The 72,089-nt window shown below is 37.9% G+C and overlaps 2 protein-coding genes across 2 annotated transcripts; both read left to right on the top strand.

The window, feature by feature from the left end:
• Positions 1-27,968: 27,968 nt before the first annotated feature.
• Positions 27,969-28,436, top strand: LOC122738492 (ribonuclease K3-like). The gene has a single exon (XM_043980510.1). The coding sequence runs from the start codon at positions 27,969-27,971 to the stop codon at positions 28,434-28,436; it is 468 nt and encodes a 155-aa protein (XP_043836445.1).
• A 14,793-nt stretch (positions 28,437-43,229) lies between these two features.
• On the top strand, positions 43,230-63,182 carry LOC122742961 (ribonuclease 8-like). The gene is made up of 2 exons (XM_043987569.1): positions 43,230-43,367; positions 62,009-63,182. Exon 2 carries the CDS (start codon positions 62,027-62,029, stop codon positions 62,495-62,497), a length of 471 nt encoding a protein of 156 aa, XP_043843504.1. The 5' UTR covers positions 43,230-43,367; positions 62,009-62,026; the 3' UTR covers positions 62,498-63,182.
• Positions 63,183-72,089: the final 8,907 nt, after the last annotated feature.

Below are 72,089 nucleotides of genomic sequence, written 5' to 3'. Positions count from 1 at the left end.
AGCAGAATGACTTAAGAAAAGCTTGGAAAGACATGTATGAAATGATGTATTGTGAAGTGAGCAGAACCAAGAGAACACTGTACACAGAGATGCAATATTGTTTGATGAAGAACTGTGAATGACTTGACTATTCTCAACAATACAAGGATTCAAGACAATCTCAAAGGACTATTGTTGAAATATATTGTCCACCTCCAAAGAAAGAATTGATATTGATGGAGCAGACTGAAGCATGCTATTTTTCACATTCTTACTTTTTTATGATTAAGTTTGTTTGTACAGAGTGACAAGTATGGTGATGTTTTGAATGATTATACATATACATACATATATATATATATATGTCCCATATCAGATTGTTTGCCACCTGGGGGGGGGCGGGGAAGGAAGGGATTATTCTCTAATACTATTCCAAAAAAATATATAATTTCCTCTTCATTGGTAGTGAGTTCACCCCTTTCATTTCTGATACTATTAATTTATTAATTTGTTTTTCTTCCATTTTATTTATGTAAGCAGTTAGGGATATAAAATTTCCCCTAAGTACTGCTTTGACTGTATCACATAAATGTTGATATGTTGTCTAATTGTTGTCATTTTCTTTAATGAAATCATTGATTCTTCCTATGATTTATTCTTTGACTCACTTGGTTTTTAGGATCCAATTACTTAAGTTTCAATTAATTTTTTTTTCATTTATTTTTTTTTTTTAGTGAGGCAATTGAGGTTAAGCGACTTGCCCAGGGTCACACAGCTAGTAAGTGTTAAGTGTCTGAGGCTGGATTTGAACTCAGGTACTCCTGAATCCAGGGCCGGTGCTCTATCCACTGTGCCATCTAGCTGCCCCTCAATTAATTTTTAATCTCTCAATTGTCCATTATTAAATGTAATCTTTATTGCATTATGATCTGAAAAAGATGTGCTTACTATTTCTGTTTTTCTGCATTTGTTTGTGAGATTTTTAAGTCCTAATACATGGTCAATTTTTTATATAGGTCCCATGTGCTGCTGAGAAGGTATATTCTTTTCTATTCCCATTCAGTTTTCTTCAGAGATCTATCATATCTAACTTTTCTAGAATTTTATTCATTTCCTTAACTTCTTTCTTGTTTATTTTTGGTTAGATTTATCCAGTTCTGAGAGGTGATGGTTAAGGTCCCCAACTTCTATAGTTTTACTGTCTATTTCCTCATGTAACTCATTCAACTTTTTCAAAAATTTAGATGCTATACCATTTAGCGCATGTACATTAAGTATTGATATGACTTCATTGTCTGTTACCTTTCAGCAAGGTATGGTTTCCTTATTTATCTCTTTTAATTAGATCAATTTTTGTTTTTGCTTTGTCCAAAATAGATTGCTACCCCTGTTTTCTTTGTTTCAGCTGAAGTGTAATAGAGTTTCTTCCAACCCCTTACCTTTACCCTATGTATATAAATCTGCTTCAGATGTGTTTCTTGTAAACAACATATTGTAGGATTTTGATTTTTAATCTATTCTTCTATCTGCTTCCATTTAATGGTTGAGTTCATCTCATGCACATTTATAGTTATAATTTTTTATTTCCCACCATTTGTTTATTCCCCCCCTTCTCAACCCCTACCATTTCCCTCCTCACAAGTATTTTACTTCTTTTTTATTTATCCATTCATTTATTTATTCATTTATTTGTTTTAAAGTAATAAAATTTTTATTTATAGTTTTGGGTTCCAATTTCTATCCCTCCTTCTCTCCCTCCCCGCCTCCCTTTCTGAGGCAGTAAGTAATCAGATATAGGTTATACATGTACGATTATCTAAAATATTGCCATATTAGTCATTTTGTATAAGAAAACTTGAATAAAAGAAAAAAATGAAAGAAAGTGAAAATAGCATATTTCAGTCTGTGTTCCAGCAATATCATTTCTTTTTTGGAGGTGGATAGTATGTTTCATCATTAGTCCTTTGGGATTGTTTTAGATCATTGTATTGTTGAGAAAAGTTAAGTCTTTCATGGCTCTTCATCAAACAATAGTATTGTATCATCAACATTATGTGTTGATCAACTGTGATAGACTAGATTCTTCTCACCAATCCAATGGTACAAGAAAGTTCCAAAGGACTCATGATGGAAAAGGCTCTCCAAATCCAGGGGAAAAAAAAAGGAACTGTGGAATGTGGATGCTGAGTGGACCATACTCTTTCTTTTGTTTTTGGTGCTGTTGTTTTTCTTTTTTGAGGTTTTTCCTTTTTTCTCTGATTCTTCTTGTATAACATGACTAATGCAGAAATATGCTTAATGTTATTATATATATGTGTGTATATATATGTGTGTGTGTATATATATATGTATATGTATATGTATATATATATAAAACCTATATCAGATTACCTGCTGTCTAGGGGAGGGGAGGGGAGAGGGAGGGAAGGAGGGAGGGAGAAAAATTTGAAATTGGAAATCTTATCTAAACAAATGTTGAAAACTAAAAAAAAATTAATTAATTAAAAAAAATTGCTGTCTCTGTGCATAGTGTTCTCTTGGTTCTGCCCACTTCACTATACATTAGTTCATACAAGTCTTTCCAGGCCTTTCTGAAATCATCCTTCTTGTTATTTCTTATAGCACAATCATATTCCATCACCATCATGTACCACAGCTTGTTTAGCCATTCCCCAACTGATGGGTATTCCTTTGATTTCCAATTCTTAGCCATCACAAAAAGAGCTGCTATAAATATTTTTGTACAAATAGGTCTTTTTCTCTTTTGGGGGATGTCTTTGGCGTATAGACCTAGCTGTGGTATGGCTGGATCAAAGGGCGTGCACAGTTCTATAACCCTTTAGGCATAGTTTCAAATTGCTCTCCAGAATGGTTGGATCTTTTCACAACTCCACCAATAGTAGATTAGTGTTCCAATTTTCCCACATCTCCTCCAACATCCAATATTTTCCATTTTAAAAAAAAATTTGCCACTCTGATAGGTATGAGGTGATGCTGCAGAGTTGTTTTAATTTGCATTTCTCTGATCAATAGTGAACCAGAGCATTTTTCATATAATTATAGACAGCTTTGATTTTTTTGTCTGAAAAGTATCTGTTTATATCCTTTGACCATTTATCAATTGGGAAATTACTTGTATTTTTATAAATTTGACTCAGTTCTCTATATATCTGAGAAATGAGACCTTTATCAGGTATATTTGTTTTAAAAATTCTTTCCTAGTTTTTTGCTTCCCTTGTAATCTTGTTTACATTAGTTTTGTTTGTGCAAAAAACTCTAATTTTATATAACCAAAATGTTATATTTTATATTTTGTTTTAATCTCTATATCTTCTTTAAGTATTTTACTTATGATCACAGCCTTCCCCAATGTCCCCTCTCTTTTATCAGTCCCCCCTCCTTCTTCTATTATTCCTGTCCCTTTTTTACTTCCTTATAGTGTAAGATAGATTTCTATATCCAACTGAATGTGTATGTTATCTCCTCTTGAGTCAATTTTGATGAGAGTAAGGTTTAAGCCTTGCTCATCCCCATCCTACCCCCATCTTTATCTCCATTATATTAGTTATTTTGTGCCTCTTTTATGTGGGACAATTTACCCCATTCAATTTCCCCCTCCTTCTTTCATGGAATTTCTTTTTCACCCTTTTATTTTGTTTTTAGGGGTATCATCCCATCAATGTCACCTTAAAATCACACCTTCTATCTACATATACTCCTTCTAATTGCTCTTATAAGTAATCAAGTTAAGACTTACAAATATTATCTTGTCATATAGAAATATAAACAGTTAAACCATATTGGATTTCTTACATTTTTTTTTTCTTGTTTTTTTTTTTCCTTTTTATGTTTCCCTTGAATCTTATATTGTGAGGCAATTTATTTTTTTATTCAACTCTGGCCTTTTAATCAGAAATTCTTGCAAGTCCTCTATTTTGTTAAAAATCCATTTCCCCCCCTGAACGATTATATTAAATTTTGCTGGGTAGGTGATTTTTGGTTGTAAACCTAACTCCTTAGCCTTTTGGTATATCATATTCCAAGCCCTTTTGTCCTTTAATGTCAAAGCTGCCAAGTCCTGTGTAATCCTGACTATAGCTCCATAATATCTGAATTCTTTCTTCTTGACTGCTTGCAGTAATTTCACCTTGATCAGTGAGCTCTGGAATCTGGCTATGATTTTCCAGGGAGTTTTCATTTTGGTATCTTTTTTATTGTGTTTTGTGGGGGTTTTTTGTGTGCAGGGCAATGAGGGTTAAGGACTTGCCCAGGGTCACACAGCTAGTAAGTGTCAAATGTCTGAGGCTGGATTTGAAGTCAGGTCCTCCTGAATCTAGGGCCAGTGCTTTATCCAGTGTGCCACCTAGTTGCCCCCTTTGGGATCTCTTTTAGGCAGTGATCAATGGATTCTTTCAATTTCTATTTTGCTCTCTGGTTCTAATAGATCAGGCAGTTTCCTTTGATAATTTCTTGAAAGATATTGTCCATGGGGGCAGCTGGGTGGTGTAGTGAATAAAAAAAGAAAGATATTGTCCAGGTTTTTTTTTTTTTTTTTGGTCATGGTTTTCAGGTAGTTCAATAATTCTTTTATTATCTCTCCAGGATCTATTTTCTAGGTCAGTTGTTTTTTCAATTAGAAGTTTCATATTTCTTTGTTTTGTTTTGTTTTGTTTTTGCAGGCAATGGGGGTTAAGTGACTTGCCCAGGGTCACACAGCTAGTAAGTGTTAAGTGTCTGAGGCCAGATTTGAACTCAGGTACTCCTGAATCCAGGGTGGTGCTTTAACCACTGCGCCATCTAGCTGCCCTGCGTTTCACATTTCTTTAATTTTTACTTTTTTATTTTGTTTTATCATATCTTGATGTCTCATAGAGTCATTAGTTTCCATTTTTTCAATTCTAATTTTTGTTTTTGTTTTTTGTTGTTGTTGTTGTTGTTTTTTAGTGAGGCAATTGGGGTTAAGTGACTTGCCCAAGATCACACAGCTAGTAAGTGTTAAGTGTCTGAGGCCAGATTTGAACCCAGGTACTCCTGACTCCAGGGCCAGTGCTCTATCCACTGTGCCACCTAGCTGCCCCCAATTCTAATTTTTAAGGAATTTTTTTCTTCAGTGACTTTTTGTACTTCCTTTTCCATTTGGCTAATTTTTGTATATCTTTTCCCATGCTATTGACTCTTTTTTTTTTTCATGAATCTCTTTTATTACTCTCATTTCTTTTTCCAATTTTTCTTCTACTTCTCTGATTTGCTGCTTTTTTTGGGGGGGGGCAATGAGAATTAAGTAACTTGCCCAGGGTCATACAGCTAGTTAGTGTCAAGTGTCTGAGGCTGGATTTGAACTCAGGTCTTCTTGAATCCAGGGCCAATACTTTATTCACTGTGCCACCAGCTACCCCCCTGATTTGCTTTTTGAAGTCTTTTTTAAGCTCTTCCAGGAATTCTTTTGGGAACTGAGACCAATTTACATTTTTCTTGGAAGCTTCACCTATAGCCATTTTGATACTATTGTCCTCTCAGTTTATGCTTTGATCTTCCCTATCACCATAGTAACTTTCTATAGTCAAGTTGTTTATATATATAATTTTTATGACTTTTTTGTGTCTTGGTGGTTTCTTTTTGTTTTGTTTTTTTGTCTTTTTTAAATGAGGGAGTTGGGCTCTAGTCCTGCAATGTCCCAAGTTTTTGTGCTGAGGCTCTGGATCTTACTGTTGACTTTTACTGGGTTGCAGGGCTTAGATGCTTGCTTTCTCTGTAGGGTAAGGTTTCCTTCTGACTGGTATTAGGGGGTTGCTTCTCCCTGTTGGTCTCCCCTGGGTGTGGGATTTAGCTGCTGGCCTTCTCCAGGGGTGGGGCCTTGCTGTTGGGTTGCTATAATAACAAAGTCTTTCTGGTGGCTGGCCCTGGAGGAGTGATCTTACTGCTGGTTTGTCTAGGGGTGGTTCCCTGATGCTAGGTTGCTTTGTTAATAAGGCCTTGGTGTTAACAGGCCCTTGAGGAGTAATAATGGTGCAAATCCGACCAAGGGTTGGGGCCCTGCAGTTGGGTTGCTATGGTACCAGAGTCTCTCTGCTAGCAGGACCTGGAGGAGTAATTTTCTTGCAAAAGTGACTGAAGGTTGGGGTCCCCTGCTGTTGGTTTACCATGGAAGGAATCTTTCTGCTGGTAGGCTCCAGGGGCAGGATCTTACTGTTGTCTAGCCTCACGTGGAGCTTCACTACTGTTTAGAGGTGGGATCAAGGTCTTCCTGCTGGTTTGTGCTGGGGTTGGGTGGCTGGTGAGGGTCCATTGTTTGTTGTCCAGACTGTTCACTTGCCTAGGGAGATCTTGGTTTGTAGGAGGGTGGGAACCTGCTGGTGGATTGCCCCAGACTTAGAGCCTTGCTGCAGGCCCTGTACTGTAAGGCTGGCTGGATGCTGCTTCTGCTGTTACTTTTTGTTTTGGGGGGTGGGGTGGGGCATTGAGGTTTAAGTGACTTGCCCAAGATCACACAGCTAGTAAGTGTCAAGTGTCTGAGGCCGGATTTGAACTCAGGTCCTCCTGAATCCAGGGCCGGTGCTTTATCCACTGAGCTACCTAGCTGCCCTTGCTGTTACTCTTAGACTTCATTTCCCTCCCACCCAGGTAAGGCAGAGCTTTCCTGCAGGGCTGGGTAGCTGCTTCCCTGCTTCTGGCACAATTCTGAGGCAGTTTTCTATTGGTTTGAAGGGGAAATTTGGGAGAACTTAAGAGGGTTTATTCTTTATTCCACCATCTTGGTACCAGAAATGTAGCTGGTTGCTTTATCCATTGCACCACTTAGCTGCACAGGCTCAATTCTAAAAGTACATGGTTTTATTGGCTTAAGAAGGCCTATTAAAGTGAAAGTATTAACCATATTTCATATTATTCAGAGAGGCAGAATGATTCAGCTTAGCTTCATATTCACAATAGAAAAGCTGTAGAGAAATTAAATTGAAGATAATTGAATTTAGAAGACTAATTTTTTTAAAAGGCTGAGAAAGTGTATTTTAATTTAATTTTTTAGTTTCTTTATATGGAGAATGAGAACAATAATTCAATTTATTCTTTCAGTAATCTATAGGAAGGTTAATTATTTTTGTAGCTAATAGTTTATGACCCTTTTCACAGGGTATATGTACCTTTATCAGTGTAATTAGAAAAAATGAATTAATAATAAACATTTTCTGGCAATCACATATAGCTTGGAGTAAAGCATACCATACATGAATCATTGCCATTAATATACCCAATCTAAAATCAAACATAATTATCAGATAAGAGAGTGTTGTCTCAAGAGGAAGGAAGCAGAAGGTATGTGTTTAGCTGAAATTAACAAAACAAAACAAAACAAAACATCTGTTTGGGTGTTTGAAAGTAACCTCATAGGAGCTGGGCCTGTTACACAAAAAGGTACAATTCAATTAGTATTTCTACTGAAAAATCTTTGTGCTTCAGCCCCATTGTAAGCCTATATGGGTAATACAATGAGGAGGAGGCAGCATAATAGAGTGTATAAAACATCATAGGGTGGGGAAGCTCGGTGGCGAAGTGGATAAAGCACCGGCCCTGGATTCAGATGGACCTGAGTTCAAATCCAGCCTCAGACACTTGACACTTACTAGCTGTGTGACCCTGGGCAAGTCACTTAAACCTCATTCTCTCCCCCCCCCAAAAAAGAAAAACATCATAGGACACTAGAATTGTTGCCAACAGACATGGTTTCTAGTCTTGGATCCAGTAATTGATTATGTGTAAGTCACTTCATTTCTTGGATCTTAGCTCCCCATTTCTATCTGACATAGAAGGTAAAGACATTTATTAGCTAGAGCCCAGCGGGCTGGTGACTGACTTGTATTACTCCCTGTTGTTTACCTAGGCATTGAAGTTAGCTCAGGTTCAGCTTTGGGGAAGCTTGACTTATAATGGGAAGTAGACTTTCCATTTTCATGTTGATTATAATATTGTCTCAACCTCAAGTTCTGGGGGAAAGTTGCTAATCATAGTAATAGTTGTGGCTTGAAAGTCTAAGGTGAGGGGACAGCTAGGTAGCCCAGTGGATAAAGCACTGGACCTGGATTCAGGAGTTCCTGAGTTCAAATCCAGCCTCAGACACTTGACACTTACTAGCTGTGTGACCCTGGGCAAATCACTTAACTCTCATTGCTCTGCAAAAAAAAAAAAAAAGTCTAAGGGGATACCCAAATGAAGGGGGATTTGAAAGATACTCAATGTACACACATGAAGAAGTTATAAAACAAATTTTTCCTCATGAAAAAATGAATGCTAAGCTAAAAAAATCATAGATTGCAATAACATAATGATTAGGACAGAATTTAATAACTTATCATTAGTAGTATAGTCAACTGGGAGGCTAATATTAAAACTTTGTTTAGATAGAAAGAAATGTTTGCAAAGCTGCTAATTGGTCATTTTTCATTTACAACTCCTTTGATTATATAAAATTGAAAAGATTTTATGCAAATAAAATTCATGCAATTAAAAATACAAAAGAAACCATTAACTGCAAAAAGTTTTTGCAACATTCAAATGAGATAATTTTTGTAAGGTGCTTAGCATAGTACCTGACATGTAGTCATTGCTACATAAATGCTTATTCACTTCCTCCCTGACTTCTTCTGTGGTATTAATTTGATGTGATTAAACAACTGAGTCTATTCTCTATCTTCATCTTTCTTGACCACTCTTCTGTCTTAAACACAGCTGACCACAATTTTCTTGATATTCTCTTCTCTTTACTTTTTTGTAACATTTCTCTCTCATACTTGTCTGACCTTTTCTTCTCAGTCTTATTTGCTGGATCTCCTGAGGTCATATTTGTTTACTGTAGGTGGCTCCCAAGGTTCTATCCTGGGTCATTTTCTGTTCTCCTTATGTAATATTTTGGTTGGTGATCTCATAAATGATTGTTATTTCAATGCTGGTGATTCTCCAGATCCATCTAACCTGCCTCTTCACTTCCAGTCTCACATCAATAACTGCCTATTAGACATCTCAAACTGGATATCCCTCAGACATCTTAACAGCATGTCCAAAAGAGAAATTGTTAATATTTCCTCCCAAACCCTCCCTTCTTCTGAACTTCCCTATTACTGTCAAGGATATCACCATCCTCCCAGTTTCCCAGTTTTGCCACCTAAGTATTATCCTCAAGTCCCCCTTCTCTATCTTTGGGTCTTTCTCTCCATTTATCTCTTTCTCTCTCCCTCTCCCTCCCTCCTTCTCTTTCTCCTTCCCTTCCCCTCCCATATCCAATCTATTGCTAAATTTTGTCAATTAAATCTTTATAACACCTCTCATCTATGCCTCCTTCCCTTCTTTGTCATAGTTGTCACCCTCTTAGAGGCCCTCATAGCTGTATGGTCATAATAGCCTTCTGGCTGGTTTTCTTTTTTCAAGTCTCTCCCCATCCCAGCCCATTTTCCATTCAGCTACCAAACTGATTTTCCTAAGTGAAGGTCTGAATTTGTCATCCCTGCCCACCTCCCACTCATTAAACATAAATGGCTCCCTATTATCTCCAGGATTATCATCTTTAAAAAATCCTGTTTGGCTTTTAAAACCCTTCAAAACCTGGACCCTTCCTACCTTTCCAGTCTTCTTATACTTTACTCCCCTCCAAGTATCTTATGATCCAGCAATACTGGTCTCTTTGCTATTCCTCAGAGAAGATATACCATGTCCAGACTAGATGCCTTTTCCCTGGCTGACCTACATCAATAATTTGCTCCTTCTTTATTTCTGTTTCCTGGATTCCCTAGTTTTCTTCAGATTTCACCTAAAAGCTTCTTTAAGAATCTTTTCTTGGTTCTCTCTAGCGTTATTACTTCCCCTCTGATATTACCTCCAATTTGTCCTGTACATAACTTGTTTTAGAGGTGGTTAAGTGATACACTGGATAGAGTGCTGAGACTGGAGTCAAGAAGATCTGAGTTCAAATCCAGCCTTAGACACTGAGTAGCTGTATGACCCTGGGCAAATCGCAACCTTTGTTTGCTTCAGTTTCTTTAACTATAAAATGGAGATAATGACATCACTTACATCCCAGGGTTGTTCTGAAGATCAAATGAGATTATATCTGTAAAGCATATATATACATATATACATATACATGCTTTACAGATATATATATATATATATATTTGCTTTATATGTTTTATTATATCTTCCCCTTCTTGTTCTTGTATATTTTTATCAATTCCCTAGGCATAACAGACTTTATCAGAGAAATTTGTTACAAAGACTTTTTGAGGGCAGCTAAGTGGCACAGTGGATAAAGCACTGGCCCTGGATTCAGGAGGATGTGAGTTCAAATCTGAACTCAGACCCTTGACACTTACTAGCTGTGTGATCCTGGGCAAGTCACTTAACCCTCATTGCCCTGCAAAAAAAAAAAATGAGCTGGATAAGGAAATGGCAAACCATTCCAGTATCTTTGCCAAGAAAACCCCAAATGGTTTGGGTCACAGAGAGTCAGACACAACTGAATAATGGCAAAGCCTTCCTTGTCTTTTGTCTGGTCAAGAACTCTTCCCCTATACGTGACTATGAAAGATATCAGCTTCTCTGTTCCTTTCAAATATGACATGATTTTTATAACTAAGTCATGTGATTATTTGGACCTTATTTTTTTATATAGTGAAATACTTGTCTAAACTTAATTTGTGTTAGAATGTCTTTTAATTTTCCCATCAATTTTTGGTGAATAGGAAGTCTTTTACACCAGTAGTTAAAGTCATTGAATTCATGCAACAATGCTTCTGTGTCTTTTGAGCCCAATTTGTTCCACTAATCAACTTTTTGATTAACTATTGCCAAGTTATTTTGATAACTACTTTGCAGTATAGTTTGATAGCTGGTAATTCTAGGTCTTCTTCCTTCTCATTTTCCTCATTATTTAATTTAAATACTTGTTCTTTTCTTCTTCTAGAAGAATTTTCTTTTTTTCTAGTTGCATAATTGTGAGAATATTGAGTTCCATTATCTAGTCTGTTCCATTGAGCTACTTCTCTATTTTTTAACCAATACTAGATGGTTTTGATCACTGCTGATTTATAATATGGAAGTACTATCCCCCCTTCATCCCTACTAAATCTTTTAATCATTTCCCTTTTTGTTTTAGTAATTTAAATACCCAATATAATTTGTTGCATACCTATTTAAGAATTATATTATTTCACTTTCTATGTTTTTTTGTGTTTGAAGTTTTTTTTTTGGAGTAATTGTGTCAGGAAGTCTGAGCATTTACTCTCCATGTTTTTTTAACAAAAGAATAATTTAGCTTCCCTTTTGAAAGTGTGTTTATGTTTTTTTCCGTATGTTTTAGTAATGTTTCATCGTCTGTTTTTCAGAGTATTCTTAGCCATAACAAAGTTTGTTCCAACCCCTCATTTAAAATCTGGAGATGCCCTTATTTTTTTAAGTGTTTCTTCATTTAAATATTTTATATTTATTTTCTCCTTCCTCTATTAAATCTCTACTTAGTCATTGAACTTAGTTTTGCTTAGCCATATGTTTTTTAGATTACATAGCTTTACCTCCCTCCTTTCTTTCCTTTATTCCTCTCTTCTTCTCATGCTTTCTTTTTTCTTTCTCATTTTTCATTTTTGTTCTTTCTTTGTAAATCTTCTTTTTTTCTTCTGAGGAATGTTTATCCTCTGACTTCAAGAGTTAGCCTTTTAGAACTCTTTTGCTTGCCTTATTTGTCTTATAACAAGGATAGGACAAGATTTTATTTGATTTTCCTCACTCTATGGCTCCTCCTCAGCCATTGGTGGGGACTTATTGTCAAACTCTCTCTGTTGGCCTTCTGCTAAAGTGTCATTGGATATGGTGACTATACTTCCTCTTCTCCTCCTAACCACAACATCTTTATTTTTTGCTGTCCTCACCAGCAGGTTCAGATAATTTCTAAGTTCACTTTAGATTGGGCAGTGGGGAGTCTTTGATTGGCTTCTTTTAGCCATATTAAAGATTCCATTGGATCAATTGAAGCTGGACTTTAAATTCACTCCCTTCCTTCTACAAGGATTGGATCTGTTGCTGGGTCTCCCACTCAGTTATTTATTTATTTTCCTCAACAGAGTTAGGTGAGTGTGTTGCTCATGGGGGAAGGTAATAAACAGTTAAACTAGCTAACTACTATGGGACAAATGATAGAAACCATATTAACCCTCCAAAGGAAGGCTGGTATGTTTTTTTTTCAGGATGTGGGACTGAATCAAGAAAGAGGAGGGTGGTGGTGGTAAAAAGTTTGAAGCATTCCTACATTGTTATTTCAGTTTAGAAAGCTTTAACATTATTGTGGAGTTGTTTCCCATTGTCTTCTCTCTTTGTGTTATAATTTTGTTATCTCTAGATTTGGTGCATTAGTTGCTTATTTGAATTGTTGGATTCTGGAAGATATTCAGGGGTCTTGCTTATTCCACCATCTTTATCATCCTTTTTTTTTTTTTTTGTAGCAACTTCCTTTTGTCTTTGTTTCACTTCTCATTCAACAACTAGTACTGCATAAGTAGGTTGCTGGAAAGGCTCTATAACTTTCACTCTGGGTTTATAGATTTGGGCCTGCCTTTCTCTTTAGTAGGGGAACTAAGCCTCCAGCTTCAATTTTATCCTTACCTCATATTACTAAGGAATGATTTTATTTTTGGCTCTAGTCTAAAGGGATCATCCATAGCAAGGGAGGAGGTAGGAAAAAGCTATGTAGTACCTAGACCAATATCTCATACATATGGTACTAGCATTTAAATGGAATTTTTTAGACTTTCTGAAATTTGAAATTCTTAATAACCATTCTCTTTCTCACCATCCTTTCACTCAGACCGCAGAGGGAGAAGTGGGCTTCACAGGAATGATGACCATTTTGTCTTTTTTTCTTTCCTTCTTGAGTTGCCAGCACTAAAGAACTAATCACCTAATTGCCAACTTAATGGTGGTCAGTCTCTTTGTCATTAGCTAGGTTGTACCAAGGAAAGTAGACATGGCCTATTTCTGGGACTGTGCTGTGATTATTGTTGTTGAAGAATTTAGCTAACTAGAAGAATCACAGGACAAAATGATTACCAAGACATGAAAAACACAGGTGGCTCTCAGTTGCTCATGTTACTTAGCTATTGCTTAATGCCTTTCCCCTTCAAATTCCATAATGATACATTATTATTATATGCAGGAGATCTCTTGAAGACTATACTAGCAGATCATAGTTTCCAGCAGGTTTTTAATACCTTGGAGAGATTTTTGTATTTGGTCCCTGTGACATGTGCTCAGCAGTCCTCTTTAAATGCTCCTCTTTCTCTGTTGAGCAAAATTTGGGGTATTTATTTTTGGCTTCCAAGAAGTTGCCAGGAAGTCTAGTGGGCACTTCCAAAAAAGGGGTTTTATACAGTTTAAACAAAGGCAGGCAAGAAATTTGGAGAAAAGGTGGGTTTAGAAAGGCCCACTCTCAAAGGGAGGAGGTGTGTGTGAGGAATTCCAGCGGTGCAGGATATGGCCTTTGATATACACAATCAGAAGGCTTTCTTGGTGATAGGCAGTTCAATTCAAGGCTTGATTATGCAGATTTCTTCAAAAAAAAAAGGATTTTTCCAAAGTTAGAGAATAGCTGAAGAAAGGGTCTATACACATAGTTCCATATTCTGCAGTCAGATAAGTCTTTGATTGGTTTCAGGGTTACTGATTCCCTGCATGTCCAGCTGGGTTTCTTCTTGGTCATCCAAAGAGGAAAGGATTGTTGGTGAAGACAGTTGTTCTGGTTACCTGGATAATTGGGGGGAGGGGTTTCAAACAAATCGAGGTGTCCATTTTCACATTCCCTTCTCTTGGCCAATGGGGGCTCCAGAACCTCTGAAGGGCAGTAAGAGTTAACCAAGTTTGCCAGGGGTTAGTATCCTAAAGAGGAAAGGGGGACACAGCAAAAATTCAATGTTTCTAAAACTACAGAACAAGCATAAGCAAAGGGGAGATATACAACAAAGTCATCAAGAAACTACCACAAATACCAAAAGATCAAAGCAATACAATAAAGATCAAATAACAATGTAACCCAGGTATAGTCAAGGGGCCCATTTTATTTTGAGTTCTAGGTGTCCCGTTGCATTATCTGGTTCCTGGAAACCTCTTTTCTTGGGGCAGATTCTTTGGTTTCAGATAATTTGTATGAACTCCTCAGATATTCCTGGTAAAAATCCTAAAACAGATCTCAATAGAGTTCAGTACAAGTTATAAATTTTATTCCTCCTGTCAATCTCTTAAGGGTTCTTAAACCAGAAAAATGTCTTATTCTGACCTTTTGTTGGCTCTGCTGCTTCAAAATTTGATTCGAGTCATTATTTTAAAGTTGTTAGGGGGGAAATGTGGGGAGAATTCAAATGGGTGGCTGCCATAATCATCCATCTTGGCTCCCTATTGGATTTTTGGGTTTTTTTTTGTTTTTTGTTGTTGTTGTTTTTAAGTGAAGCAATTGGGGTTAAGTGACTTGCCCAGGGTCACACAGCTAGTAAGTGTTAAGTGTCTGAGGCCGCATTTGAACTCAGGTACTTCTGACTCCAGGGCTCTATCCACTGTTGCACCTAGCTGCCCCTCCCTATTGGATTTTTTGAAAATTAAATTAGTTATAAAAAAGCTAACAAGCTGCAGAAGTAGGGTGGGTGGGAATCAGGTTTAAACACAAGAAATTCCCAAGAAAGAGAAATTGACATGTAAGAATGGATAATTGAGGGGCAGCTAGGTGGCACAGTGGATAAAGTACTGGCCCTGGATTCAGGAGCACCTGAGTTCAAATCCAGTCTCAGACACTTGACACTTACTAGCTGTGTGACCCTGGGCAAGTCACTTAACCCTCATTGCCCTGAAAAAAAAAAAGGTACAAGAATGGATAATTGAAAGAGGTTGTAGAATTTCCTTCTCTAGAGTCTTAAGATTTCTTTATAAGAGAATTTAAATGTGGGAAAGAATTTTTGAATATGATGTATATGTAATGTGACTAAAATAGCAAGGAATTGTACAATCACAATTACCAGTACCTTGCATTTTAGTATCTCTTTCCCTTTAAAAGAACTTTGCATAAACATTTAATTCATTTTAGCTCCTTAGAAATTACTTGGGGCAAAATTAATTATCATTGTAAAATGAAGATGAGAAAGCATAGGTTAAGAAGTTCAAAATAATATCAAGTATGTGATAATAATATCAAGTCTGTAATAATATCAAGAAGTAATAATATCAATGTATATTAAAAAAAAAAGTCCTTTTATACTTTTTCCAGGAGTCTTAAAAGATAGTAGTACTGGGGGGCAGCTAGGTGGTGCAGTGGATAAAGCACCAGCCCTGGAGTCAGGAGGACCTGAGTTCAAATCCAGCCTCAGACAATTGACACTTACTAGCTGTGTGACCCTGGGCAAGTCACTTAACCCCAATAGCCTCACCAAAAAAAAAAAAAAAGTACAATAAATGGGGCAGCTAGGTGGCACAGTGGATAGAGCACTAGCCCTGGAGTCAGGAGTACCTGAGTTCAAATGCGGCCTCAAACACTTAACACTTACTAGCTGTGTGACCCTGGGCAAGTCACTTAACTCCAATTGCCTTGCTAAAAAAAAAAAAAGATAGTAGTACTTACTAAAGTTGTGCTTGGTAACACTATCTAGCAGTTATAGAAGATTAACCAAAGAGAGGAAGTTTAGGGGAGAGGAAAAAGGCCTAGTACAAATTTAGCTATGTCTCTTACTAGCTCTGAACTTGTATCATTCCTTTAAATGTTCTGATACTCCATAATCTGTAAAATGAAATGGTTGGATTGGTGAGCTCCAAAATCCTTTCTAGCTCTAAATTTCTATAATTATGTAATCTGTTCATTACTACTTTTTTTTTTTGTGGGGCAATGGGGGTTAAGTGACTTGCCCAGGTCATACAGCCAGTAAGTTTCAAGTGTCTAAGGTCAGATTTGAACTCAGGAACTCCTGAATCCAGGGCCAGTGCTTTATCCACTGTGCCACCTAGCTGCCCCCTCATTACTACTTTTGCATTGTTTCTTCTAAAGTTTTTTTCAATATGTATTTTTATTATATATCTTTCCTCCCAATAATTCAATTATATTTTGTTTTCAGTTCAGAATTCTTTTTTTCCTCCTCCTTCTTCCCTAACCAATAAGAAGGCAAGAAAAACAAAACCCCTTTCAAATATGGATAGTCATGTAAAGCAAATTCCCACATTAGTCATGTCCAAAACTAAAAAGCAAAAGACAGAGAAGAAAATATGCTTCAACCTGCACTTTGAATTCATCAGCTTTCTATCTGAAGGTTGATAGCATGTTTCATCAAGAGTCCTTCAGAACTGTGCTTGGTCATTGTGCTGACCAGAGTTACTAAGACTCTCACAGTAGATTATTTTTATAATATTGCTGCATCCAAATTGTTGTTCTACCTCTGCTCACTTCACCTTGCATCAATTCATACATGTCTTCCCATTTTTCTGAAACCATTCCCCTCATAATTTCTTATAGTATAATAATATTCTATCACATACTATATCATAACTTGTTTGACCATTGCCCAATCGATGTACAGCTCCTCAGTTATCAGTTTTCTACCACGAGAAAAAGCACTGCTATAAATATTTTTGTACATATAGATCCTTTGCTCTTTCTTTAATCTCTTTGGGATATAGACCTAGTAGCAGTATCACTGGATCAAAGGGTATGCAATTTAATAGCTTTTTGGGCATAAGTACAAATTGCTTTCCAGAATGGTTGGGTTAGTTCATAGCTTTACCAATAGTACATTGGTGTGCCCATTTTCCAACATCTTCCCAGCATTAATAATTTTCTTTTTTTGCCATCTTAGCCAATCTGATGGGTGTAAAGTAGTACCTCAGAGTTGTTTTAATGTGCATTTCTCAAATTATTAGTGATATAGAACATTTTTCATATGTCTGTTGAAAGCTAGGATTTTTCTTCTAAAAATGGATTATTCTTTTTTGTTTGTTTGTTTTTACTATTTATCAATCGGGGAGCAGCTCTTATTCTTATAAATTTGAATAACTTCTCTATATATCTCATAGAGCAGATTTTATCAGAGAAACTTGCTACAAAGACCCCCCCCCCATTTACTGCTTCTTTTAATTTTAGTTGCATTGGTTTTGTCTGTGCAAATTAAAAAAAAATTGGTGTAATCAAAATTATCCAATCTACCTTTTGTGAAACTCTCAATTTCTTGTTTGGTTTTGAATTCTTCCCTTATCTGTAGATCTAATAGGCATTTTCTTCCATGATCCACTAATTTGCTTATGATATCACTCTTTATGTCTAAATCAGGTACCCATTTTGAGCTTATTGTCATATACAGTGTGAGATGTTGGTCTATACCTACTTTTTGCTGGACTATTTTTCCATTTTTCCCAACAGTTTTTGAGTAATGAGTTCTTATACCAGTAGCTAAGATCTTTGAATTTACTAAATACTAGGCTACTCTGCTAATTTGTTCCTGCACATTGTGTAACTAATCTGTTATATATCAACATCTCTATTTCTTATCCATTACCAAACTGATTTGGGGATTATAGCTTTGTAGTAAAGTTTGAGATCTGGTACCATTAGGCTCCCTTCCTGCCCAGGTTTTTTCATTGTTTCCCTTGATAGTCTTGATTTTTTGTTCTTCCTTATGAATTTTGTTTATTTTTACTAGCTCTCCAAAGTAATTATTTTTTTAGTTTGATTAGTATGACCTTGGACAAATAAATTAATTAATATAGCATTGTCATTTTTATAATATTGGTTTGGATTATCAATAAGCAATCAGTATTTCTCCACTTAATTTAGATCTATCTTATTTGTATGAACAGTGTTTTTGGTGTTCATATAGTTCCTGTGTGTGTCTTGGCAAGCAGACTCAAGTGTATATTATACTGCATATAGTTATTTTAAATAGAATTTCTCTTTCTATCTTTCCCTGCTGGATTTTGCTGGTAATAAACAAAAATGCCTGATGCCAATGAAGAGGAAATTAAGATAATTGTTAGGAACTCTTGCCCAATTATATACCAATAAATTTGACAATCTAAGTGAAATGGATTTATATCTATAACTTACCCAGATTAACAGTAGAAGAAAAAAAACACTTAAATAACCCATTTTTAGAAATAGAAATTGAACAAGACATCAATGAACTTCCTAAGAAACAAATCCCTAAGACCAGACGGATTCACAAGTGAGTTCTACCAAACATTTAAAGAACAATTAATCCCAATACTATAGAAAATATTTGGGAAAACAGGTGAAGAAGGAGTCCTATCAAATTCCTTTTATGAGGCAAATATGGTGCTGATACTCAAACCAGGATAATCCAAAACAGAAAAAGAAAATTATAGACCAATTTCCCTATAATGAATACCAATGCAAAATTTTAAATAACATACCTGCAAAGAGATTACAGCAACATATCACAAAGGATCTTATACTATGACCGAGTGGAATTTATACCAGGAATGCAGGACTGATTCAATATCAGGAAAACTATCAGCATAATTGACCATATTAATAACAAAACTAAGAGAAATCATGATTCTCTCAATAGATGCAGGAAAATCCTTTGACAAAATACAGCATCCATTCCTATTAAAAACACTAATTAAAGAGAATAGTAATAAATAGAGCTAACCTTAAAATGGTAAGTAATATTTATCTAAAATCATCACTGAGCATTATCTATAATGGGGATAAGCTAGAAGCCTTTCCAATACAATCATGGGTGAAGCAATGATGCCCATTATCACCTCTATTATTTAATAGTGTACTAGAAATGTTAGCCGTAGCAATAAGAGAAGAAAAAGAAATTAAAGGAACTAGAATAGGTAATGAGGAAACAAAACTGTCACTCTTTGCAGATGATATGATGTTATACTTAGAAAAGCCTACAGAAGCAACTAAAAACATACTTGAAATTATTAACAACTTTAGCAAATTTTCAGGATACAAAATAAACTCACATAAATCATCAGCATTTCTCTATATTACCAACAAAGTCCAGCAGCAACAGATAGAAAGAGAAATTCAATTTAAAATAACTATAGTCAATATAAAATGCTTGGGAGTCTACCTGCTAAGACAAATCCAAGAACTATATGAACAGAACTATGAAACACTTTTCAAACAAATGAAGTCAGATCTAAACAATTGGAAAAAGACTAATTGCTCTTGGGTAGGTCAAGCCAATATAACAAAAATGACAATGCTACCCAAGTTAATCTATTTATTTAGTGTCATACCAATCAAAATATCAAAAATATTTTACAGAGCTAGAAAAAATAATAACAAAATTCATCTGGAAGAACAAAAGCTCAAGGAAATCAAGGGAATCGATGAAAAGGAATGTGAAAGAAGGTAGATTAGCAGTACCAGATCTCAAACTGTATTACAAAGCAGTAATTATGGAAACAATCTAGTACTGGCTAAGAAATAGAGAGGTGGATCAGTGTTATAGAATAGGAATGAGTTCCACAATAGTAAATGAGTATAGTAATCTGGTATATGATAAATCCAAAGATTCAAGCTTTTGGAACAAAAAACTCATTATTTAGAACAAAAACTGCTAGGAAAACTGGAAAACTGGTATGCTAATCACTGTTGGTAGAGTTGTGAACTGATTCAACCATTATGGAGAAAAATTTGGTATTATGACAGAAACTATGTATACACCAACATCTCACACTATATTCTCAATATCTCACACTCTATACTAAAATAAGGTCCAAATGGGTATGTTATTTACACATAAAGGATATGATACCACAAGCAAATTAAGAGAGCATGGGATAGTTTATCTGTCAGATTTATGGACAGAGGAAGAATTTAGGACCAAAGAAGATGTAGGGAACATTGCAAAATATAAAATAGATAATTTTGATTAAATAAAATTTAAAAGGTTTTGCAGAAACAAAAACAATGTAACCAAAATTATAAGGAAAGTAGAAAACTGGGAAATTTTGCAACAAGTATATCTGATAAAGGCCTTATTTCTCAAATATATAGAGAACTGAGTCAAATTTATGAAAATACAAGTCATTCCCCAATTGATAAATGGTCAAAGAATATGAACAGTCAGTTTTCAGATAAAGAAATCAAAGCTATCTGCAGTCATATAAAAAAATCTCTAAATCACTATTGATCAGAGAAATGGAAATTAAAACAACTCTGAGGTATCACCTCACACCTATCAGAGTGCCAAATATAACAAAAAAGGAAAACGTTGGACATTGGAGGGGATGTGAGAAAATTGGGATGTTAATCCACTGTTGGTGGAGTTGTGAACTGATCCAATCATTCTGGAGAGCAATTTGGAATTATGTCCAAAGGGCTATAAAACTGTGCACCCTTTCATCCAGCAATACCATTGCTAAGTTTGTATCCCAAAGACATCCCAACAAAGAGAAAAAGAAAGACCTTTTGGTACAAAAATATTTATATTCAGTTCTTTTCATGGTGGCTTAAGAACTGGAAATCAAAGGAATGCCCAGAAATTGGGGAATGTCTAAACAAGTTTCGGTACATGATTGTGATGAAACTTTATTCTGCTATAAGAAATAACACACAGGATGATTTCAGGAAGGCCTGGAAAGACTTAGATAAACTCATGTACAGTGAAGTGAGCAGAACAGGAAAACATTGTGCAGTGACAGCAATTGATGAAGAACTGTGAATGACAACTATTCTCAGCAATACAATAATTCAAGACAATCCCAAAGGACTAAGAAGAAAGTATACCATCCACCTCCAAAAAAAGAACTGATATTGATTCAACACACACTAAAGCATGTTATTTTTCATTTTTTTAATATGGTAATGTTTTACATAGTTGCACAAGTACCACCTATACCTGATTGCTTACCAACTCAGGGAGGGGAGAAGGGAGAATGGGAAGGAGGAATAGCATTTGGAACTCCAAATTTTAAATAAAAATCTTTATTATTGTTTTTTTAAAAAGAAATACCTGATGATTTGTTTGGGTTTATTTTGTATCCTACTGCTTTACTGAAGTTACTAATTGTTTCATTTAGTTTTTTAGTTGATTCTCTAGGATACTCTGAGTAAACTGCCATATTCTCTGAGTAAAACTTCTGCAGGGATAGTTTTGTTTCTACTTTGCCTGTTTATTCCTTAAATTTTTTTCTTGTCTTATTCTTATAGCTAACATTTCTAGTACAATACTGAATAGTAATGGGGATAATAAATATCTTTGCTCCATCCCTGATCTAGCATATTCACATTACAAATGTTTGCTCTTGGTTCTAGATAGATACTATTTATGTAGTATAATATTTGTAGTGTAGATATTTATGTACATACTATATTTTAAAGAAAGCCCCATTCCTATGCTTCCTAGTGTTTTTAATAAGAATAAAAGTTATATTTTGTCAAAAGGCACCCCCTTCCCCGCCAGGCCATCTGTTGAAATAATTATATGATTTTCCTGTCAGGCTTCCAGAATAACTGCTCTGATTTCTATTTACTATTACCTTAGATATATGAGTTTATTTGCTTTGTGTGATGATCTTTATGTAAGTTACACTTTATGAGAAGGGAATCATTCTTCTGGATGTATCTTGGAGGTATTCCTTCACCATTAAAGGGATAGTGATCAGGAGTACAACGTGATCCTAAAAATTATTTCCCTTAGATCAACAATATATTTTATTGGAGTGGGGGGAGGGTAGATAGATATAATTCTAGCCTAGTATTCTTTTTTTGAGGAAAGGAGAGTAGCTAGCTTCATGTCCCCAATCTGTTGCTCCCTACCTGGCAGGTATCAAAGTCTTCCTTAGAGAGGAATCAGAGTAGATTCTGATATATGTAGGCAAACTCATGTGGAAACATTATTCAAGAGATGGAGGCAGATAGCTTCAATCAACAGGTTAAAAAAACTAGATCATTTTATTTTTCATATTAAAACCAACCAGACAAAAAGACTATAAGTAGAATCCTGGAAGGAATTTGAGGGGGAATATTTTTTTCTTAGAGAAAAATCTTAAAGATAATAGGCAGGGCAGCTAGGTGGTGAAGTAGATAAAGCACTGGCCCTAGATTTAGGAGGACCTGAGTTCAAATTTGACTTCAAACACTTGACACTTACTAGCTGTGTGACCCTGGGCAAGTCATTTAACCCTCACTGTCCTGCAAAAAAAAAGATAATAGGCAAAATGATCTAATAAGACTTAACATTTCATTTGGAGTCACAGGATGCAGTCAGATGGCGAGAGGTGTTGAGGCTCTGGAGAAAGACGCATACATGATTATAAAATTTTTGAGCCTGAAGAGATGACAGAGATCATTTAATATAATTGCCTGTGATGAGTAAAACTAAATGTGTGATTGCCTTAAATTAGAAGTTTTTAGCACCAGTCTTTGGGCATTAAGCATTTATTAAAGCATAGGAAAGAGAGAGCACATGGAGTTCAGAAAGTTAAGAAGAAGTCTATCTACCCTAGAGGAGATATAAGAATTCAGCCTGGCCTCCTTCTTCTCCTTCCCTTCTGCCACCATGAGGTTCCAGCCATGAAAAAGAGACAGAGCCAGGGAGCCAGCCAAACTTCCTACTTCCTGCCTCCCTCCCCCAGATGAGGCTGTCTTTCAAACTGATTGGTTAGATTGGTTCACTGGACTTGAGGGTGGTCTCATTGTTGAGTTCAAAGCCCTTAGCTTCTGAGAACAATACTCTATTGATGGCTGGCCAGGTGTGGTTTTGATTTAATTAGCTTTAAGTAGGTTAATCAGCGAAGTCAATAACTCTCAGTTAATCTCACTTAATTCAATCAGTCTAAATTAATCTCCTCTGGTTGGGGCCTTTGGGCATTGTCAAAAAGCCCATTATATCTTATATGCCTCATTTAATAGATAAAGAAACTGAGACCTAGGGAGGGTGAAACTTGTTCTAGGTCAAATAACCAGGGCTGGATACTATCCCTGAGACCCAAGACAAAGTAAAAGGAGGAAGCAGTGTATGCATGGGTGGGAAATACCCCCCCCCCAAAGGTAATTGTTTACTTTATAGTCAGAGACTACAGGTGGTCATAGGAGACTAAAAACCCCTGGGGACTATCATTCAAACTATGGGGACGGGAGATCAGAGGTGTTGTTCTTTTTCTCTTAGCTATCTGATCAGCTCAGTAGAGAATTCAAATATCCTAAGTCATGGGTTTATGGGAGACCCACTAAGCTCCACCTAAGACAGTTGCTAGGGCTCCTTGTTTCATCTTAGAGCAAAAAGATGATTTTTCCTTTATACTCTCAGGGTTGAATCTGGAGGCAATATCCAGAAGTTCCTTCTCCAGAGATTCACCTCCAAATGTGTTGCCTGGGGGTAGAATTCTTTTCAATAACTATGTCTGTTGGTACTTTCTATATTTGTTTAACCAAGAGTACCTCTCTTGGGGACATGACTGCTCAGAAACAAACAAGTGTACCTCAGGATGGAAAGAGAGAGCCTGTTATCCCCTAGTGGGCATTCTGTTAATACTTCTCTATTTATTCATTTTTTACCTTCTATCCCTTCTTCAATACACTCCATTAACTGGTAGGGGCAGCTAGGTGGTACAGTGGATAGAGCACTGGCCCTGAAGTTGGGAGGCCCTGAATTCAAGTTTCACCTCACACACTGTGTGACCATGGGCAAGACACTTAATCCCATTTGCCTTAAACATTCAGCACCATCTCTAGTCATTCTAATATATATCTTGTCACTGGACCCAGATAGCTCTGGAGGAGAGAGATTGGAGACTTTGTACAACACTCCCTCATTTAAATCCAATTCACTGTGAGTCATAACATTCCTCCAATGTCGTGGTCCCTCTTCAAAAATGAAGAAGAAACAACAACAACAACCATGATCTAGTTAATTAGTGGGGCACTGGAACCATCCATGGTTAATTTCTTACTTTTACCACGTGAGCAGGCCATCTTCTTTCTGTCATTCAGTCTGTAATGGTGTTCCTTATTCCTGCTCTTCTTTGGTGTGCCTCACTGGTTATGTATAGCAATCTGTTCATACTCTTAAGATACCTTTCTATTGCTACTTGTGTGGTGCAAAATAGTTGACATAATAGTTCTTTCATGGAGGTTATTTCATACTGGGTGGAAACGAGTCACAGAATTTGTATGTATTTCATATTGACTTAAATACAAAGTACTTTGCTATGGAGAGGGGTCAATAACTAGGGAAGATTCTGTAAAGGACTTGTGTGAGCTGGAAATTGAGCTAAGCCTTGAAAGAAGCAAGGGATTCTAACATTAATTATGATAACAATAACAACAATTTATATGGGGCATTCAGCTTGGCATAGCACTTTATATGTTAGTTTATAATTCTGTGAGGTTGGTGCTATTATCCTAATTTTGCAGAAAAGATAATTGAGGCTGAGACACTTATCTAGGGTCACATAGCTGCTAAGTGTCTGAGGTAAAATTGAACTAAGTCTGCATGATTCAAAGTCCAACATTCTATCTAGTGCCCCAGCAAAGTACTCAAAGAAGTAAAAATGAGAATAGCCTGTGCAAATGTATGGAGATTAGAGATGGCATGTCATATAGGAGGCATTGCAAATAGACTAGTTTGACTTAAACATAGAATGTTTGAGGGCAGCAAATGTGAAATTGGTCCAGATTTATTGATTGGTTGCCAATTATTAATGACTTAAAGGGCTGGTAGGCCATTTGGATGGATACTGGTTTGTTCAACTAGTTAATCTGCCTTGTGCAGTTGCAATGTATATGGATTAGAGAATGACTATTATGAGTCTTCTAAGATTGATAAAATAGAATGAACTATTATGAAAATTTTAATTCTCTTACATCATAATTATTTAATTTTTTAAAAAGGTTTTATTACAGAAACTCAAGGAATCTGCCAAAGTCCATCATAATCAAATATTAATGTCTGGTTGAGAAATGACCTGTGGGCCTATGCAAATAAAAGAGTGATTAGGTTGCCAATGGCCTTTGTTAAAACACTGTTTATAATTCTTTAATTGTTCAGTATCCATTTTTAGCAGATAGTTTTCATGACTCGCTCATCATCATATAGCTAGGATCTGAGCCAAGAGATGAATCTGGGTTATCTGTTGCCCAGTTCAGTATTCCTCCTTCCCCACCCCCATGCCCTATTGCTATCTCCACATAGAAATCTTTATCAGTACTTCAAGACTTGTTTTAAGGGAAACTATCCCAGTGATCATGGCAGGGGGTGGAGGAGACTGAGGATACTAAAAGATGATGCTAAAAGGATTGTAATGATATGAAATACTTTTCAGGATATCATTAAGAGAGGGTTCCTGACAGTTGCCCCTTCCCTTCCCCAAGTCTAGTTACTTTTACTGTGCATTCCATCCTAGTATCACAAACTTAGAACTGGGAAGAACCTTAGAGGTCATCTAGTCCAACTTAATAATATGACACATGGGGAAACTGAGACTGAGAGGTTAAGTGACTTGACTAAAGTCACATTAGATGGTAGGCAGCAGAGGTAGGATTTGTACATGTTTTCTCTGACATCAAACCAAGTTTTTTGTCCATTGTATCATGTGACCTCATTACATTGTCAGTTTAGACTAATAATCTATTTGTGCATTCTTTTGTAATCCTTTTAATATCTTTGTAAGATTTTATATATATATATATATATATATATATATATTCTATCCCCTTCCCCCTAGGCAATTAAACTTCCTGTGAAGAGAAAACAACATAATGATTCCCTTACCACTGCTGAATTGTGTTTTAATTTTAATTTTTGTATCTGTTACTACTATAATTCTGTAGTATCATATAATCACATGCCAGTCTTAGAGTGAATACCTTTTGGGAGAAAAGGAGAATGAGACAAATGTCTCCATTACTTGGAGACAGTGAAGTAGGTAAAACAAATGGCACTTAGGAATACCTTAATATCTGAACTTGGTGGGAAGAATATGAAAGGATGCCATCTTTAAAAAACAAAAGAGGTAATCATTGGTTTTTCTGCTAGTAGAGAACAATCATGTTCTGACCCTCTCTTGGAAGCATATTCATTGCCTTGCAAAGGACAGACTTCATACTTCTTACATAAGAATGGGTGGTATCTAGCCTAGGAAGCCATGCCAATCTAGTGCTGGATTCAAGATTATTCAGGATGCAATCTTCCTGTTTTATTAGGCAATGGTCCTGTATTTTTTAGGCTGATTTTATTTGACCATTTCCACTTAAGTTACTAGCCAAGACCTTTAAGAAAAATTAAAAGGCTTTATTCAGGTACACTATGGGAAATAATGTATCAGACAGTCAACAAGCATTTATTGAGAATAGAAAGTCAGAGAAGCAGAATTCCTGTCCTTAAAGAACTCCATGGGAGAGATATCATGAAAATAAATATGTGCATTTACAATGTGTCCAGCATAAATGAAAGACAATATCAGAGGCAGAGCACTAACACTGGCACATTAGGGATCAGAAGGAGGAGACTGGGTAAGGCATCTTATAGAAGTTTGAAATAAATCCCTTTTTATATTTTTAAACATTTTTTTTAAAGTTTTGAGTTCCAAATTCTATCCCTCCCTTTCTCCTTGCTTTACCTCCTTCCTGAGATGGTAAGCAATCAGATATAGGTTATACATATGCAAGTATGTTAAAGATTTTCATATTAGTAATTTTGTACAAGAAGACTAGAATAAAAGAAAAAAATGAAAGAAAGTTGAAAAATAGCATGCTTCAGTCTCTATTCAATCAATATCAGTTCTGGAGTTGGATAGTATGCTTCATCATTAGTCCTTTAGGAATGTTTTGGGTCATTGTATTGCTGAGAATAGCTAAGTCATTCCCAGTTCTTCATCATACAATATTGTTGGGGGGCAGCTAGGTGGCACAGTGGATAAAGCACCAGCCCTGGATTCAGGAGGACCTGAGTTCAAATCTGCCCTCAGACACTTGACCCTTGGGCAAGTAACTTAACCCTTATTGCCCTGCACAAAAACAAAAACAAAAAAACCCCAAACCAACAACACCCTCCCACCCCACCAATATTGTTATTGTGAAACAAATCTTGAAGAAGGTCAAAAGCAGTGGGTGGAGGTGAGGATGAAGAGCAGTGACACATTTATTAAATTTGGAATAGTGTATTACTAATCCTGGGAGGGATCATTAAGAACCCTGGTGAAAAGAATCAACATCCAAGGAGATCTTGGTACTGTGGAACACAAGTCCAAAACTAGCAGCATAAAATTAAGTGGAGAGAAATATGAAGCCAACAGTTGGATTCAAAAATCAAGTACAAAAGTTCAGAGAGAATGGCCATTCTTGGGGAAAAGTCCTGGTGGTTATTTTATTTTTATGACACAGTAGAAAACAAGCTTTCATGCCTGTTTCTATGTTTGGAGATATCAGATAATTTTAGGGTTGGAAGAAGCTTCTGGAATCAACTAGTCCAATTCATACCATCAAAGAAGGCCCTAATTTAATATACTCATGGTCATCTAGCCCTTGTTTGACAATTTCTAGTTAGAAGTAAAGCATTGTTTTCCAAGGCAGCCCATTTGACTTTTAAATAACTCTAATTGTTGCTGACATTGAGCCTAAATCTGCTTATTTTCCATTTCTATCTGAAATGTAGGCCATTAAAATTAGTAGAGAAAAGCAAAGACATCCTGAAGTAGAATAGGGTCTCTAATCTCATTTTAAGTGGTCTTCTTTCTGTCTTAGAGTAAATTCTTTATAATCTTGTCTTCCTTTTCCTATTAATACTTCCTACACTGCCTCATATGATATTTTGCACACTGGATGGTCAAACTGATGGTCAGCTAACTGAATGGGGACATAGGGATAACAGGGGATAGTGATATAACACCTTGGGAGTCGAGTATCAAATGGGCTGGGAGGGCATGTGGATATTTTGTTCCTTCTTCCTCATTCTCTTTCTCTTTCTTTTTTTACTAACATTTACTAGGAGAGCTAGATCACTCTGATGGGAACTTTCCAACTGTTCCTGCTGGGGCTTATGTTCCTGGTCACTGCACAGCATCCTCGTGATTTCACTCCAGCTCAGTGGTTCAAGAAGCAGCATGTGCAGTACCCCAAGACCAAAGTCCGCAATAATGATATATATTGCAACAATGAGATGAGAAAAGTCAACAACTATACCCATCAGTGTAAAGCCTTCAACACCTTCCTGAATTACAAGTATGAGGATATCATCAGTGTTTGTTCCAAACCCAATATCACCTGCAAGAATGGAAAGCACAACTGCCATAAAAGTACATCAAGCATCCCCATCACCAGCTGTGATTTGACCAGTGGTTGTTACTCCAACTGCCACTACCATGGCACTTCTCAGGTAGCATACTTTGTTGTTGCCTGTAATCCCCCCTTGCCAGCAGATTATAGTAAAAGTAAATTTCTTCCTGTGCATTTAGACAGCACCACTGGTTTCTAACCTCCCACTATTTTTGCCCTTCTGCTTCAATATGTACTGTGGAAATCTGTTCTCTTGCTTTTCTTCTTGCCCAAGTCTCTGTAATCCTATCATTCACATTAACCTATAAGGAATTCTCCTGGATAAAATTTTTGTGGAGCTGAGATTACCTTTTTGGATGACTTTAGCAGGGTATAAATCTCTTCTATTATTTTTTAAACTGATGCTCATTGATGAAATTGACATATCTTATTCCCCACTCTAATAATGATGTGGAATGGAATAGTCCATCTTTCACTCCTCACTCTCTCTTTACCTGTCCTATGTTACTTAACACCTTAGATCCAAGTAGAGTAATAACGGTGGAGGTATATTGATATGCTTTTATTCTAGCTTCTTAACATCTCTTCACTATACTTACTTCACTATACTCCTTTCTTTATCCCCCAACAATATCTTTTCCACCTCAGCATATTCTGACTCTAGGCACCCTCCCACCCAACCCCCATCTTTTCAGCATTATGGTTTTCTCTCTTTAAAATGTAAGAGGGCAGGGATTATCTTCCTTGCTTATACTTTTTTCTTTAGGGAGTGGCACCTAGTAATTCTTAATAATTGCTTTTCTAAACCTGGAAAGATTTACATGAACTGATGCAGAGTGAAGTGAACAGAATATGGAGAACATTGTGCACAATAATAGAAATATTGTATGATGAACAACTGTGAATGACAGTGATCCAATTCCAAAGGACTCAAGATGAAAAATGCTATCCACATCCATAGAAAGAACTGATGACATCTGAATACAGACTGAAGCATACTGCTTTTCCTCTTTCTTTCTTGTTTGGATTTTCTTCCACAAAATGGGAAATATGGAAATATGTTTTACAAGATTGCCAATGTCTAACATATATCAGATTCTTACTGTCTCAGAAAGAAGGAAGGAGAGGGAAGGAGAGCTAGAATCTGGAACTCAAAAATTAAAATGAATATTAAAATTTTTTTTTACAAAGAACTTAGGAAAACAACATACCTTTTAAAAATTGCTTTTCCACATGTCCATCTACTTATCTATCTATCTATCATCTGTATGTAGAATCTATCTATAAATCTATGTAGAACCTATCTAGCTATCTAATCCTGATAATGGAAGAAATTAATGTCTTTCCTGATTCAATGTACCACAGGTGAAGGTTGGAAAGAGGCTTATCCTCTACAAGCTGTATCACAAAAGCTAGACTAAGCCAGATATGTTGTGCCAATTTCAATAAAAGCCTTTTTGCACACATCTATGGGGAATCTTTTGTTATAAACAAAGGGATAATTTGACCTATGAGTTTATTAGCATAGGGAACTAACTTCTACTTGAGATAACTCCCTCAACCAATAAGGGAACTTCCTGCCTCACCTTCTCTGCAATTTATAGAATTAGAGTTGCCTATATCTCTGAGAAGTTAAGTGATTTCCTTGGGGTCACATAGTCAGTATGTGTCAGAGATGGAATTTAACACCAGGTCTTCCCAGTTTCCATATTAGTTCTCTATCTACTACACCAGGTTGCTTCTTTTGTTATTAGTTATTGCAGAAAGGTCTTGTGTCAAGATAATGGAATGTGATAGATGAGATTTAGCAGATACTCAGGGGCCCACCTGGAGACTGATTTAAACTGATTGAATTGGATAAAGCAACTGGCTGTTGACTGCTTACTAGATTGTAAGCACATCTGGCTGGCATTTAAGGGTACTTAAGAAGGTATTGTTCTCGGAAGCTTAAAAACTTTGAACTTTACATTGAGACCACCTTTGGGTCCAGTGAACCAATGAATTTGAATGACACTAGCCAATCAGCTTGAAGAACCTCCCATTTCTGGGAGGGGAACATGAAGGAGAAAGCAGATGCTGGTGAGAGAGTGCTTCCTTTTTTGGTGCAAGAGATGGCGGGTGGCAGAGGACTTCAGAAGTGGGAGTTTAGGAAGGTTAGGATTGCCAGGTTATAGGAAATCTGTTCTCAGTCTTTCTCTTTCTTTTACTATCTTTCAATAAACCCTTCAAAAACCTAAACTCATTTATCAGTGATTTTAATCACTTTCCCCCCAAAACTGGGGGGACAGATTAGAACCCGCATTTAGAATTTCAAATTACACAGTCAAAAAGAGAAAAGAAACTGGCACATTGGTGCTACAGTAAGTAGGAAAGAGGCCTAGGTAAGGTGGGAATCAGAGATAAGGAGCAGGAGATAGATTACTCCTCTTTCCCATTAGTTGGGGGTTTTCCCCAAGGGAGGTTTCAATAGTGGCATGACCCTGAAGTCAAGGTGAGAGAAATTGGTGAGAAACATTATGGTGCCAGAATCCAGACAACATGACATAATGGAAAGGCTACTTCTTGGATGGAAGGGATAATTTAGAGGATCAAACGACTCCATTATTTGGAGATAAAAATGTTTAGACAACTGAGAGCATCCAGAAATATGCTAATACAATAACTCAGTTGAAGAATGAAAAGGGTTGCTTTCATCAAGCAATCACTCAACCAGTAAGCATTTACTAAACATGTAAATGCCAGATACTATGCTAGGTGCTAGGAACACAATTGCAAAAGTGCAGTCTTATAGTCGATCTGGGGAAGGTAGCAATTCATTGATAGATATATTCCAGTGTGGTTGCAGAGAAAGGTGATCACTTGTTTTTTTCCCTTTCTTGACCTGACAAATACCTTTTTTTTAAAAAGCTTCCCTTTCAAGTGTAAATGTATTTTTATCTTCTTTCATCCTAATTCTTGTGAAAAGCCAATCAAAAGACAAAAGCAGTTCACCCTGCCTCTCTGATCTTGAGGCTAATGGCATACTAGGAGAGTTGAAAGTCACAAAACACTGCCTCAAAGACCCATATTTGACTCAGCATGACTAAATGTTTTTTGTATACTAAGTAACTGTGGGAAATGGCTTGTGTTTGGGACAAACTGCCACAGTTTACCCAAATAACTCGAGGAGACCATCAAGTCAAGCAGAGACAGATTATATTCTCATGAGAACAGGCGACCTCAATGCCAGGAATGAGGACAGCAATAAGGGGCTCATGCTTTGGATTTTTATAGGGATTTTGAGTGGGGGGAAGGTCCTCTCGTGCACTGGGTGAGCTCACAATCTAACATCCAATCCTGTCTCGCCCAGGGTGTGTGTTTAGCTTGTGATCAAGGTATGGATACATGTGTACGTGTTCCAGGAACAAGGGGGAAAGGGGAGGGGGAACAAGGTCAAACCAAGGGAAGGGGGAAGAAGGGAGGGACAGTACCAGGAGCCAGCCAGTATCAGTTAGGGTTTAGGAATGTAAAAGGGGGAGGCAGGAAACATCTTCTGGTCTGGTAGCAACAGCCTAATTAATCCATAACAAGGACTGGGGTTTTGGAATGTATGCAAGGGAGGGGAAAGAGGTAATAAAACTAAACAGAGACAAATGGAACTGACTATAACAGAGACTGGGGGCTGGGTAATTTCCAGACCCCATCCTCAGAGTCTAAACTGACTCAAGTCTACCTATCCCATACAGCTTGTATTCAGAAGTACATGTGCCCTATAGAGATACTTTCTTCCATGTATTGCCAAATTATTTTCCCTGTGAGTGCTTGTAACAAAATACAGGAAAAAAACTTTTCTGCCTTGTATTCTAAATTGAAAGGAAAATGGTGCAGCAAGGCTATCATACATGAGACATGGGTGTTTTATTGTATGGTTTGAAAGGAGACTGATATCCCTAAACTCTTCCCCACTCCTACCCCCAACACCCCCTTCAGACTATTTCCTGCCAGGAAGGGAAGCAGGAAGTTGGGGCCAGATGCTTGACCACTTTGCTCACTTTCAGAGAGTGGCAATGTTGGGCTGGAACTATATCTGGCTGCTCCTTCATGGAGTAAAAATCTAAAGGATATGATTTTCAGGTTAAAGCTAAACTTTTGCTCACTAATTCTTAACAGGGAAAGGAAAACCCAAGCTTTTTATCCAAGACATTATTTTTTTTCCCCCAAATATCAAAATGATCACATATGTTAAGTGGCAAAGAAAATAACATCCTAGTGGATTGCTGAGAAGAAAACAACTCTTGCTCAATAATTCTCCAGAACTCAGAGGCAGTGATGCGTCAAAGGCTCATTTATTCTCATTCTTGGGAGAATGGACACTTGCAAATAAGTGCTACAGCCAGCAAGTAGTGCAAATGCTGAGAGTGAGGGCTCATAGACCCCTTTTTAATCCCTAGTCCCTAACGTGAAATGGACCCTCCCCTTTTTCATCATGGCTGGATTACTCAAGGGTTACAATCTACTTGGGAAAGTTAGCTAACCAGAATGCAGTATTCTTAACCCTAATTTCCACAATTATTCTTTGGGTTCTCAGCCAATGGGGAAGGTGACACAGGGATATTTCTTCAATCTTCCCTTATATGGACACAGCCCAGAAGATGACCTCATAGAGATCAGCTCAGGGCTACTTGAACCATGTGATCTGCTTGCTGGAGGGGAGGGAAGGGGGACTGAGACCTTTGTCCTCAAACAGGTCTGGAGGAGTGTAATTTGAATGATGACAGTTATATCCTTATTAAGAGGAGACCATTACCCATTTCCTCACAATTGCTAAACAGAAATCAGACACAGTATACATAGGAGAATCTAAACTAGACAATACTGAGTGGTGGTGCTCTCTCACTGGAAATAAAGTCAGTTAAACTAAAAGAGAAAGAATCCTAGATGTTATCCAAAGGAAAATTCCCTAAAGTCTCTAGTATAGCAAACTAGGCATAGGTATCCAATGACATCTGCTGGTTCCTTTTATGTTGACTTCTTCCCAGTCTTATTCTGCCTTCAGGACCCTGAATTTGGATTGGCAGTATAAACCAAGGCAAATGATCTCTTAAATGGAATTTAGATCTCTCTTTCCCCAAAGGGGAAGAGTGGAGAATGCTAAGGCCAGTTCTTGAGATTTAAATCCCCTTCTTTCTAAAAGGGAAGGAAAACCAGAGAAAGACAATGCCTGTAAAAATTAAAAGAAAGGTTTTATTAAGCAGGGAAGAAAATCTAACATGATCATGGGTACTATTCAGCCTATTGCTGAATAGGATACCATGCAATAGATGGCAAGGGCTTTTATATAAGTTTAAAGAAAGGCAGGCAAGAAATCTAGTGGAAAGTGGGCTGAGAAAGGCCCACTCCCAAAGGGAAGGTGTGTGTGTGAGGAATTCCAGGGGTGCAAGATGTGGCCTCTGATATACACAATCAGAAGGCTTTCAATTTAAGGCTTGATTATGCAGATTTTTTCAAAAAGAAAAGGATTGTTCCAAAATTAGAGAATAGTTATATATATATGTATATATAGAGAGAAAGAGAGCATTATATATATATATAATGGGGGTTTACACATCATAAGATGAATCTTGGGACAAATTTGGCCTTTTCTGTGCAGGCCACCTTTTCATTCCCTAGTTTCAAAATATTTTCATTTATCAGTTTGAATTTCTATGCCCTGTCTGTGTATCGTTGTTATAGTTAAAGTCTTAAATTATCCATTAACTGGGGTTTGAATCCCTCTTAGAGCTCAGGTCTAAATTAGAGCTTGGGTCTTAGGTTTTTCTATTAACCTCTTTTTTGCCTCTTCTATCAAGTTCACCTTATGATGTGTAAACCCCCCAAAAACACTTCCACAGAAAAAGATACCTGCCTTGGGGGTTGGCTTAAGCCACCGGGAACTCCAAGTTAGGACAGGCCCTCCCCTGTACCTCCCTAAGGTGGAGATTATTATAATGAGACTGATAATCAATTTATCCATACTATAAATATAACTGCCTTTTCTTTCTCTATTTGAGAGATACCTTTCCATTTTTTTGGTGCTCTCCCTGTGGTTACTCACAGTATTGCAATAAAACTGGGAAACTGAATCACTGAGTCTTGTAATTCTTTGGGATGCCTCACGATCAATCTGATCAATTAAACCCACCCCACATCAGTTTCAGGGTTACTGATTCCCTGCATGTCCAGCTGGGTTTACTCTTGGTCACCCAAAGGGGAAAGGATTGTTGATAAAGACAGTTGTTCTGGTTAACTTGGTAATTGTGTGTAGTGGGGTGGGAGAGAATGTGATAATTTTCTTTAAAAAAAAGAAGTTACCTTCTTCAAAAAATGCCTTGTCATTGTTTTCTTTAAGTTTGATGATGTTTTTGGCTGAGTTGAATTTGGAGTTTTGTCCTTTTAATGAGCAATGGGAGGCAGAGTTAAGATAGCAGAGTAAAAGTAAGGACTCATCTAAGTCCTCTCAAATACCCCTTCTACTTGAAAGTAATTCCTCAAAATGAATTTTGAAGTTGCACAACCAACAAAAGAATAGGGTGAAACAATTTTCCAACCTAAGACAAGAAGGTTGGCAGGAAAGGTCTGTCTCACTGGCGTGAGAATGGAACACAGTCTAGTACAGCCCATGCACAGCAAACCAGTAGCAGGCCTTGGGGTTACTGAATTGGCAGCAGTCAATTTGGGGACTCTCAGCCCATGGATGGTAAGGGGATCAAACAACTGGTCAGCAGATTACAGGGGACTGTTTACTGGTTGTGGGTGTAGGACTCTGTTGCATTACCCATAAGCAATTCCAGGTCACATTCCCAGGGCACGGAGAAGCACTAGCATAGTAGAGTATGCAGCTGCATGGGAGTGGGGACCCTGGTCATAGTTCCAGGGTAGAAAATAGTATTAGTGGTCACTCACAGACCAGAGTACAGGCCAGTAGAGCAGTTATCACCCCTCCTTAAATTAAACCACCTTAAAAAATTAGACAAACAAATAAATAAATAATAGAGAAATAACAAATTAATGAATGAATGAAACCACCTTGAAATAACTGAAAACTTACAGACCCCCCCCCCCAGCCCTGAGCTAGCTCTGAAAAACAGCAGCACAAAAAAACTGAAACTTGGGACAGTGCTTCTTATATTTTGGAAGCAGAGTCTAACTTTAACATAAACTTAAAAGTCAAGAAATAGGCTGGAAAAACGAGTAAATAACAACAAAAAAGGACCTGACCATAGAAGGTTACTATGATGGTAGGTAAGATCGAAATAGAAACTCAGAAGAAGATAGCAAAGTCAAAACAGTCACATTAAGAGCTTAAAAGAAAAATGTGAATTGGTCTCAGGCCTAAAATAAAGAGTTCTTGGAAAAGCTCAAAAAAGATTTTTAAAAAATCAAATAAGAGAGGTAGAGGGAAAATTGGAAAAAGAAATGAGAGTGATACAAGAAAAACATTAACAAAGCAAGGGGCAGCTAGGTGGCACAGTAGATTAAGCACTAGCCCTGGATTCAGGAGGACCTGAGTTAAAATCCAGCCTCAGACATTTGATACTTACTAGCTGTGTGACCCTGGGCAAGTCACTTGACCCTCATTGACCTACCAAAAAAAAAAAAGCCAACAGCTTGGTATAGAAGGCACAAAAATACTGATGAAACTAATATCTTAAAAGACAGAATAGGTCAAAATTGTAGGTTGTGAGTGAAGATACAGAGTGCTAGAGATTGGCTAGGGATGTAGTATCCTTTGGGGGAAGCCAGATTGTAGTCACTGCTAGCAGATGGAAAGAGAATTTTGTTCACCATGGTATAGAAAATTCCAGAAGGTACAGTGAAACATGTAAACATACCAGGATGAAAAAGAGTATGGTGGGAGAGATTTAGGAAATTTTGTTCTTAAGAGATTTGGTAGCCACAACTTTTATTTCTGCTTAATTGCTTCATGAGTGGATAGATGACACATTAGTCCATCAATCAATATTTATTAAGTGCCAGGCACTGTGCTAAGTGCTAACATGAAGTTTGACATTTTTTTCACTAAAATAAATTTCCAAGGGGGCAGCTAGGTGGCACAGAGAATAGAGCACTGGCCCTGGATTCAGGAGTACCTGAGTTCAAATCCAGCCTCAGACACTTGACACTTAACTAGCTGTGTGACCTTGGGCAAGTCAATTGACCCTCATTGCCCAACCAAAAAAAAAAAATCAAAAATAAAATAAATTTCCAGAGGTCTTTTCTCACTTAGTGCTTTGTCACTAAGGTTCCCATAAAAGTTCCCGTAGAGGCAGAACAGAGTAAGGCAAATTATTCTATATAAGATTGAAACTTGTGTCCTCATCAGAATAACTGTGCACACATTCACTAAATATTAAACACCATCGACCTGTTTATACAAAGAGCATAGTTGATACTCATGCCTAAACAATATTCTTGCTATTTTCATACAATTCTTTTCCTATTTCTCTAAGCAACCTAGAATTGATCTTACTCCTTGAAATATAACTTCCTGAAGTCAAGAAGACCATCAAAATATAATCAACTTGAGTTTAGGGATTTTGATGTGTTACCTCATTTTTTTCAATCCTAATAGTATTTTATTTTTATTTTTTACAGCTACATGTAAAGATGTTTTTCAACATTCATTTTTATAAGATTTTGAGTTCCAAATTTTTCTCCCTCCATTCCTTCCCCCTTTCCAAGACAGCAGATGTATTACTTTTTTTGAAGCCTTCTCCATGATATGGTGGTAAAAGAACTGAATTTTGGAGTCTGAATACCTGAAATTGAATTTTGGCCCCAAGTCTTATTAGTATGCTCATGGGAAAGGTGCTTGATCTCTTTTGTGTCAGTTTCTTCATCTTTAAAATGGGATGGTGAGATTGGTCCAATGATGAACACTATGAGAGGAATTAAACCACATCACTATAGAGATATTCTAAAAATATTCATCACTATACAAATATATAAATGAAATCATGAGACAAAGTAGTTGTAACTAAATTTAAGAATGGTGAACGTAGGGGAAGCTAGGTGGCTCAGTGGATAGAGCACTGGCCCTGGATTCAGGAGGACCTGAGTTCAAATCCAGCCTCAGACACTTAACACTTACTAGTTGTGTGACCCTGGGCAAGTCACTTAACCCCAATTGCCTCACCTGCAAAAAAAAAAAAGAATGGTGAATGTTTAATTGCTGTAAAAGACTAGTGCATTGTATTATCCAATTAAGGAGATAATACTGAAATCATTTATAGATATAATCAGAAGGATGATGTAATGTATTGATGGCTCAGCAGAAACTACCACCACTCCTAAAGAAAAACATTCCCTTCCTGTGATAGCTCAGTATCAGTATCCTTGATCCATGTATAAATATAGACACACATGCATAAATATACATATATACATACATATAAGAACCAGCTAGTGCCAGTGAGCAAGGCAAGCTGACCTGTCAATAATACCCTAAGTCACATGATATGTTTGAGCATATCTGGAAAACTGGATACTCTACCTTTCTCATGAATAGAGCTTCCCAAACTGGTCACTCCTCTATAAGGGTGTGTCTTTTTCTTTCCAAACAACTCTTTCCCATTCTCTTCATGTCGGTATGGCTTACTTTTCACACCTAGCTTTCCAAACGTCAACTATGATGAAAAAATGGAAAGGAAAATGTGCTTGATTGCTTATAGTCTGTGGTTATTATCGGCTCATTATTTTAAACTATGGGTTACCTTGGATTTTTTAAAAAATTGCCAGTCTTCTAATATTCTTATATGTCTTCCACCTTACCCTGATGTCTCTAAACCCCAAGTCTACCTCAAATACATAAGATGTCCCTCATCTTCAGAAAGGAGAGTCCTATCCATTACCATCTTCCTTTCATCTCAGTGCTTGAGCACTAAGTAAAGTACAACAGCTCAAATTATGTAAACCAACATTTTTATGACAGGTTATAAGCGTTAGAAATTAAGTCTTACTTCAGACATTTACTAGCTGTGTGATCATGGGCAAGTCACTTAACCCCTATTGCCTTAAGAAAAAAAAAAGAAGAAAAAAGAAATTAAAGCAATTATTTAAAGGAAAGATGAGTATCCATTGTGAATTTATTTAATCACACCAGGGAGTCTCAATTTCCCCAAAGTAGAGAAATGGGAAGCAGGAAGAAAGAGAAGGGAAGCAGATTCGATGTCCTCCTCCTTGCTTTCTCTGGGTCAGTAATGCATAGCAATTCTCAACCCAGTTTCTGAGGGTCATCTGCCTCAAATTTTCCTTCTTCCTGATATGGCATTTCCTGTACCACCCAAGATCACCTTCTTGCATTCCCTCCCTTGCTTGGCATCCTAGTTCCTCTTGCTTGCTTGACTTCTGGGTTTTTCTTTTTTCTTTTCTTCTTTTTTCCTAGTTTAATCAGTGTTCCATTGCAATTGTAATTTGCATATATTTCTCCCCGGACAGCAAAATACAAAAGTAAGAATACTTTCAATCTGCCAGAACAGGTAACCAAACATTTTTGCATTCAAAATGTAATATTCATTACTTTCTTTTAGCTTCAAACTATTTCCAATACTGCTGCCAGAAACTATTTCAATATTTCATTTCAATTTTTACATATATCTAAGAAAATCAGATATATTTTGGCTCAACTTTTCTCCAATATACCACCAGGGCTGCACGAAAGGTAGCCAGGTCATAAGGAATCAGTGGACCCCTTTTTAGGTTCTTCTACCCACAAGCCTCTTTACCAAAGTTTAGGTGGAAGAAGCAAGCCTGAGAAGTTAAACACTGTCCAGTGGGTAAAGTCCCTTCTCCAAGACTTTTTGCCTTTCTTACATGCACATTTTATAAGCTGGGGCTTGATTCTATTTTTTTGGAGGCAATTGGGATTAAGTGACTTGCCCAGGGTCACATAATGAGTAAGTGTCTGAAGCCAGATTTGAACTCTGGTATTACTGACTCCAGGACTTGTTGCTTTATCTATTGTGACACTTGGCTTCCCAGGGCTTAATTCTAAAAGTACATGGTTATGTTGACTTAAGAAAGCCTATTGAAGTGAAAGTACTAACCATATTTTATAGAATTAAGAGAGGAAGAATGATTCTGGTGAGGATAGACCAGCTTAGCTTCATATTCACAAAAAGAAAAGCTGTAGAGAAATTAAGTTGAAGAAAACCTATAGGTATTCTAGATTGAATTTAGAAGACTAAAGTTTTTAAAAGGCTAAGAAAGTGTATTTTTTCATTTAATTTTTTAGTTTCTTATGTAGAATGAGAACAATAAAACAATTTACTCTTTCAGAAATCTATAAGAAGGTTATATGTTTTTTAGCTGAAAGAATAGTGTATGAATTTTTTCATAGGGGATATTTGCCTTTATCATTGTAATTAGAAAAATGAATTAATAATAAATATTTCCTGGCAATCACCTATAGCATAGAGTGAAACATAAGAGTGAATCTACCAAGGGGCAGCTAGGTGGTGCAGTGGATAAAGCTCTGGATTCAGGAGGACTTAAGTTCAAATCAGGCCTCAGACACTTGACACTTACTAGCTATGTGACCCTGGGCAAGTCACTTAACCCTCATTGCCCTGCAAAAAAAAAAATAAAAGAGTAAATCTACCATACAAGTCATTGCCACTAATACAACCTGGTTGAAAATCAAACATAAGTATCAGATTAGAGAGTGTTGTCTGAAGAGGAAGGAAGGTAAAGGTATGTATTTAGCTGAAATAAAAGCTATTCTTTTGTGTGTGTGTGTGTGTGTGTGTGTGTGTGTGTGTGTGTGGCAATTGGGGTTAAGCGACTTGTCCTATACTACATATAGGACATATCTCAGTCTTATTTGCTGGATCTCTTGAGGTCATATCTGTTTACTGTGGGTGGCTCCCAAGGTTCTATCCTGGGCCATTTTCTCTTCTCCTTATGTAATATTTTAGTTGGTGATCTCATAAGTGATTGTTATTTCAATGCTGGTAATTCTCCAGATCCATTTAACCTATGTAAAAATATTTTTGATGACTATCCTAATTTTGGGGGCTAAAGCTGACTGGAGGACTAATTCGGGGACTTTTGACTAACTGGCTATCTGACTGCTATTAATTTAATGTGGGCCGTTTATAAAGTTCCACCACACTGCTCCACTCCCAAATACATAAGCAAAATATTAAGAGGCCTCTTAGCTAAATAATCAAAGCAGAGTTTATTTATGAGATACTATTGAAAATTAATACAGGGAAATAAAATGTACAACCTGACTGTGTTGTGGCACTTCTCTTTCCACTGCCTCTCTTTGAAACTTCTTTAATACAATAAGGGCCTTAGCCACCGCTTGCTTTAGGGCATTCAGGTACTTTATTCTAACTCCAAGCCCCTTTCACTTTGTAAATCCCCCTGCTTCTAACTTTCCTCTCCTTACTGCCACCACTGAACCCCTGTGTTTCTCTCTCACTGACCTTTTGTCTGTCTGCTCCATCAGTCTGCCCTCTGCCGCCTTTTCGGCCCCTCTAGTCTTGTCTGCCTCTCTTAATCTTGTCCGCCAGCCTTTCCTCCTTGCTTCTTTCTAGTCCTGCATTACTGTTCGTCTCATCCCCCGTCTCCTTGTCCGAACCTCTTCTCAGCCTCTCTCATCCCTCCTTGTCCACCCCCCGAGTCTAACCCCCAGGTTTATATATAACTTTTCTTCTCTCCACTCAAATCCCAGGGCTTCTTGCACCCCCACAGACCAAGCTAATCTGCCAGCTAGGGCTAGGTCCCCAAATCAAAATAAATTTCCACACCTATCTCTTCACTTCCAGTCTCACATCAATAACTGCCTATTAGGGGCAGCTAGGTGGTGCAGTGGATAAAGCACCGGCCCTGGATTCAGGAGTACCTGAGTTCAAATCCGGCCTCAGACACTTGACACTTACGAGCCGTGTGACCTTGGGCAAGTCACTTAACCCCCATTGCCCCACATAAAACAAAAACAAACAAACAAACAAACAATAACCTATTAGACATTTCAAACTGGATATCCCTCAGACATCTTAACAGCATGTCCAAAAGAGAAATCATTAATATTTCCTCCCAAACCCTCCCTTCTTCTGAACTTCCCTATTACTGTCAAGGATATCACCATTCTCCTAGTTTCCCAGATTTGCAACCTAGGTATCATCCTCAAGTCCCCCTTCTCTATCTTTGGGTCTTTCTCTCCATTTATCTCTTTCTCTCTCCCTCTCCCTCCCTCCTTCTCTTTCTCCTTCCCTTCCCCTCCCATATCCAATCTATTGCTAAATTTTGTCAATTAAATCTTTATAACATCTTTCATCTATGCCACCTTCCTTTCTTTGTCAGAACTCCCACCCTCTTAGAGGCTCTCACAGCTGTATGGTCATAATAGCCTTCTGGTTGGTTTTCTTTTTTCAAGTCTCTCCCTATCCCAGCGCATTTTCCATTCAGCTATCAAACTGATTTTCCTAAGTAAAGGTCTGAATTTGTCATCCCTGCCCACCTCCCACTCATTAAACACAAGCAGCTCCCTATTATCGCCAGGATTATTACCTTTAAAAAATCCTGTTTGGCTTTTAAAGCCCTTCAAAACCTGGACCCTTCTTACCTTTCCAGTCTTCTTATACTTTACTCCCCTCCAAGTATCCTATGATCCAGTAATACTGGCCTCTTTGCTGTTCCTCAGAGAAGACATCCCATGTCCAGACTAGATGCCTTTTCCCTTTTGGTATCTCTTTCAGGAGGTGATTGGTAGATTCTTTCAATTTCTATTTTACTTTCTGCTTCTAGGATATCAGAGCAATTTTCTCTGAAAATTTCTTGGAAGATGCTGTCTAAACTCTTATTTTGGTCATGGTTTTCAGGTAGTCCAATTATTTTATTTCTATGTTTTCCTTTTGGTTTATTTTTTAGATTTATTAAATTCTGAAATGGGAACATTAAAGTCTCCTACAATTATTGTTGTTATTTATGTCTTTTGTAATGCTATTAGATTTCCTTTTTAGTCATTTAGAAACCTAATGTACTTTGTTGCATATATATTTAATAATGATATTATTCCATTTTTCATGACTTTTTAAAAAAAAGAATAATATAGCTTCCCTCTTGTAATTGTGCTTATATTTTTACCTTGTTTTAGTAATGTTTCATCTTCCCTTTTTTAGAGTATTCTTAGCCATAGCAAAGTTCATTCCAACCCCTCATTTAAAATCTGGACATGTCCTTATTTGGTTTTTTTGGAAAGTCTTTCTTCTGTGTAGCAAATTTTGTGTTTTTTCTTATTTAATCCATTATTATTATATTTATTATGTACTTTCCTCCATTTAAATATTTTATATTTATTTTCTCCTTCCTCTATTAATTCTTTTTTTTTTTTTTTTGCAGGGCAATGGGGGTTAAGTGACTTGCCCAGGGTCACACAGCCAGCAAGTGTCAAGTGTCTGAGGCCGGACCTGAACTCAGGAACTCCTGAATCCAGGGCCGGTGCTTTATCCACTGAGCCACCCAGCCGCCCCCCCTCTATTAATTCTGCATATGGTCCCTGCATTTAGTTTTGCTTATCCATGGTGTATTTTTTTTAGATTACATAGATTTCCCTCCTTCCCTCCCTTCTTTACTTCCTCCCTTCCTTCCTCTCTCCTTCCCTTTCTCACTCTTCCTTTTTTCTTTCTCATTTTTCTTTTTTTTTACTTTGTAAATCTCCTTTTTTTCTTCTAAGGAATGTTTCTTATTCTCTGACTTCATGAGTTAGCCTTTTAGAACACTCTTGCTTGCCTTATTTGTGTTATGACAAGAAGGATAATGCCAGATTTGTAAAAATGATTTTCCTCACTCTCTGGCCCTTTCTCAGCAATAGTTGGGGACGTATTGCCAAACTCTCTGTTGGCCTTATGCTAAAATGTCATTGGATATACTGTACTTCCTCTTTTCCTCCTAACCACAACTTCTTTATTTTCTGCTGTCTTAACTACCAGGTCCAGATAATTTCAAAGTTCACTTTAATTTAGGCAGTGGGGAGTCTTTTATTGGCTTCTTTGGGCCATATTAAAGACTGAAGCCGGACCTTAAATTCACCCCTTTTTTCCACAAGGATTGGATCTGTTGCTGGGTCTCCCACTCAGTTATTTACCTTCTTCAAAAGGTTTAGGTGAGTGTGTTGCTCCTGGTAGAAGGGGATGAACAGTTAGACTAGCTAACTACCATGGGACAAATGATAAAAACCATATTTGTCCTCCAAAGGGAGGCTAGTATGGTTTTTCAGGATGTAGGATTGAGGCAGGAAAGAGGAAGGTGGTGGTAGTAAAAGGTTTGAATCATTTCTACACTACTATTTCAGTTTAGAAAGCTTTAACATCATTGTGGAATTGTTTCCCATTGTTGTCTCTGTGTTAAAATTTTTTATCTCTAGATGTGGTGCATTAGTTGCTTATTTGAATTGTTGGATTCTGGCTGATATTCAAGGGTCTTGCTTAATCCACCATCTTTATCATAATTTCTTTTGCAACAACTTCCTTCTGTCTTGGTTTCATTTCTCACACAACAGCTAGCAACCAGTAAGTAGGTTGCTGGTCAGGACCTATAACTTTCACCCTGGGTTTATGGATTTGGGGTTGCCTCTCTCCTTAGTAAGGGAACTAGGTACCAGATTCAACTTTATCCTTACCTCATATTGCTGAAGAATGATTTTATTTTTGGTTCTAGTCTAAAGGGCTCATCCATTGCAAGGGAGGAGGTAGGAAAAAGATATCTAGTACCAAGACAGGTATCACCCACTTATGATACTAGCATTTAAATGGAATTTTTTAGATTATCTGAAATCTGTAATTCTTAATAACCACTCTCTTTCTCACCATCCTGTCACTCAAACTGCAGAGAGAGGAGTGGACTTCATAGGAATGTCTTTTTTTCTTTCCTTCTTGAGTTGCCAGTGCTAAAGAACTAATCACCTAGTTGTCAACTTAATGGTGGTCAGTCTCTTTGTAATTAGCTAGGTTGTTCCAAGGAAAGTAGATATGGCCTATTTCTAGGACTGTGCTGTGATTATTGTTGGGGAAGAACTTAGCTAGCTATAAGAATCACAGGATGCAATGATTACTAAAACATGAAAAACACAGGTGGCTCTCAGTTGCTCCTGTTACTTTGCTGTTGCTTACTGCCTTTCCCCTTCAAATTCCATAATGATACATCATTGTGATATGCAGGGAATTTCTTGAAGACTATACTAGCAGATCAGTTTACAGCAGGTTTTAATACCTTGGAGAGGTTTTGTGTATGGTCTCTGTGACATGTGCTCAGCAGTCCTCTTTAAATGCTCCTCTTTCTCTGTTGAGCAAAATTTGGGGTAATTATTTTTGGTTTCCAAGAATTTGTCTTTAAAGTCTATTGGGCATAAACCAACAAAGATCCCTGGGTGAAAAGAGCATTGTCCCTGACAGATTTGGATGGGGCTGCAGCCTTGCTAACAGTTACTGGTAGAAGGGTTCAGGCAAAAGCAAAAGCAAAAGCAAAAGCAAAACCAAACAAAAACCAAACTCAAACCAGCTAGTGTTTTTAAAATGTCTTTTTAAAAAATTAATATTTTATTCTCCCACCTAATTACAAGTACAAACAATTTTTAACATCTGTTGGGGGTTTTTGTTTGTTTTGAGTTCCAAATTCTTTCCTTCGCTTATCCTTCTCCCTTCTCCCTCCTCCTTGAGATGATAAACAAACTGATATAGGTTATACATGTGCAATTGTGTAAAACACTTCCATTTTAAACACTAGGGTTTTTTAAAATGACACGCTCAGTTCCTTGATATATATTTTTTTTAATTTCTAACATAAATATTCATAGATAGACATTTTCCTCTGAGGAATTCTTAGCTGCACCCCATGAGTTTTGGTGGTTAATGATTATTATTACATTTAATTATTTGTTGTTTCTACATGTTCTCTGTATAAGTCATCAATCAGGATGTCATTTGTTAGTCTCTCTTTTGAGGATGTTGTAGTCAGACTGGTTCTTTTCTTTCCTTAGAGATTCTTCACAATTCCCCTCCTTTAGAAACACTACACAAATTGTTCAGCTAGGCTCTCAGGGTTTGCTCTCTTTGTAAGCATGGCTCTTGGTTGTCAGGATTAATTTTCTGTTGAATCCATAGCTGGATCCCATTTCTACTGCTAGAGATCCTTCTGCTGGAAGCTGCCTCCTCCATCAATTACTGCCTCTTTCTATCAATGTCTGCCTGGAGAGTGTGTGTCTCTGATCACTCACTTGTCCCTTGAACTCTTTTTTTATTTCCATTTTTGTATTTTATTTTTTATTCTGAACTTAAACATAAAAAAGAGAGCATTGTCATACACACAGCAGGACATTTCATTCTAGATGAAGCCATGAAGCCTCATTTCAAACCACTTTTTAAAAGTATCTAAAACATTTACACTTTCAAAATTGCACACATTTTAAAAATTTATTACTTTCAAAATTGTCCTACTTGCATTTAATTTCTTCTGAATATCCTTCTTTCCTCTTTTGTGCATTTAAAATTATTATAATGACTCTATTTTCCCCTTCTCCCTTCTTTTTTTACTGGGAGGAGGGCAGGTCAATGAGAGTTAAGTGATTTGCCCAGGGTCACACAGCTAGTAAATGTCACAAGTCTGAGGCCAGATTTGAACTTAGGGCCTCCTGAATCCACTATACCACCTAGCTGCCCCCTCTCCCTTCTTTTAATAAGGAGTGCCTGAGTTCTCTATTCTATTAAAAGTGCTTCTCTCCCCCTCCTCCCATAGGATAATATTTAGCTCTGCAGAGTAAGTTATTCCTGATCGTAAACATCTATTTTGTCTTTGGAAAATTGTATTCCAAAGTTTTCTCTTTTTGTAGTAGAAGCTGTCAGATCTTGTATAATTCTGACTTTAGTTCCTTGGTACTAGAACTGCTTCTGTCTGAATGCTTGAGTTTTTGTTTTATTTTGTTTTGTTTTTGCCTTTGACCTGGGAGCTCTGAGTTTTGGCTATTTTATTCTTGGGTCTTTTACCTTGGGGGTTCTTTTCAGGAGGTAATCAGTGAATTCTGTCTTTACTTTTCCCTCTGATTATAATCCATCTAGACAGTTTTATTTATGATTTTTGAAAGTATAGTGTCTAGACTTTTTACAAGTCATAAAAATGGCAGCTGTGTGGTACCTTTACTCCCTTTCTCTGCCTCTCTGGGATAGCTCACTCACCCCAACCTGATCATTATTACAGATCTGAGGGTTTGGTGGTGGTGGTGGTAGTGTTAATCATAACTGTCTCACAACTACAATGCACTCAGGATGTTAGGAGTACCCCTGGTGTGGGGTATATACTTTATTACTCAGTAGTATAGCTCTTGAGCCTACACTGGTATTCTTTTTATTTATACTAATCAGTTACAAGGACACCATTAACTATTTTTTTAAAGTTATACATGTGTAGTCATGCAAAACATTTCCACATTAGTCAGGTTGTTAAAGAAAACAAACAAACAAAAAAACCCTAAGAAAAAGAAACTAAAAAAATATGCTTTAATCTGTATTCAGACACCATCAATTCTTTCTCTGGAGATGGATCACATTTTTCACAAGTCCTTTAGAGTTGTCTTGGATTATTGCATTGCTGAGATAGCAAAGTCATTCCCAGCTGATCATCTTACAATATTGCTGTTACTTTGTATATAGTGCTTCTCACTTTGCATCAGTTCATGTAAGTCTTTCCAGGTTTTTCTGAGAGCCTCCTGCTCATCATTTCTTATAGCACAATAGTGTTCCATCACAATTTCATCCCACAATTCGCTCAGCCATTCCCCAGTTGATGGGCATCTCCTCAATTTCGAATTCTTTGCACCAGACACTATTAACTCTTAAAATAAAATAAATAATAAAATAAAAATATTTGCTGAGAAGGTAAAAAATGTGTAATCAATCATAATATTTATCCAATATATAGCAAAATTAGAAATAATCAAAACATAGCAGTCTACCTATTTTCCAACTATTGCACACAGTGTCTGTGGAAGAGACTGTGGGCTTAAACTTACAGAACCTAGCAGTTATATGAGTAGAGAAACCTTTGAGCCCAGAGCAACTCTGGACTCTGGACTGCATGCTTTGATGTCTTTGATCTCTTTAGGGAATGGTCTGCACCAAGATTTATGGAAGAATGCTTCCTCTTCAGGCCTCTCTAATCTCCTGCTGGATAAAGCCACTATTCCATTCTTCTCAGGCTCCAAAAGCAATGTTGAAGTATTTTAGTAATAGAGCAGTGTTACATTCTGTCAGCCACAAGTTTGAAATCTACAGTTATACAGTTCTGCTCTCGGGGCTATGAGGAATTCCTCCCTACTAGCTAAAGAGGGCAGAAGACGGCAAAGCAGTCAAGCCTCGAAGTTTTTTGTTTGTTTGTTTCTGTTTCTGTTTTTTAATTCCCCCTCCCTCAACCTACACTTTGGTGCTAAAGAGCAAGACAGATTAGTGCGGTCCCCGAGGCAGCGGCGGCGGGGGCTCGAACCTCGCGCCGTCAGGGGAGCCCCCGGGGGCGGGGCGGGGCGGGGCGGCGGAAGGCCTGCACTCTCTCGGCTCGCTCTCGCCCTTGCTCACGCTGGTCTCTTGGGCGTGGGAAAACCGCGGCCTGGCCCGCGGGCGGACTCGGCGCTGACAGGCAGGGGGCGGGGGGGGGGGGGGGGGGGTAGCTGTTGCAGATTCAGGCTGAAGGGCTATGAGGAGGAAGTGGAGGCACCAGGGGGAAATATGAGCGCCCTGCTGGAGGAGAAACAGCCGAAAGAGAGGTTGAGGGAGGCTACGGCCCTGGGGGACATCCACGAGGTGCAGAAACTGGTGGAGAGGAGAGTGGATGTGAACTCCCAGAATGAGCTACAACCACCCCTCCCCTCCCCACCCCCCCACCCCACCCCCCACAATAGGAGAGCTTCAAAATTGACTTACAACATCAGGGATCCTTACCACTGAGTATTGGGAGGACACGTGTCTTCCTGTCAGAGGCCAAACCATTGATCTAAAAATCAAGACTTAATGTCCTAAAATTGTGCACAGTTACCTGAGAGGGGCAGAGGTACCACAGCCCAGTGCATACTAACACAGTTCTGCCCTGCAGCTGTCAATGACAATTGCAGGGCAAATTAATTAACATGTTCTGACCAGGCAGAAACCCCCAATCCACAAACAATGGTGCTACTCTTCCTAGTCTCTTGGTGCACAAACTCTTTGCTCAAAGCTTTGAATCCCTGAAAAACTGCCTAGAGAGAAAAAAACTAAAGGTTTCTTTATAAAGGGCGTTTTATCTACAGAATGAAGAGCCCCCTGGCAAGTGTCTGTTTTTAAACCAAACTCTTAAACACTACCTTGATGAGAGGAAATGCTCTTTTCCTGGTGGTGAATGCACACAGTTCCCATTTAATATAAGCTAAATGGAGTGGAGGAATAGCCTGAAAAATATATCTGACTAAGGACAATTTCAAAGCTTCAGTATGTTGGGGGCAAATACAGATACTAGACAGATGAATTTATGTGACTTGCAGCCATAAGGTAATGTATTAATAAATTTTACTCAGGTTAAATGGATTTAAGGCTACAGTAACACACTCTAGTTATAAAAATGCTGTGGACCAAAATGGCTTCCCTCCAGTTTTTCTTTGTAAAAACCCATTCATGACTGCTTATCTCTTCACAGGATGAAAATCATTGGCTAGAAAATAGGCAATATCTCTGCATTAACTTCTTAGTGGTCACTAGAGGTCTCTCTAATGCTTCTTAAAAGAGTAAGCAGCATTTTTGCTCCTTGAAGCAATTACTGTCATCAACTTGTTTAATTTCAACATATAAACACACATAAACGAGCCCAAATGTTGCAGTTCTAGGGTCTCCACCTTCATTTTCCACTAGAATTAAAAAGCAATTTTAAGGTTGTTCTGCTGCTATTTTGAAGACTATTGTGAAAAATGATGTGGGATGGAATTTGGGGTCAAATTGATCATGAGTCATCCCAAAAGAATTGCAAGACTCAGTGACTCAATTTCCCAAGTTTTATTGCAATACTGTGAATGACCGCAGGGAGAGAACCAGAATAATGGAAAGGTGTCTCTTGAATAAGAAAAGGAAAGACAGTTATATTTATAGTATAGATAAATTGATCATCAGTCTCATAATAATCTCCACCTTTGGGAAGTACAGGGGAGGGCCTATCCTAATTTGGAGTTCCTGGGGTCCTAAGCCAACCCCTGAGGTGGGTACCTTTTTCTGTGGAGGTGTGTTTTGGGGGTTTGCACATCATAAGGTGAATCTGGGGACAAATTTGGCCTTTTCTGTGCATGTCTCTTTCTGATTCCCATGCTTAGTTTCAAAACATCTTCATTTTTCATTTGAATTTCTATACCCTGTCTTGTGTCTTATATGTTATAATATTCTCCTGGTTCTGCTCCTTGTGTCTTGTGTGTTACATGACCTGACCCTTTATGGTCCCGTTATGGATACTGATCACTGTGGGTACAATAACCTAGCATCCTGACTTGTAAGTTATCCATTAACTGGGGTCTGACTCCCTTTGAGAGCTAATATCTGAAATAAAGCTTGGATCTTAGGTTTTTCTATTAACCTCTTTTTGCCTCCTACATCAAAAAACACAGCAGAAAGGGGGTTAGCATATGTATTTCTATATAAAAAGTTATTTTTAAATTATTAGGATTTCTATGCAACTTAAAACTCTGTTGCTTTTGTAAGCAAATTATGTTGGGTCTTTGAATTTTGTGTTTTTCTACTTACAGCCAATTGTAAAGCTCACATGACTTTCTGGAATAAATTAATTGAGGAGGCAGCAAGGTGGTACAGTGGATAAAGCATAGGCCCTGGATTCAGGAGTTCAAATCTGGCCTCAGACACTTGCCACTTATTAGCTGTGTGACCCTGGACAAGTCACTTAACCCTCACTGCCCCCCCCCCAAAATAAGTTAATTGAGAAAAACTGATTCAATTCTTGTGTATGGCATAATAATTTTTTAGTGGATTAATTCAAGGTTCTTTTTTTCTTCCAGTGTCTTTAGTGCTAAAGAAAAGTTACTGTTTTGTTTAAACAAAGAAGATGGTGTACAGGCAGCCAGCTGTTGAGTGGCATCCTTGCTTTCTTAGGAAGCTTTCCCCCTCATATGGCCTTTTGTTCTCAAAGAAACTTAACTTCCTAACTGTGTTAACTTCATTTTATTGGCACACTATAATTTAGTGAGAATATACAAAAGATGTCAGTGGAATAGAATGTTGTCCTGAGGCAGTAACCTCCTGCTGCTACCTAAAGCTGAAGCTGGATTGAGGTCTTTTTCAAGGCCAGCTTAATCCTGTGCCAATATGTTTTGCAACTTAATTCTTGTTCTGCCAAATTACTGATTCTGATTTATCCTTATACTAGGTGTTTGTATGGTAGAATGATGGTTACTTATTACTTACCTACTTTCTCCTAAGTGGTTTAAAGTGGAGACCTCCCTAGTTTCAGCGAACTAGAAAGTGAATTTGCCCAAAAGTACTAATAATTTTTTGTTTGCTTTGGAAAAAGATTTCATATTGCACTAATATGATGAAAGCCAGGTCTCTTATCAGAAGAAATAAACCCTGTATAACCTCACCTTGAACCTACTTGGATAAAACTTCCAGTCACATGTGGTAGTAGTTGGTGGCTGGATCTGTCTCTCCGATGTAGCAACAGGTAGAAAAAACTCAAGGTAGGGGGCAGTGGTTAGATCACTGGCCCTGGATTCAGGAGGATCTGAGTTCAAATGGGGCCTCAGACACTCGACACTTATTACCTGTGTGACCCTGGGACGGGGGAGGGGGGTGGAGGGGGGAACCTCAAGGTAGTTCACAGGCTTATTCTGTCTTCAGTCAGCTCTGAAAATAAAGTCAAAACAATGGGATCTGGGGACCTGGAGGCAAATTATTAGCCTGGTGCAGACTTGCCCTAAACTGATCTCCTTCCTAAAACTATCTCTGGTCAGTTGGTTGAAACTCACATTTAGCATTTAGTTGCTGGTAGGTGTTCAATGTTTTAATCTATGCTTTCAGAGAAATATTTTTATATGCTTTGTTTAATTTAAAACAAGGATTTTTCTTTAGCTCTGTTAACTCTGAACCTCCCCCAACTACATAAGTAAAGCATGTGTTCCCATCATGTATAAACATCTAAAAGTTTTTATCTTCATGCATTTCTGACTATTTAAACATAACAAGTATCATTAAAATTAAATATTAAATGTATCCTCTGCCAAAGTAAGGCAGAGAAGCCCACACAGCTTTTCAAATCCTCCAACTAGCTCCTAAAATGAGATCTTTTCTACTCAAATTAGCCAAGATCAGCTACAAAGTTTGTCTTCAGTAAGCTTTCAAGCTATAGATGGTGCTAAAAATCAAGGAAGACAAACCTAGCCAGCATTTTCCCCAGAGCAAAGTATCTTTTCCTCCAATGAGCTCCTAGAATAAAAGCTGCTATTCTTTTTTTTTTTTTTTTAGTGAGGCAATTGGGGTTAAGTGACTTGCCTAGGGTCACACAGCTAGTAAGTGTTAAGTGTCTGAGGCCGGATTTGAACTCAGGTACTCCTGACTCCAGGGCCGGTGCTCTATCCACTGTGCCATCTAGCTGTCCCGAAAGCTGCTATTCTTAATGTAGATACTCTAGTGGTCTGGCCCACTGCAATTTATAACTCCTTCAGCTTCAGTCACTCTTGTCACTGGAATGAAAGGTATGTGCCAGAACAATAGCTGGTTCCATTTTCCTGAGTTCCATAGTCTTCCCAGAAAGTGACTTTTTTATTCCCTAGGCTAGCTCCTAGGCTTGGTGATGAGGAAGACTGGATAGGGTCCCATACATGGGACACTGTTAAGTGGTGTACTCTTAGAAGCCCTTTGCTTGGGTTTCTTCTTCACTTCTTTCTCATTACTACAGCTGCCTATTTCCTCCTATATTGCATTAATTATAATCAGTGCTACCTTTATGGCTCTCTTTCATCCATCATTTTCTTGTCTCCCCAGACCCACACTTCCACAGATATACCCTTTCTTCTCACTGAACTTAGATGCTGGTTGGATTCATGGGTCAAAACTTGACTTGGTTCTCATTGGTTTGTTGTTGTTTCAAGAAGCTTACATTCTATGAAAGGAGACAATGTACAGATGGTGCTGGTAGGGGGGGGGAAGGGAATAAGCATTTATTAAGTATCTGCTATGTATCATACATTATGTTAAATGCTATATTATTCCCATTTTTAGGTTGAAGAAACTGAGGCTGAGAGAGGTTAAAAGACTTGTCTAGTATAACACAGCCAGTAAATATATAAGGCTGGATTTGACCTCAGGACTTTCTCATTTCAGGCCCAATTCACTATCTTTTGGACATAATGTACATAAAATAAACTATAAAGTTGTTTTGGGAAGGAAGATACAAACAACTTGGAGGATCAGAGAAGAGTTCACACAGGTGATGCTTGAGCCAAGTCTTAAAGAATATTAGAGATTCTCAGAAACAGAAGCAAGGAAAGAGTGCATTCTAGACATAAGGGACAGCTGTAGCAAAGATGTGCAGAGGGGAGATAAAATGTCAATAAGAAGGCCAATTTGGTTAGCCAGTAAAATGTAGGAAGAGAAGCAATACATATTGTATAACAAAGCTGGAAAAGTAGGATGAAGTTCAATTGTGAAAGGCTCTAAATTAATACTTGATCTTAAAGTCAATAAGGACTCATTGGAATTTATTGTATAAAGGAATAACATGGTCAGAACTGTTTTCAAGGAAAAGCACTTTGGCTCCTGAGTGGAAGACAGACTGAAGAGCAGAAAGACCTGAGGCGGGGGAAGCCATTGAAACAGCACTGGAGAGAGGTGATGAGGGCTTGAACTAAGGTAGTAGTTATGTTGTTGTTATTTGTCCTTTCTCGAAGAGGACGGTGACATTGGGAGGTGATGTCATCACTTGCACTGAATTGGATTAAAGTGAGGGAGGGCTGTGCAAGGTCACCAGCCTCACTCTCTCCTCCACAGCCATCTGGGTCCAGTGGCAAGATATAGATATAGATATAGATATATAGAGATAGAGATGATATAGACATAGATATATCAGGATAACAAGAGTCATGTAAATAGTAAGAAAGTATCAGATATGCAAGTTGTATTGAGGTGGAAATGAGTAGATTTGTTGATTGGATATGGAGTTATGAAGGAAAGTAAGGGATCAAGAATAATTGAGATTTCAAGCTTGGGAGACTGGAAGGATGGTGGTGTCCTGTACGGAAATGTGTGTGTGTGTGTGGCGAGAGAGAGGGAGGGGGGGAGAGAGAGAGAGAGAGAGAGAGAGAGAGAGAGAGAGAGAGAGAGAGAGAGAGAGAGAGAGATAGAGAGACAGAGAGAGAGAGAGAGAGAGGAGAGAGAGAGAGAGAGAGAGAGAGAGATGGCTCAGTGGATAGAGCACTGGCTCTGGAGTCAGGAGGACCTGAGTTCAAATCCAGCCTCAGACACCTAACACTTATTAGCTGTGTGACCCTGGGCAAGTCACTTAACCCCAATTGCCTCACTAAAAACAAAACAAAAAAAGAGCTGCTATATTTTTGTACATATAGGTCCACTTCCTTTTTCTTTGATCACTTTGAGATACAGTCCTAATAGTGGTATGGCTAGGTCAAAGGTATGCCCAGTTTTATAGTCCTTTGGGCAGAGTTCTAAATTATTCTCCAGAATGGTGGAACCAGTTCACTACTCCACCAGTAGTTCATTTGTGAACTTATTTTTCCCTCATCTCCTTCAGCATTTGTCATTTCTGATAGGTGTGAGATAGTTTGAGAGTTGCTTTAATTTTCATTTCTCTAATTGATAGGGATTTAGAGATTTTTTCATATCACTATAGATAGCTTTGATTTCTTCTTCTAAAAACTACCTGTTTATATCCTTTGGCCATTTATCAATTGGGGAATGGCTCTAATTTTTACAAATTTAATTCAGTTTTATATATAGTATATATTTAAGAAATGAGGCTTTTATTAAAGAAACTTATAATTATTTTATATTACTTCATTGTCTATGGTACCTTTGAGCATAATGTAGTTTCCCTAATTATCTCTGTAAAACAGATCTATTTTTGCTTTTGCTTTGTCTGAGATGATTGTTACCTCTGCCTCCCCAACTTTTTTACTTCAGCTGAAGCATATTAGATTCTGCTCCAGCCATTTATTTTAAAACTCCATGTGTGTCTTTCTATTTCAAATGTGCCACTTATAAACAACATATTGTTGGATTCTGGTTTCTAAACCATTCTGCTATTTACTTCTGTTTTATGGGTGAACTCATCCCACTTACAATCACAGTTATGATTACTGTGTATTTCCCTACATCCCATTTTCTTTTGTTTCTTCCTCTCTCTCTCTCTCTTTTTATATTGTCCTTCTTCAAAAGTCTATTTTGCATTTAACCACTGCCTCCCTTAATCTGCCCTCCCTTTTATCATACCCCCCACTCTTTCTCTTATCTCTTCCTTCTTCTACTTTTCTACTGAGTAAGTTACATTTCTATACAAAATTGAATATGCATATATGTTCTTCCTTGAACAAATTCCAGTGAGAATGAGGTTCATGATTTGACATTCCCCCATTTAGCCCTCCACTATAAAAAGTTCTTCCCTGTGTGACTCTTTTATGTGAGAAAAATTTTCCCCTGTTCTACCTCTCCCTTCTCCAGTCTCCCAGTGTACTCCTCTTTCTCACCCCTTCATTTATTTTGAGATCATTCCAACATAATTGATTCATACTCATGTTCTCTGTCTATGTAAAGTCTTTGTAACTGTCCTAATAATGACAAAGTTCTTAGGAGTCATATGTATCATTTTCCCATATAGGAATATGAACAGTTTAACTTTATTGAGCCCCTTATGAATATTCTTTCATGTTTACCCTTTTATGCTTCTCTCCTGTTTGAATGTCAAATTTTCTACTCAACTCTGGCCTTTTATTTGGGAATGCTTGAAAGTCCTCTATTTCATTAATTGTCTACTTTCCCCCTGAAGTATAATATTCAATTTTATTGGGTAGGTTATTCTTGGTTGTAATCCTAGCTCCTTTGCTTTTCAGAATATTGTAGTCCAAGGCCACCACGAAATTTTGTCTGATCCTGACTGTGGTTCCACAATATTTGAATTGTTTCTTTCTGGCTGCTTAACCTAGGAGTTCTGGAATTTGGTTATAATATTCCTGGGAGTTTTCATATTGAGATCTCTTTCAGCAGGTGATCAGTAGATTTTTTCAATTTCTATTTTACCCTTTGGATCTAAGATACTAGGATAGTTTTCCTTGATAATTTCTTGAAATATGATGTCCATACTCTTTATCCTTCCTTCCTTCCTTCCTTGCTTCCTTCCTTGCTTCCTTCCTTCCTTGCTTCCTTCCTTGCTTCCTTCCTTCCTTCCTTCCTTCCTTCCTTCCTTCCTTCCTTCCTTCCTCCTTCCTTCTTTCCTTCCTTCCTTTCTTTCTTTCTTTCATGAGGCAGTTGGTGTTAAGTGATTTGTCCAGGGTCACACAGCTAGTAAGTGTCAAGTGTCTGAGGCTGGATTTGAACTCAGGTCCTCCTGAATCCAGGGTTGGTGCTTTATCTACCACACCACCTAGCTGCCCCCCAGATTCTTTCTTTGATCATGGCTTTCAGGTAATCCAATAATTCTTAAATTATCTTTCTTTGATCTGTTTTCCAAGTAAGTTGTTTTTTCAATGACATTTCACATTTTCTTCAATTTTTTTCATTCTTTTGACTTTAATTGTTTCTTGATGTCTCATGGAGTAATTAGCTTGCATTTGCCAAAATCTAATTTTTTTTTTTTTGGCTGGGCAATGGGAGTTAAGTGACTTGCCCAGGGTCACACAGCTAGTAAGTGTTAAGTGTCTGAGGCCAGATTTGAACTCAGGTACTCCTGAATCCAGGGCCGGTGCTTTAACCACTGCGCCATCTAGCTGCCCCCCAAAATCTAATTTTTAAGGAGTTCTTTTCTTTAGTGGAATTTTGTGCCTCTTTTTACATTTGAGCAATTTTGTTGTTTTAAGGTAATATTTTCTTCAATATTTTTTGTGTCTCTTTTATGAAGCTGGTAATTCTCTTTCCATACTTTTCTTGCATCATCATAATTTCTTTCTTTCTTTCTTTCTTTCTTTCTTTCTTTCTTTCTTTCTTTCTTTCTTTCTTTCTTTCTTTCTTTCTTTCTTTCTTTCTGGTGGGGCAATTGGGGTTGAGTGACTTGCCCAGGGTCACACAGCTAGTAAGTGTCAAGTGTCTGAGGCTGGATTTGAGCTCAGGTCCTCCTGAATCCAGGGCTGGTGCTTTGTCCACTGTGTAACCTAGCTGCCCCCTATAATTTCTTTTCTTAATTTTTCCTCTGCCAATCTTATCTCTTTCTTTAACTCTTCTAGGAAGTCTTGTTGGGTTTGGGTCCAATTAGCATTTTTCTTTGTAGCCTTTGTCACATAGTTGTCTTCTTCTGAGTTTGCTTGGTCTTCCCTACCACTGTAGTAACTTTTTATGGTCAGATTCTTCTTTTGTTATTTGTTCATTTCCCCAGCATATTTCTTTTTTTGCTTGTGGTTTTTTTGTTTTTTTGTTTGTTTTTTAGTGAGGCAATTGGGGTTAAGTGACTTGCCCAGGGTCACACAGCTAGTAAGTGTTAAGTGTCTGAGACCGGATTTGAATTCAGGTACTTCTGACTCCAGGGCTGGTGCTCTATCCACTGTGCCACCTAGCTGCCCGTTTTTTTTTTAATAGTTTTGTATTTTATTATTTTCCAGTTACATATAAGGATAGTTTTCAACATTTGTTTTCATAGGATTTTTAGTTCCAAATTTTTCTCCCTCCTCCCTTCCCTCCCCCTCCCCAAGACAGAAAGCAATCTAATATAGGTTATATATGTACAATCATATCAGGCATATTTCCTCATTAATCATATTGTAAAAGAAGAGTCAGAGCACAAAGGAAAAACCTCAAAAAAGAAGGAAAAAAACCAGCCCCAAAGTAGAAACACTATGGTTCAATCTGTATTCATAAACCACAGTTCTTTTTTCTGAATGTTGAGAACATTTTCTATCATGAAGTTCTTTGAAATTGTTTTGGACCATTGCATTGCTACAAAGAGCCAAGTCTATCACCATTTTTCATCACACAATGTTGCTGTTACTGTGTACAATGTTCTCCTGGTTCTGCTCCTCTCAGTCAGCATCAGTTCATGTAAGTCCTTCAAGGTTTCTCTGAACTCCTCCTGTTCATCATTACTTTTCATATTGATTTTTTTTTGTTCACATTGATTTTTTAAAATTTTGTGTTCTCAATTTTCTTCCTCCCTCCCTCCTCATCCCTCCCTATGAAATCCAGCAATTCAATATAGGTCATACCTATGCAGTTATGCAAAACATCTTCTCATTAGTCAGGTTGTGAAAGAAAATTGACAAAATACCTTTAGAAAGGGGAGCTAACACATAAAATTATTCTTCAATCTGTATTCAGATACCATCAGTTCTTTCTCTGTTGATGGTTTGTATTTTTCATATGTCCTTCTTATATCATCCTGCTCATCATTTCTTTCTCAGTTACTATTACTAACTGCATTAACTTCCATCATATTCCCTCCCCTTGATATTTATTCTATTTTCTATCTTCCTTCACTCTATCCCTCCTTGAAAGCTTTTTGCTTTTTACTGGCCCCTCCCCCAATCTGTCCTCCTTTCCTTCACCTCCCCCTCCCCCATCTCTTTCCCCTACCAATTTCCCTCAGGGCACAATATATTGCTATACCCACTTGAGTGTGTATGTTATTCCCTCTTTGAGCCAATTCTGATGAGAGTAAGGTTCACTCACTCCCCCACTCCTTCCCCATCTTCCCCTCCACTCCATAAGCTTTTTCTTGTTTCTTTTGTGTGAGCTACTTTACCACCTTCCACTTCTCCCGTTCCCTTTCTTCCAGGGCATTTCTCTTACCCCTTAACATTATTTTAAAGATATCATCATACACACACAACACACACACACACACACAAAGATGTCATCATGGGTCAGCTAGGTGACACAGTGTGCAAAGCACCAACCCTAGATCCAGGAGGCCCTGAGCCCAAATCTGGCCCCAGACATAAGCCACCCCACCCTGTCTGCCCCACAAAAAAACCAAGGATACACAAAGAACAAATGCATTAGAGATATCATTCCTTCATATTCAATTCACACCTGTGTCCTCTGTCTAAGTATATTCCTTTCAGCTGCTTTAATACTGAGAAAGATCTTATGAGTTAGAAGGATTATCTTCCCAGGTAGGAATGCAAACAGTTTAATCTTTTAATATCCCTCATGAATTCTTTCTCCTTTTTAACTTTTTATGCTTCTCTAGGGTCTTGTATTTGAAAGTCAAATTTTCTATTCAGTTCAGGTCTTTTCATCACAAATGCCTGAAAGTCCTCTTTTTCACTGAAGTCCCATTTTCACCCCTGAAAGATTATACTCAGTTTTGCTGGATAAGTGATTTTTGGTTGTAGTCTCAGTTCCGTTACACTCTGGAATATTATATTCCACGCCCTCAGTTCCTTTAATGTAGATGTTGCTAGATCTTGTGTTATCCTTACTATAGCTCGACAGTATTTGAATTCCTTTTTTCTAGCTGCTTGCAACATTTCCTCCTTGACCTGGGATCTCTGGTATCTGGCTATAATATTCCTGGAAGTCTTCCTTTAGGGATCTCTTTCAGGAGGTGATTGATAGATTCTTTCAATTTCTATTTTACCTTCTATTTCTAGAATATCAGGTCAATTTCACCTGATAATTTCTTGGAAGATGCTGTCTAAACTCTTATTTTTGTCATGGTTTTCAGGTAGTCACATTATCTCTCCTGGATCTATTTTCCAGGTCAGCTGTTTTTCCAAGGAGATATTTCATATTGCTCTCTATTTTTTATTCATTTGAATTTGTTTTATTGTGTCTTGGTTTCTCATAAAGTCACTAGCTTCCATTTGTTCAATCCTAATTCTTAGGCAATTATTTTCTTCAGAGAGCTTTTGTATCTCCTGTCCCATTGGGCTTTTCAAGCTGTTGACTTTTTTCTCATGACTCTCCTGCATTGCTCTCATTTCTCTTTCCATTCTTTTCTCCACCTCTCTAAATCTTCCTTCTATCTCTCCTACTTTCTCTTCAAAGTCCCTTTTGAGCACTTCTATGGCCTGAGACCAATTCATATTTTTCTTGGAACCTTTGGATGTAGGAACTTTGATTTTGTTATTATCCTCTTTTGAGGGTGTATTCTGGTCTACTTTGTCCCCCCCCCCCCCCCCGCAAAAGCTTTCTATAGTCCGCTTCTTTCTTTGCCTACTCATCTCAACCCAGAAGCAGATGTCTGATTAAAATCTGATTCTCTATGGTCAGAAGCTTGGTGTGCCTATGCCCCTCCCTCACTGGGCTGCTGCCACTCAGTTTGGCCCACTGGTTCAGACCCAGGGCATTTCACCCCAACTCCATCAGAAACTGCAGCCACTTTACCGCTCCCCCCCAACCACTGAACTCCCTCACTGGTCCACAAGTAGAGCTTCAAAAGAAGCTGCTGGTGTCAAAGACTCTGAAGCGCTGGAGGCATGGTCTGTTCCAGGCTTTGTCTGGACCACTCTCTGAGCCCCTCTATCAGCTCTAACAGCAGGTGATCCCAGTTGCTGTCTTTGGCTGGAAAATAGGCTCATTCTGTTCTTATGTGCGTTAGGCTGCTCTGGAGTTTTTTTATGGCATTATTTGGGAGTCAATGGATGGGTTTATTGAGAACTTGTGGGAGTCACAGCTTCTCCTCCACCATCTTGGCTCTGCCCCCCACCCCAGCATATTTCTTGATGTTTAATTTTTTGTTAAAGTTGGGTTCTGCTCATTTGGGCTTGAGGAGACATTGCCAAGCTTCACATTTTCTTGTGCTATTATTTTCAAAGCTAATTCTGAGGATCTGTAAGCCCAAGTCCTCTTTGCTTTGGAATTGGGACCAGGACCCCTGCTTCTTTGGGACTGACCATGGGCTTTGTTGTTCTTTGCTTTGGAATTGGGACCAGGGCTCTTGTTTCCTTGTGACTGACCACTAGCATTCCTCTCTATCCTATAATTGCTACCCAGAACTGTGTATGGGGAATAGAGTTGCCAATCAGCACCAGCTGTACCCAATGTAAACAAATGAACCCCTGTAATTTCTTTATGATCAATTGTCCAAACCCCTTACCATCTCTGTGCTGAGGACTCCCCAAGATTGATAGCTCCCCAAGCTCTTGTAGAAGGTGGGGTTTGAAACAAATCCCCTTTTATATTTTTAACATTTTTATTTAAAATTTTGAGTTCCAAATTCTATCTGTCCCTCTCTCCCTGCTCTCTGCCCTCTCTGAGATGGTAAGCAATCAGATATAAGTTATACATATGCAATTATGTAAAACATTTTCATATGAGTAATTTTATACAAGAACACTAGAATAAGAGAAAAAAATGAAATAAAGAAAGCCTGCTTCAGTCTGTATTTAATCAATATCAATTTTGTCTCTGGAGGTGGATAGTATGCTTCATCATTAGTCCTTTGGGACTATCTTAAGTCATTATATTGCTGAAAATATCTAAGTCATTCACAAAATAAAAAAAAATGTTCTTCATCAAACAGTATTGTTACTGTGAAACAAATCTTGAAGGAGGTCAAGGAAATAAGCAGGTGGAGATGAGGATGAAGAGCAGTGACATGCTTATTAAATTTGGAATAATAGATTACCAATCCTGGGAGGGATTATTAATAACACTGGTGAAAAGAATCATCATCCAAAGAGATCTTGGCACCTTGGAACACAAATTCAAAACTAGCAATATAAAATTAAGCAGAGAGAAATATGAAGCCAACAGTTGGATTCAAAATTCGAGTACAAAAGTTTAGAAACAATGACCATTCATGGGGGGAAAGTCCTGGTGGTTATTTTATTTTTATAACACAGTAGACAACAAGTTTTCATGTCCATTTCTATATTTGGAGATATCAGATAATGAATTTTAGAGTTGGAAGAGGCTTCTGGAATCATCTAGTCCAATTCATACCACCAAAGGAGACCATAAGTTAATATACTTGACAAGTGGTCATCTAGTCCTTGCTTGCCAATCTCCAGTTAGAAGTAAACCATTGTTTTCTGAGGCAACCCATTTAACTTTTAGTTTAGTTTTGTTTTTTGTTTGTTTTTGCGGGGCAATGAGAGTTAAGTGACTTGCCCAAGGTCACACAGCTAGTTAGTGTCAAATGTTTGAGGCTGGATTTGAACTCAGGTCCTCCTGAATCCAGGCCTGGTGCTTTATCCACTGTGCCACCTAACTGCCCCCAACCCATTTAACTTTTAAATAACTTTCATTGTTGCTGACATTGAGCCTAAATCTGCTTATTTTCCATTTCTATCTGGAATGTAGGCCATCAAAATTAGTAGAGAAGAACAAAGATATCCTGGAGTAGGATAGGATTTGTAGTCTCATTTTAAGCTATCCCCTCTTTCAGCCTTAGAGTAATTTCTTTATAACCTTGTCTTCTTTTTCCTATTAATCTTCCTTACACTGCCTCATGTGACGCTTTGTATACAGGATAGTCAAACTGATGGTCAGCTGACTGAATGGGAACACAGGGATGACAGGAGGATAGTGATATAACACCTTGGGGGTCACATATCAAATGGGCTGGGAGAGCATGTGGATATTTTGTTCCCTTTTCCTCATTCTTTTTCTCCTTCTCTTCACTAACCCTCTATAGGAGAGATAGATCATTCTGATGGGGACTTTCCAACTGTTGCTGCTGGGGCTTATGTTCCTGGTCACTGCAGAGCATCCCCGTGGTTTCACTCCAGCTCAGTGGTTCAATGAGCAGCATGTGCAGTACCCTAAGACCCCAGCCTCCAGTGATGATACATATTGCAACAATGAGATGAGACGTGTCAACAACCATACCCATCGGTGTAAAGCCTTCAACACCTTCCTGAACTACATGCTTGAGAATGTCATCAGTGTTTGTTTCAAACCCAACATAACCTGTAAGAATATAGAGCACAGGAATTGCCATAAAAGTACATCAAGCATCCCCATCACCAACTGTGATTTGACCAGTGGTCGTTACCCCAACTGCCGCTACCATGGCACTTCTCAGATGGCATACTTTGTTGCTGCCTGTAATCCCCCCTTGCCAGCAGATCATAGTAAAAGTCAATTTCTTCCTGTGCATTTGGACAGCACCACTGGTTTCTAACCTCCCACTATTTTTGCCCTTCTGCTTCAATATGTACTGTGGAAATCTGTTCTCTTGCTTTTCTTCTTGCCCAAGTCTCTGTAATCCTGTCTTTCACATTAACCTATAAGGAATTCTCACAGATAAAATTTTTGTGGAGCTGAGATTACCTTTTTGGATGGCTTTAGCAGGGTACAAGTCTCTTCTGTTATTCTTTAACCTGATGCTCATTGATAAAATGCACATATCTTATTCCCCACCCTAGTAATGATATGGAATGGAATAGTCTATCTTTCACTCCTCACTCTCTCTTTACCTGTCCTATGTTACTTAACACCTTAGATCCAAGTAGAGAAATAAAGGAGGAAGTAAATAGGTATGCTTTTTGTCATCTCTTCATTTTGCTGCATAAATTCCTTTCTTCATCCCCTAACAACAATATCTTTTCCACCTCGGGGTATTCTGACTCCAGGTACCTCTGCTCCCATCTTTCCAGCATTATGGTTTTCTGTCTTTAAAGTGTAAGCTCCTTGAGGGCATGGGTTATCTTCCTTGCTTATACTTTTTTCCTCAGTGACTGGCACTTAGTAATTGCTTAATAATTGCTTTTCTAAACCTGGAAAGACTTAAATGAACTGATGCAGAGTGAAATAAGCAGAACTTGGAGAACACTGTACACAGTAGCAAAAATATTGTATGATGACCAACTGTGAATGACAGCTATTCTATTCTCAGCAACACAGTCATCCAAGACAATCCCAAAGGACTCATGATGAAAAATACTATCCATCTCCATAGAAAGAACTGATGGCATCTGAATACATACTGAAGCATACTATTTTTCCTTTCTTTTTTCTTGTTTGAATTTTCTTCAACAAAATGAAAAATATGGAAATATGTTTTACATGACTGCACATGTCTAACCTATATCAGATTCTTACTGTCTCAGGAATGGGGTAGGGGAGGGAAGGAAGGGACAGAATCTGGAACTCAAGACTAAAAATGAATTGTTAAAATTGTTTTTACATGTAATTTGAGGGAAAAACAAAATACTTTTCAAAAATTGCTTTTCTACCTGTCCATTTACTTATTTGTCTATTTATCCATCCATCCATCCATCCATCCATCCATCCATCCATCCATCCATCCATCCATCCATCCATCCATCCATCCATCCATCCATCCATCCATCCATCCATCTATCTATCTATCTATCTATCTATCTATCTATCTATCTATCTATCTATCTATCTATCTATCTATCTATCTATCTATCTATCTATCATCTATCAATCTAAGTAGAACCTATCTAGCTATCTAATCCTGATAATGGAAGAAATTATTGTCTTTCCTGATTCAATATACCATAGTTGAAGGTGGGAAAGAGGCTTATCTTCTACAAGCTGTATCACAAGAGCTGGACTAAGCCAGATGTGTTGTGCTGGTTTCAATAAAGGCTTTTTTGCACATATCTGTGGGGAATCTTTTGTTATAACCAAAAGGATAATTTGACCTATGGTTTTATTAGCATAGAGAACTAACTCCTAGTTGAGAGAACTCCCTCTACCAATGAGGGAACTCCTTTGGCTTCACCTTCTCTGCAATTTATAGAATTAGAGAGTTGCCTAAATTCCTGAGAACTTAAGTGATTTCCTTGGAGTCACATAGTCAGTATGTGTCAGAGATGGAACTTAATACCAGATCTTCCCAGTTTCCATATTAGTTCTCTACTACACCAGGTTGCTTCTTTTGTTATTAGTTATTGCAAAAAGGTCTAAAAGAGAAAAGAAGCTGGCACATAGGTGCTACAGTAAGGAGGTAAAAAAGGTAAGGTGGGAGTCAGAGATAAGGAGCAGGAGATAGATTACTTCTCTTTCCAATTAGTTGGGGGTTTTTCCCGAAGGGAGATTTTTTTCATATATATATATATATATACACACACACACACACACATATATATATATATACAAATATATATATACACACACAAATATATATATATATATATATGGTCAGGGCAATGAGGGTTAAGTGACTTGCCCAGGGTCACACAGCTAGTAAGTGTCAAGTGTCTGAGGCTGGATTCAAACTCAGGTTCTCCTGAATCCAGGGCTGGTGCTTTATCCACTGCCCCACCTAGGGAGGTTTTAATAGGAGCATGACCCTAAAGCGAACATGAGAGAAATTGATGACAAACATTATGGCTCCAGAATCCAGACAACATGACATCATGGATGGGAAGGATAATTTAGAGGAGCAAATGATTCCAGTATTTGGAGATAAGATGTTTAGACAACTGAGAGCATCCAGAAATATGCTAATACAGTAACTCAGCTGGAAGAATGAAAAGGGTTGCTTTCATCAAGCAATCACTCAGCCAATAAGCACTTACTAAGCTTGTAAGTACCAGATGCTATGCTAAGTACTAGGAACACAATTGCAAAAGTGCAGTCTTGTAGTCTATCTGGGGAAGGCAGCAAGTTCATCTATAAATATATTCTAATGTGATTGCAGAGAAAGGTGATCACTTGTTTTTCCCCTTTCCTGACCAGAAAAATACCATTTTAGAATAAGCCTCCCATTCAAGTTGTAAATGTATTTTGTCTTCTTTCATCCTAGTTCTTGTGAAAAGCCAATCAAAAGATAAAAGTAGTTCACCCTGCCTCCGACCCTGAGGCTAATCTAATAGTAGACTAGGAGAGTAGAAAGTCACAACCAATTGCCTCAAAGACCAGTATTTAACCTAGCATGACTAAATGTTTTCTGTATACTAAGTAACGGTGGGAAATGGCTTGTATTCAGAAACACACGTGCCCTATAGAGATACTTTCCTCTATGTATCAATAAATTATTTTCCCTGTGAATGCTTGTAAAAAAGTACAGGAAAAAACTTTTCTGCCTTGTATTATAAATTGAAAGAAAAATGGTGTAGCAAGGCCATCCTCCACATGAGATATGGATGCTTTGTTGTACACCATGAAAGAAGGCAGACTTCTCTAAACTGTTCTACCACCACCCTCACTACCCACTTCAGACTTTGTTTCCTGTGAGGAAGGGAAGTAGGGGGTTGTAGCCAGGTGCTTGACCACTCTGCTCTCCTTCAGAGAGTGCAGGTATTGGGTTAGAATTATATCTTAGGTTCCTTAATAGAGTAAAGGTCTGGGTGATATGATTTTCAGTTCAAGTTAAACTTCTGCTCACTATTTCCTTTCTTTTAAAAATAAATTTTTATTGATCTTTTGTTTTTTTTATATCACCAGAATTTCTCCTAGGATTTTTTCTCCCTCTTTCTTTTCTTTTCTTCTCTTTTTTTTTGTGGGCTGGATTTGAACTCAGGTCCTCCTGAATCCAGAGCCTGTGCTTTATCCACTGCACAACATAGCTGTCCCTGTTCACTATTTTTTAATGGGGAAAGAAAAACCCAAGCTTTATATCCAAGACTTGACTTCCTTCCCCCAAAATATCACAATGAACACATATAGTAAGTGGCAAAGAAAACCATTTATCCAAGTGGATTGCTAAACAAAAATCAGACCAAGTAAACATAGGAGAATCAAAACTAGACAATACTGAGAGATGGCACTCTCTCGTTGGGAATAAGGTAAGTCATTTAAAGTGAAAGAGAAAGAAACCCAGATTTTATTCAAAGGAAAATTCCCTAAAGTCTCTAGTATGGCAAGCTAGGTATAGGAATCTGATGAAAGTTGTTATTTCCATTTATGTTGGCTTCTTTCCAGAGTCTTATTCTGCCTTCAGGAACCTGAAGTTGGATTAGCAACATCCATTTTCTCTCTCAAAGCAGACACACTTGAAGCAAGTGCCAAGCCTGAAGAAATAGAAGAGAGATCTGAAGAGAATAAAGAGCCAGAAGAGAATGAAAAGAATGAAGAGACTTAAAGAAACTGGAGCTCTTCTTTTTCCTGTTCTCACTAACTCTGCCCCACCCCTCTTGCAGGTGCAGGGCATTGATTTCCACCAATAAGAACATCCCATACCAATGGGCTTTGGGACTGGGTTTACATTTCTCTACTGATTTGAAGCTTCTTGTAGTCCCTTGCATAGATCAGCTGGGAGAATTCTAAAACCTGTTAACTATACACTATAAATACAAGCATCAGCCCTTTAAAACAACAAGGGTGATTTTCTTGGCATGTTATGTAACAACTTTCAAAACTGTTAAAAGTAAAATAAATAAATGTACATGGTATAGTATATATTACACCATACAAAGCATAACTTGGGAGGATGCTATGGTGACAACATGCCTAACTATATACAGGATATACCATATGTACATTTCAAAAATACATGCATATCCACAGTACATAGGAATTAAGCAAAAGCAGTAAACCTGTCCAACAAAGCAAAGCTAGCTAGCTGCAACAATAACACTATGAATTGGCCTATATATAAAATGCAAGTTAATTACTAGCAGTAATGTGTATGCAAAACAACAGACACTACTACAGCACAAATAAAACACAAAATATAGTCAAAGAAACAATAACAAAATAAGAAATAAGCATAATCATCCTGTAGTAATTCACATGTACAATAGTAATAATGTGCAATTGCATTTGTTGTTGTATCTGGCCCTTCTTGAATGTTTGATAGAATTCATTTGAATTGGGTCACTCCACAAGATGGATGAGGGGTGGCTCATTCTTGGGAGAATGACAATAAATGAGCCTTTGCCACATCAAAAAAAAAAGGGGGGGGGGCAGCTAGATGGTGCAGTGGATAAAGCACTGGCCCTGGATTCAGAAGTACCTGATTTCAAATCTGGCCTCAGACACTTAACACTTACTAGCTGTGTGACCCTGGGCAAGTCACTTAACCCCAGTTGCCTCACCAAAAAAAAAAAAAAGAATTCACTTGAATCTGTCCTGGAGTTTTCTTCTTTGAAAATTCATTTATGGATTGTTCAGGAATTATATTATTGTGAAAATATTCATTTATTTCATATAAATTATTAGCCTTGTTGGCATATAGTTGGGCAAAATAATTTCTTATAATATGCTTCTTGTTCATTTGTTGGGAATTGTCCTTTTTTACTTTTTTATACTGGTGGTTTAATTTTCCTCTTTCTTCTTTTTAATCAAATTAGCTAATAGTTCATTTTGTTTTTTAATCTAACTCCTAACTTTATTTAGTAACTGAATGTTTTCAATTTTGTTAACTCTTTCATTTTCAGGATTTATATTTTAGCATTTAATTTGGAGTTTTAAAATTTAATGGTTTTCTAGTATTTTTAGTTACCTTCTCAGTTCATTGATATGTTCTTTTTCTTTTTTAATAAAAAATGTTTAGAAAATCAAAATTTCTACTCAGGACTATTTTACCTGAATCACAAAAATTTTGGAATATTGTCTCGTTGTCATTTTAGTTTTGTTTTTTGGGGGGTTTTTTGTGGGGCAATGAGGGTTAAGTGACTTGCCTAGGGTCATACAGCTAGTAAGTGTCAAGTGGCTGAGGCAGAATTTGAACTCAGGTCCTCCTGAATTTAGGGTCAGTGCTTTTATCCACTGCACCACCTAGCTGCCCCCCATTGTTGTAATTTTTAAATGGAATTTTCATTTTCATGATTTGTTCTTTGATATAATGATTATTTGGGATTAATTTATTTATTCTCTAGCAGTTAAAATTTTTTTCCAGTAGGCCTTCAATATAATTTAAATTGTATTGTGATAAACAAAGAATATGTATGGTAGTTCTGTTTTTATACATTTGTGAGATGTTTTTTTAATACCCTAAGATATGATCAATGTTTTTAAAAGTATCAGGCACAGTAGAAAAAATGTATACTACTTTTTATCTGTTTAATAATCATGAAACATCTATCATATCTATTTTTTCCTAAAAGTCTATTTATATTTTTAATTTCTTTCTTGTTAATTTTTTTTGTTATCTTTATCTAGGGCTCATAGAAATACATGGAGACCTCCCATTATTATAATTTTATTTTTTATTTCTCCTTTATTTATTTTCCCCTTTATGTATTTAGAAGCTATGCCATTGGGTACATATCTGATAAATATTAAAATCAATTCACCGTCTTGGTTAACTTTCAGCAAAATGTAATTTCCCTCTTTTAATTAAGTCTTTTTTGTTGTTTTGCTTTGTCTAAATCATAATTGTTACCTGTGTGTTTGTTTGTGTGTGTGTGTGTGTGTGTGTGTGTGTGTGTGTGTGTGTGTGTGAGAGACAGACAGACAGACAGATAGACAGAGACCAATTGACCCATAATAGATTTTACTCCAAACCCTTATTTTAACTCTGGAAGTCTTTGTTTCAAATGTGTTTCTTGTAAACAATTTCTTGTTTGTTTTTGCTTTCTAGTCCATCCCTCTAGTTTCTTCCATTTTGTGGATAAGTTCATCCCATTCACTGTCATAATAATGATAATGGTTTATTTCTCTCTGTTATTCTATTCTCTTATATCCCTCTATATTCTATTCTCTTATACTTTTTCTTCCCTGTACTCTATTTTAAGTTATGTCTGTTTCTTTTCTTTTTAACCTTTTCTTCATCATCCCCTCTCCAAGCTTAAGGTTTGTTTTGCTTATGACTAATCCTTCCCTGGACCTATCTTCCTTCTTATTTTATTCTTTCCTTCATCCTGTTCCTATCCATATACCTGATGAGTTGAATGTACTTCTAGACCAAACTGAGTCCTCAGCTCTTCGGGCTCCTCAGCCAATTAGAAGACTTTGTCATTACTTATTACCAAACCCTTAGTCATATATGGCCAGAAACTATCTCCCCCAGTTTCTTCGACTGGAACTAAGAAGGGAATATATTTCTATGCCTTAAGACAGTCCTACCCTTTACTTCAATATATTAGCCCACCACCATTACCACTGAATATATTGAAGACAATGACATGAAATGTCTGGAGGTATAATGCAGAGTCTGATTTTGAAAAATCTTTAAATGCCAAACTGGGGGGGTTGTATTTTATATAAAGGTAATAGGGATGTGGTGGGAGGGTGTTAGAAATTATGGGATCAAGGGCATGAAGAGAAGGACTGGCCTTGGCAAGGAAAAGTGCCACTTCATCATCAATAACCAGGTGGTTCAGAGCACTGGCCCTGAAGTTGGGAAGACTTGCGTTCAAATCTCACCTCAAATGCTTACTAGCTGTGTGACCTTGGGCAAGTCATTTAACCTCAATTGCCTTAAAACATCCGTGGCTATCTCCAATGATCCAGATATTTATCTTGCTACTGGACTCAAATGGCTCTGGAGGAGTGAGGTTGGTGACCTTGCACAGCCCTCCCTCACTTAAATCCAATTCAGGTCTTCTTTAAGAATGAAGGACAAGGGCAGCTAGGTGGCGCAGTGGATAGAGCGCCGGCCCTGGAGTCAGGAGTACCCGAGTTCAAATGCGGCCTCAGACACTTAACACTTACTAGCTGTGTGACCCTGGGCAAGTCACTTAACCCCAATTGCCTCACAAAAAAAAAAAAGATTTTTAATAACAGGAACCTTGGGGTAGCCAAAGAGAAAGAAAAGATGGCTTATGCCCGTTCCATAGAACAAGCCTTGCTAATAGCAGCAGCCATCACGTCTGCTACCTGCAGTCCTCCAGGTGGCCAAGATTCTGGCAGCTGCAGTAAACTGGGACACAGGAGTGGGGGATGCTCCACGGAGGTGAGGCCACCTCTCCTACCTCCTTGTCCCCAGTACAGCCCCCAAGAGGTTGGCCTAGCGAAAACCCAGCTCCCTGCAGTTCAGTCTCCCAGCCAGCCCCTTGTCACTGACATGTCCAGGGCCAAGCCCATGGCCAAGCTGGATGTAGGAGGCAAGTCTAGGGATGATTCAGGGGTGAACTCTGTCTTACTCTCTCATTCAGGTCCTACCATTCAATCAAGGCACAAAGTCATGGGGATTGGGGGATGGACCCTAAAATGTAGAGAGACACTGCCTTTAATGTGTATGCATGGGGATCACAAATTCCTTCATTCCTCTCTGGTTCTACCTTCTTCACCTAGGCCCTTATCAGGGCGTGATGTCAAGAAAAAGCAATGACTATCTTATGGGTTTTAGTTCACTACATAGACCAGAAGAAATAACCTTTAGCTATCTCACAGCTGTTGATCTGTTTACTGCTACTCTTAAAATCTTTCATGGCAGAATAGTTTAAAATTGGGAATTATTTGTAATGTGTAAAAGTTGCAAAGAAAAATATGTTTTTAATCTAACCATTTAACTGCACAGAACTAAGCTTTGATCTGATTACTTAATTCTTGTAAGGCAGGCCATGCCCTGTCTTGCATTCAGCCTTGCATTCAGCTTCCATGGGAAAAAAGCTGCTACTTTACTACTTATCTGAAAATTTTTTGTTTAAGTCTCTTCCATCTAGGCTCAAAGATTCATGGTGGATACCCATTGTGCATATGTGTCTCCTCCTACCCTCTGGACCTTACACTCGGGACCAGGCCTTTTCCACTTCTCCCCTCCCCCTCCTCTGCACTGTGATTTCTTTGACCCCGCTCAGCACAAAGCAGTTTCAGAAGAATCGTCGTCCCTTTTCCTTATATAGAGAAGTGGGGAATGTTATGGGCCCAGAGCACCCCAGAAGTTCTCTGGGGTACATCAAAGAACCTTCTCCTTGAGAAACTAATCCAAAGGACAGACACACCTAAAGAGATAAGGCAGCAGAGCAAGCTCTGGGACCCCCACCCTTCATTCCAGTCTCCTCCACCCCTGGGGAGATAAGATTAGGTGTGGCTGCTGCCTTTGTGGTTGGAGGAGGAGAGAGAGATGGCTTGAGATCCACAGCCACCCCTCACCCAGCTCCACCAGCCACCACCAGGGTGGAGGGCCCTCCCTCACTAAGGGAACTTTCCACAGTCAGATGGTCACCCCCATCAGTCCTCTATAAAAATATCTACCTGTCTCCTGCTCAAGGAGATTGGTATCTCAGAGCCATGCTTTTCTCCCCATGAGAAGTCTGAGGATTTCTCTCTTGGTTTCCCTTCCCTTCCCTAGCCCCTAAATAAACTACTATTGTATTCTAATTGCTTTTGTGTGCAAGAGGGTGTAATTGTTTAAAGAGGAATTCCTAAGGACCCCAAACCCCCTACCCTATTTTCCCCATGTCATAAACTACTATCTTATTCTATTGGTTTTGTGTGCAAGAGGGTGTAATTTTTTTTTTTTGGTGAGGCAATGGGGTTAAGTGACTTGCCCAGGGTCACACAGCTAGTAAGTGTTAAGTGTCTGAAGCTGGATTTGAACTCAGGTACTCCCGACTCCAAGGCCAGTGCTCTATCTACTGTGCCACCTAGCTGCCTCCTCTGATATGCTTTTATGTGGAGTGATCAGCCTTGCTTGGTCTTTCCCTGTGTCCCTTGGAGTTTTTGTGTTCTTAGAGTCTCCTCCCACATATTCAGGGTTCAGAACACAGGCTTTCCAGGGTCCTCTCTGCTATCTCAGAACAAAGTGTTGAGTATTAGGTACTTCAGAGTCATTGCTCCCGAGTGTCCTGGTCTGAGCACCACATCATTCTCAGCCCTCTGCTGTTCCCCTGCTTCTCAACCAGTGACTTCCTGGCTGCCCTGGGGCTATGTATGTCCCATCTCTGGTGTCAATGTGAAATAAAGAGAAA

The sequence above is a fragment of the Dromiciops gliroides genome, chromosome 2 (genome assembly GCF_019393635.1).
Source record: "Dromiciops gliroides isolate mDroGli1 chromosome 2, mDroGli1.pri, whole genome shotgun sequence".
Classification (NCBI taxonomy): domain Eukaryota; kingdom Metazoa; phylum Chordata; class Mammalia; order Microbiotheria; family Microbiotheriidae; genus Dromiciops; species Dromiciops gliroides.
The sequence above is the reverse complement of the archived record's forward strand: the minus strand, read 5'-3'. Positions and strand labels throughout refer to the sequence as shown.

Coding starts and splice junctions, on each gene's coding strand:
- LOC122738492 (XM_043980510.1), top strand. CDS start 27,969: ATGGGAACTTTCCAACTGTTCCTGCTGGGGCTTATGTTCCTGGTCACT.
- LOC122742961 (XM_043987569.1), top strand. CDS start 62,027: ATGGGGACTTTCCAACTGTTGCTGCTGGGGCTTATGTTCCTGGTCACT.